Source organism: Hyla sarda, chromosome 1, assembly GCF_029499605.1.
Source record: "Hyla sarda isolate aHylSar1 chromosome 1, aHylSar1.hap1, whole genome shotgun sequence".
Lineage (NCBI taxonomy): Eukaryota > Metazoa > Chordata > Amphibia > Anura > Hylidae > Hyla > Hyla sarda.
This window is the reverse complement of record NC_079189.1, coordinates 150,043,224-150,112,347: the sequence shown is the minus strand read 5'-3', so window position 1 is coordinate 150,112,347 and position 69,124 is coordinate 150,043,224. Positions and strand designations below refer to the sequence as shown.

The 69,124-nt window shown below is 41.5% G+C and overlaps 1 protein-coding gene across 3 annotated transcripts; it reads left to right on the top strand.

Annotated features, from left to right (window-relative positions):
* The first annotated feature begins 25,152 nt into the window (after positions 1-25,152).
* Positions 25,153-60,299, top strand: MMAA (metabolism of cobalamin associated A). Of its 3 annotated transcripts, none has more exons than XM_056562855.1 (7): positions 25,153-25,251; positions 30,740-31,178; positions 41,478-41,600; positions 44,639-44,809; positions 46,961-47,046; positions 57,180-57,329; positions 59,886-60,299. In XM_056562855.1, the coding sequence occupies exons 2-7, from the start codon at positions 30,794-30,796 to the stop codon at positions 60,171-60,173; spliced, it is 1,203 nt and encodes a 400-aa protein (XP_056418830.1). In that variant the 5' UTR covers positions 25,153-25,251; positions 30,740-30,793; the 3' UTR covers positions 60,174-60,299. The 3 variants fall into 3 exon arrangements, with proteins under 3 accessions (XP_056418830.1, XP_056418828.1, XP_056418829.1); XM_056562853.1 differs by lacking the exon at positions 25,153-25,251 and adding an exon at positions 25,309-25,550; XM_056562854.1 differs by lacking the exon at positions 25,153-25,251 and adding an exon at positions 25,597-25,687.
* Positions 60,300-69,124: the final 8,825 nt, after the last annotated feature.

The following is a 69,124-nucleotide window of genomic DNA, read 5'->3' as shown; positions in this document are numbered from 1 at the left end:
CCAAGACTGTTGGAACACAAATTGATGGTATGGTGTGGTATATGGGGTACATGATGGGGCCATCATCAATGGAAACCTCAAGACCACTGGATATGAGAAATTGCTACATGATGATGTGTTTCCCTCTTTATGCACTAAAGCTAGCACGTTCCCTGAGTTTTTCCAGCAAGATGGTGCACCACCACATTATGTGTGTCAGGTCCGAGCATTCCTAGATGAACAGTTACCTGGAAAGTGGATTGGTCGTCGTGGACCAGTTGAATGACCCCCTTAGACTTTTATCTTTGGGGTCATCTGAAGGCAATTGTCTATGCTGTGAAGATACGAGATGTGCAGAACCTGAAACTACGGATACTGGAAGCCTGTGCTAGCATTTCTCCTGCGGTGTTGCTATCAGTGGGTGAAGAGTGGGAGAAGAGGGTTGCATTGACAATCCAACACAATGGGCAGCACATTGAACACATTTTATAAGTGGTCAGAACCTTGTAAATAACTCATGAAAGAATAATGTGACGTTAAAACCAAGCACATCATTGTTTTTCTTGTGAAATTCCCAATAAGTTTGATGTCACATGAACCTCTTCCTATTGAAAAAAACAAAAGTTGGATTCAAAATGGCTGCCATGGTCACCACCCATCTTGAAAAGTCCCCCCCCCCCCCCCCTCGCATATACTGATGTGCCACAAACAGGAAGTTAATATCACTAACCATTCCCATTTTATTAAGGTGTATCCATATAAATGGCCCACCCTGTAGATCATGGGAGAGATCTGTGTACTGCCCCCTGATGTACTTCTACATAGTTATTGGTCACCCCTGAGATCTTTTTTTTTTTCTAAGCCAAATAACCCTAATAATTCTGGGTACTGTAGTCCTCCTATTCCTGTATTACTATGGTTGCCCGTCTATGAACCCTCTCCAGCGCCACACTTTCTTGTACACTGGTGCCTAGTACTGTACACATTAATCAATGTGTGGTCTGACTAGTGAGTTGTACAGTGGTAGAATTATTTCCTTGTTGTAGACATCTATGCCCCTTTTGATGCATCCTATCATTTACTGCCTTGGCAGCAGCTTCCTGACACTGGTCACTACAGGTAAATTTACTGTTAACTAAAACTCCTAAAATCTTTTTCCATGTTAGTCTTTCCCAGTGTCTTTACCCTTTAATACAAACTCCCAGCGTCGGGCGGGAAAAAAAATAAAAAATTTCTTCCCCATGTGCATAACCTTAACCCGATAACGACCACGGACGAGTATAGACGTCCAGGTTGGCGGGCGTTCCCGCACCTGGACGTCTATACTCGTCCATTCTTCTCGTGGGTGCTGCCCAGTGCACCCACGAGATCGCGGCAGGGACTCGGCTGTAACACACAGCCGGGACCCTGCTGCACTGCCAGGACCGAAGTAAACTTCGGTCCCGGCAGTTTTAACCCTTACAGCCGCGGTTGGAAGTGACCGCGGGCTGTAAGTGTTATAACAGAGGGAGGGGGCTCCCTCTGTCTCCTCTGCAGCACCCCGCATCGCGATCGAGGGGTGCTGCGTGTAATACGCGGCTGGTCAGTTTAACCCTTACAGCTGCGGTCAGAAGTGACCGCGCACTGTAAGGAGTTCTGACAGAGGGAGGGGGCTCCCTCTCTCTCCTGCAGCACCCCGGAGCATCGCGGGGTGCTGCTGCATACCTGGGCAGCCGGGGGTCCTACAAAGACCCCCAGGTCTGCCCTGGGTATTGCCTGCTAGTGAAATATGCTGCCTGCTAGTGAAAACTGGCAGGCAGCATATAACTGCAATGCTTTGGAATACTAAGTATTCCAAAGCATTAAAAAGTGTCAAAATAAATAAAAATGTAATAAAAGTGTAAAAAAAAAAAAAAAAAAATATATATATATATATATATATATATATATATATATATATATATATATATATATATATATATATATATATTAAAAATACATTTATTAAATGAATCTAATTTAAAAAAAAAGCATAATGTGTAGGATCGCATTGGCGGACATCCTCAGCATGTAATATGCTGCGGATGTCCGCCACGTGATCCTACACATTATGCAGCAGTCACGGTAATGAGCTCGCTGCTGCGGCTGGGTAGCTTTGTGCGTCCACTCATAGCGGCGGATTTTCCGCCAGCAGTCATGAGCGGACACACTGAGCTACCCAGCCACAGCAGTAATGGATATATTCGCCATGAGCGGGTGCTTATTCCCACAACATGGCGGATATATCCATCAGTAGCCTTAACTGTCACAGACAGACGCGTTATACTGCTAGCCGACCAGCCAATAACTTGTAGGGGTGCTATATATAAATGGGGTCACTTGTGGGGGTGGGGGTACTGTTCTGCCCTGAAAGTCAAATGGCGCTCCTCTCCTTCTGAGTCCTACCACGCGGCCAAGGAACCATATATGGCCAAAGCGGGGGTATTTCCGAACATGGTACAAGCAGCTAAATAAAATATAGGGTGCATTTCTTTCAATATCAGAAGTAATGTACAAAAAATATGCCCCCCCAAATGATGCATTTGTGAAAAATTGCAATTTTCGAATTTTTAACACTGACTTTGTAATAATTCCTGCCAAAAAACTATGGTGTTAAAATACTCACTGTACCCCCTAGCAAATACCTTGAGGGGTCTAGTTTTTAACCCCTTAAGGACGCAGGACGTAAATGTACGTCCTGGTGAGGTGGTACTTAACGCACCAGGACGTACATTTACGTCCTAAGCATAACCGCGGGCATCGGAGCGATGCCCGTGTCATGCGCGGCTGATCCCGGCTGCTGATCGCAGCCAGGGACCCGCCGGCAATGGCCGACGCCCGCGATCTCGCGGGCGTCCGCCATTAACCCCTCAGGTGCCGGGATCAATACAGATCCCGGCATCTGCGGCAGTTCGCGATTTAAATGAACGATCGGATCGCCCGCAGCGCTGCTGCGGGGATCCGATCATTCATAACGCCGCACGGAGGTCCCCTCTCCTTCCTCCGTCGGCTCCCGGCGTCTCCTGCTCTGGTATGTGATCGAGCAGACCGGAGCAGAAGATCACCGAAAACACTGATCTGTTCTATGTCCTATACATAGAACAGATCAGTATTAGCAATCATGGTATTGCTATGAATAGTCCCCTATGGGGACTATTCAAGTGTAAAAAAAAAAATGTCAAAGTGAAAAATCCCCCTCCCCCAATAAAAAAGTAAAACGTCAGTTTTTTCCTATTTTACCCCCAAAAAGCGTAAAAAACATTTTTTATAGACATATTTGGTATCGCCGCGTGCGTAAATGTCCGAACTATTAAAATAAAATGTTAATGATCCCGTACGGTGAACGGCGTGAACGAAAAAAATAAAAAAAAGTCCAAAATTCCTACTTTTTTAATACATTTTATTAAAAAAAAATTTTTTAAAAATGTATTAAAAGTTTTTTATATGCAAATGTGGTATAAAAAAAAGTACAGATCATGGCGCAAAAAATGAGCCCCCATACCGCCACTTATACGGAAAAATAAAAAAGTTAGAGGTCATCAAAATAAAGGGATTATAAACGTACTAATTTGGTTAAAAAGTTTGTGATTTTTTTTTAAGCGCAACAATAATATAAAAGTATATAATAATGGGTATCATTTTAATCGTATTGACCCTCAGAATAAAGAACACACGTCGTTTTTACCATAAATTGTACGGCGTGAAAACAAAACCTTCCAAAATTAGCAAAATTGCGTTTTTCGTTTTAATTTCCCCACAAAAATAGTGTTTTTTTGGTTGCGCCATACATTTTATGATATAATGAGTGATGTCATTACAAAGGACAACTGGTCGCGCAAAAAACAAGCCCTCATACTAGTCTGTGGATGAAAATATAAGAGTTATGATTTTTAGAAGGCGAGGAGGAAAAAATGAAAACGTAAAAATTAAATTGTCTGAGTCCTTAAGGCCAAAATGGGCTGAGTCCTTAAGGGGTTAAAATGGGGTCATTTGGGGGGGGGGGGGTGTTCCTATGGTCTACTACCTTTTTAATTTCAGCAAACCTTGCATAGCACATAAAAAAAGATGTACTTTTCAAATTTTCAAAATTTCAAGTTAAATTGTTAGGGTTCTAACTAATTTAAAATGTTAATTAAAAACTAAAAAATGGCGTCAAAATAAAGTAGACATCTGAAAGTATAAGTTTCATAAACTATTTGGTCAGTAAGTATAAATATATGCAGCCAATTAGTGTTAAAATAGCAAAAAATCGTAATTTTTTGTAAAAATTTCATGATTTTTTGCATTGTAAAAAAAAAAAAACTACAAATGATATCGGCTTACTTTTACTATGTACATGAAGGACAACTTGTGACAAAAAAACAATGTCAGAATTATCATGATTGGCAAAACGTTACCAGAGTTATTCTCTAATAAAGACAGACATCCCCGATTTGAAAAAAACAGGCCTGGTCTTTCAGGGGCGTACAGGTTTATTTGAATTGGTCCTTAAGGGGTTAAGGACTCGGTTTTTCAGTTTTTGCACTCTCGTTTTTCCCTCCTTGCTTTATAAAAATCATAACCCTTTATATTTTCCACCTAAAAAATCCATATTATGGCTTATTTTTTTGCGTCACCAATTCTACTTTGCAGTGATATTAGTCATTTTACCCAAAAATTCACAGCGAAACGGAAAAAAAATCATTGTGCGACAAAATCGAAGAAAAAACACCATTTTGTAACTCTTGTCGGCTTCCGTGTCTACGCAGTGCATATTTCGGCAAAATGACACCTTATCATTATCTGTAGGTCCATACAGTTAAAATGATACCCTACTTATATAGGTTTTATTTTGTCGTACTTCTGGAAAAAATCATAACTACTTGCAGGAAAATAACTTTTTTTTTGTGCGTACGCCATTGACCGTGCGGTTTAATGATATATTTTTATAGTTTGGACATTTACGCACGCGGCGATACCACATGATTTTTTTTTTTTTATGGGAAAAGGGGGTGATTCAAACTTTTATAAGGGGAAGGGGTTAAATGACCTTTATTAAAACTTTATTTTTTGCAGTGTTATTGGGACCTATAACACTGCACACACTCATCTCTCATGCTGATCACTGGCGTGTATTAACACGCCTGTGATCAGCGTTATCGGCACTTGACTGCTCCTGCCTGGATCTCAGGCACGGAGCAGTCATTCGTCGATTGGACACCGAGGAGGCAAGTAAGGGCCCTCCCGGTGTCCTGTAAGCTGTTCGGGATGCCGCGATTTCACCGCGGTGGTCCCGAACAGCCCGACTGACTAGCCGGGATAGTTTCACTTTCACTTTAGAAGTGGCGGTCAGCTTTGACTGCCGCTTCTAAATGGTTAATACCGCACATTGCTGCAATCGGCGATGTGTGGTATTAGCTGCGGGTCCCGGCCGTTGATGAGCGCCGGGACCGATGTGATGTGGGGTCGTAGCGCGACCCCCATTCATATCGCGGGAGCCAGCGCAGGATGTAAATATACGTCCTACGTCGTTAAGGGGTTAAACTTTCAGATGTTGAACTGGTCCTGGGTGGCATGAACAAAAATGTATATCGCTGTATTTTTCTAAATTATCGCGGTTTCACTGTATTTAACTGTCATAACATTGCATACACTGATATTTTACATTGATCATTGTTATCCCATAGGATAACACTGATCAATGATTCTGCCTCTTGTCTGTTCCTGCCTGAATCTCAGGCACTGAGCAGTCATTTGATGCTCGCACACACACAGGAGGGGAATGTAGGGACCCTCATTGTGTCCTCCAGCTGTTCAAGACACCGCAATTTCGCCACAGTGGTCCCAAACAGCCCATTGAGCTAACTGATTAGCTTTCACTTTAGACGCGTCGATAAAATTTGCTGCTCGCTATTAGCCACGGATCCCCCCCCCCCCAATTAACCCCTAAAGGACCGGGTTTTTTTACGTTTTTGCACTTTTTTGCTCCTTGCCTTTAAAAAATCATAACTCTTTCAATTTGGCACCTAAAAATCCAAATGATGGCTTATTTTTTGCGCCACCAATTCTACTTTGTAATGACGTCAGTCATTTTGCCCAAAAATCTATGGTGAAACGGAAAAAAAATCATTGTGTGACAAAATTGGAAAAAAAACGCAGTTTTGTAACTTTTGGGGGCTTCAGTTTCTACGTAGTACCATTTTTGGTAAAAATGACACCTTATCTTTATTCTGTAGGTCCATACGATTAAAATGATACCCTACTTATATAGGTTTGATTTTGTAGTACTTCTGGAAAAAAATCATAACTACATGCAGGAAAATTAATACGTTTAAAATTGTAATCTTCTGACCCCTATAACTTATTTTTCCGCGTATGGGGCGATATGAGGGATCATTTTTTGCGCTGTGATCTGAAGTTTTTAACGGTACCATTTTTGCATTGATAGGACTTATTGGTCATCTTTTATTCATTTTTTCATGATATAAAAAGTGACCAAAAATGCACTATTTTGGACTTTGGAATTTTTTGCACGCACGCCATTGACCGTGCGGTTTAATTAACTATATATTTCCACACACGGTGATATCATATATTTTAATTATTATTATTTAATTTTTTTTATGGGAAAAGGGGGGGGGTGATTCAAACTTTTAATAGGGGAGGGGTTAAATGATCTATCTTCACTTTTTTTTCATCTATTTTTTTTTTTTTTTTTTTGGCTATCCCAAACAGCCTACTGAGCTAACCGGCAGTTTTTACTTTCACTTTTAGCCGCGTGGCTCAGCTTTGAGCGCGCGGCTAAAGGGTTCCGCTATTAGCGGTGGGTCCCGGCTTCACTATGACGCTGGGCCTGCCGTGATATGATGTGGGGTCACCGTGGGACCCCGCGTTATATCACGGGAGCGGGACCAAGGACTTACTCATACGTCCTTGGTCCTTAAGGGGCTAATAGGTGCCAGGCCTGATCTGCTATGACACAGGGCCACATTATAAGAAGGGAGCTGGCAGAGGGCGGACCAAACGGGGTATACACTCACCGGTATTGCGGTATATGAAAAATTCATATAAAAAAAAAACACACCTGTATTCGGTATGAACATTATACCACACCCCACTATGTTGAACCTAATCTGCCACTTCCCAGCCCAAACCTCCAACCTATCCAGATCCATTTGTAACAGTGCACTGTCCTCCTATTGTGTTAACTACCTTGCAGAGCTTAGTGTCATCTGCAAAGTTTCATACTTTACTTTTCAACTCCCCTGCAAGGTCATTAATAAATATATTAAAAAGAATAGGACCCAAAACTGACCCCTGTGGTACCACGCTAGTAAGTCACTGATGTAGAGTATGTACCATTAATAACTACCCTTTGTTTCCTACCACTGAGCCAGTCAGTCACCTGTTTACATACATTCTTCCCAGCCCAAGCCTTCTCTTTTTTTTGGGCACTATATTAATTTCTTTGGAAAAATCAAGATAAACTATATCTGGCGATTCTCCCTGGTCCAGTCTGGAGCTCACCTCCTCATAAAAGCTGGTCAGGTTAGTTTGAGAGGACCGATCCCTCATAAAGCCATGCTAATATGGAGTCATACATTTATTTTCATACAGATACTCCAAAATAGCATCTCCAAGAAAACCTTCAAGCAGTTAACACACAACGGAGGTTAAACTAACAGGTCTATAATTCTCAGGGTCACTTTTTGGCCCCTTTTATTGCCTCCTTCTACATTTTTATTCATCCACATTGGTTTTCTCTAGTTCCTCTTGACTTTTTTGTTTTTCATACAGTATGCACCTTTTCACAGTGAGCATTTGGGATATTATATATAAAAAAAAATGTTTTAAAGTTTGATCAAACTGTCTTCTTAAAGTTCATTGTTGTTGTGGCTCCTCTGAGTTCCCTTTAATGAAGGACCAGCTATAATGTATTATATTGTGATTGCTATTTCCTAGGTGCCCCCTGACATGTAATTTAGTTACTGTCGGTTAATATTTAGGCAAATGCTTCAATCAGATTGCTTTAATTATATAAAGGCCTCTGAGAAAAATAACTCTTCTCTCTCCACTTTTTGACTGCACCAGTATTGATAAATCTCTCCCCCCCCCCCCCCCATATTTTTGGTCCATTATATGACAAGATGCTAGTTTTGAGAAATTGGTTTTAGTAGGCATGACTTTTAAAAGAAAATCAAAGGATGAGTGTATCAGTTGCAAATAAGAGGCCACTCTACCAGGGAATCCTTAACATAAACTAGTTCTTCTCCCACCAGACACTCCCCTGAATTTCTCCGAAAACTACAAGGTTGACTTTTTAAGCAAACACAACCTATATCCTTGAGAAGGATGCTTTGACTGTTTCATTATCAATCTTGCTGTGCAGAAATCCACTGTGTGGTCTAATTGCAACCTTCAAGAATATGAACGAAAACATTCTTTGAGTCTAAAGAACAACTCTATGGATGACCAGTGTCCTAAATGGAATTTTGAGCTCCAGTTCCTCTACTTCAAGGGTGCTACATGAAGTGTTGCCGGAAAGACAGTCATCCCTAAAGCTCCACTGAGGCAACAAAGTGGTGTGGTCTCCTTGAAAGAACAGGCACATACTCAAAGGGGCATCCAGAAAGATAAAAACTGCTAATTTCTACCAAAAACAGCACCTCAGGTTGTGTTGTATTGCAGTTCAGTTCAAAGTTTTTTTTACCACACACAACTGGAGTACAGGTGTGGTGCTGTTTTTCTAATCCTGGATAACCCCTGTTAATGCCTGTTAAAATCCAGAGACCACCTACATTTAGGTCCCATTTGTCATTCCATCATTTTGCATAGAAAGTGATTGATACATTTAATGGAGAGTTGTAAAATGTGACCTCTGCCATCTTTCTCAAAATTTGGAAAACCTTCACTTCCCGGTGCAGGAAATCAATCTCCCTGGCATTTTGAGATCTGAATGTCTTTTGAAGGTTCCACTAACTCACTTCCTTCAAACTGTCAGAGATGAATTCATTGAAGGAAAAATTGATCCTTTACTAGTGAAGGTGCACTCTTCAGGAGCGATGTCAGCTTCCTGGACAGAGAGCCATTCTCTTGATCGAAGAGATCTGCAGAGCTGCTACCTGGCTTCACACATTCTCTAAGCATTGTCACTTGGACCTCCAGTTCAACAAAATGTATCCTTTGCAAGACAAGTCCTCCACACAGTGGTCCCTTCTGAAAGAATTCTAATTTGGCATTTTACTGTGATGTGGTCATGGAGTTGAAGGGAGAAAAGTAGGCTTAGTCTTACTGGTAATATGGTTTCTATTGATCTCTTACCTTAGTGGTGATACGTTTCATAGGCTTCCAAATGACACGTTTGGGCTCTGTTAAGTCTGAATGATATACAGTACTGTTAAGAGTATAGATCATCGGCAAGCATTCTGATAGCCACCTGTATGCTATGCTTTAGGATTTTACCTGTATAATGCAGAACATTTTCAGAGATGTGTGGTCTATGACTCCTCTTTCCTAAAATGCATCCATTCCATACAACATAGGGGTATCGGTCACAAAAAGTTTGCACCAGAATGAGGTTATTTCTGTAGTATTTGCTTATATTTCTGGAAGACTTATTAAAAATATATTTTAAATAAATCAATTGTCCTCCACAATTTCATTTTTGTCTTCCCAGCAGTGAGTGTAGGATTGTGTATTGGTTTGATACATAGGCTCCAGATGCTGTGTGCAAAGAATTTCCTCCACATTCAGGGTATTGCTGACTAAGGGGCCCAGCCATGTGCATGGATCCTGCTTCAGCAGATGTTCTCTTTTCAACATGTGGTTTTTCAAACTACAACATATTTCATTGTTCCTGTGACTTTTTTTCTTTCCTCTTATTCATTACAATAAAATCTGTTGTTTTCTTGAGGCATATATGTCACCAAACAGCTGTATTTTTCCTCAGGAAAGAAAAATAGAGTGAATTTACCAGTATTATAGATACTTTGGCCTTGATGTGTAATATACCAACTTAGGCTAGGACTCCACTGAGATTTTTGCCCTGCGATTTTTGTGACATAAAAATGCCAGAAAAACTGCCACAGTTTTTCCTTGCGTTTTGGCGTTTTTTCTGGCGTTTTTACTTTTTGTGTAATTTGCCTTTTTTTGGCCCCTTTTGGCGTTTTTTTTTTTTATTAATTTTTTTTTACAAAATAGTTGGGTACCCCAAAAAAATGCAGTAGGGACGTAAAAATGTATTTAAATGTTTGTTTTTATAAAAAAAATTATTAAAATTTTATAAGTGTGTGTTTAACTTCCCCCCCCCCCCCCCCACATTTTTATGTAGTACTACTACTCCCAGCATGGAACACACTGTTCCATGATGGGAGTAGTAGTACCTGTACTATAGACATATCGCCCCAGGTGTCAGTCTGACACCTGATGCGATCGTCCATAATATAGCAGAGATGTGGAACGGCTCTATACAGCGCTCTGTGCTCCTGAGTGGTGGTCTATTCACATCACTGGCCGTTCATATTTTCCGCCCAGAGCTGTGATTGGCCGGATGGTTGCAACCAATCACAGCTCTGAGGAAAAATATGAATGAGTGGCCGGCCCGTAGTATAGTGCAGAGCAGGGATGCGAGTGCTGTATACAGCTGCTCCATCTCTGCTATAGACAGGACGATCGCAGCGGGACCATAGAAGAGCAGCCGCTGCATCCATACATTATACAGGAGGATCACAGCGGGTGTCAGTAGTGATACCCGCTGTGATTTGTTCTTACCTGTAGGTACTCATACTCCCAACATGGAGCACAATCTGCTCCATGCTGGGAGCTGTAGTACCTGCATTAATAGACAGATCGCAGCGAGTGCAATTTCTGACACCTGCTGCGATCTGTCTATTAATGCAGGTACTACAGCTCCCAGCATGGAGCAGAGTATGCTCCATGTTGGGAGTAGTAGTACTTGTAGTTAAGATCACAGCGGGTATCACTACTGACACCCGCTGTGATCCTCCTGTATAATGTATCGATACAGCGGCTGCTCTTCTATGGTCCCCTGCACTGCCGTATATATACACACATTCCTAGAGTTGGGATTGGCTGGAACCATCTGGCCAATCACAGCTCTCTGTAGGAAATATGAATGTGTATATATACACGGCAGTGCAGGGGACCATAGAAGAGTGGCCGGACGCATCTATACATTATACAGGGGGATCGCAACGGGCGATCTGTCAATTTAGTACAGGTACTACTACTCTCATCATGGAACAGTGTGTTCCATGCGAGCAGCAGCAGCACCACCTTTAAATAAAAAAATTAAAACACACTACATTTTTATTATTGTCTGCTACATTTTTAGTGCTTTACCCGCCCACATAAATTGATCCTTGTTTAAAAATTAAGAAACATTTTGTAATAAAGAGAAATCTCGTTTATTTTTTTCCATCACTACTGTCTTTTTTATTTTTTATTTTTTTTATGGTACCCTACAACATTTTTATTAAAAAAAAAAAAAGTATCTCCATCATTTTTTGGGATTGCTTAAGTCCAAAAAAGAATAAAAACCGCCTGCAAAATTTAAAATCAACATGGCGCTTTTCTTGGTGTTTTTGCTCTCCCATAGACTTCTATGGGAGGAAAATGCCATGATTTGAAAATCCAGCCTCTGAGCCTGAAATTGCTGAACAACTTTAAAAAAATCCAAGTGAATCTGGCATTTTGCAGTTTACTGTTGACTTGTAGCTAACATCTGGACGCACGTTTTTTCACTGAAAAAAACTCAGTGCAGGTAAATTGGCGTATTTTACAGCCTTATTCTGATACTTGAGACTCCCACATACTTGAGCCTGTTGTAAATCAAGTGATATACTATGTTACTTTATTTATTTTTTCTTCCACACCAAATAGCCATAACACTTTAAGTTCTTAACCTACAGACCCATATAAGGGCTTGTTTTTTGGTGCCACCAATTGGAGATTTTTCTTCCCTTGGTGACTGAAAATATAGATTTTATTAAAGACAGGAGACTCTCATTATGCTAAATTCTTTCTTTACTGAATTGGTAACAAGCAAAGAGTTAATAAACAGTTAACAAAAAAAAGTTGAAGCAGTACATTAAGTCCAGTAATTGGTCAGTAATGGTACAGTCCAGGTGAATATAAGGACCCCTCAGGTGAAGCCCCTCCTCTTTCTCTGAGGAAGTGGTAGATGAGAATAAAGTTCTTGTGTTGAAAACAGAATGAATGGAACTCCCATCGGCAGCTGGGAGTTATAGTTTTGCAACATCAGAAGTGGCACAGTTTGGAGACCAATGAACTGTGGTCTCCAAACTGTAGCCCTCCAGATGTTGCAGAACTACAATTCCCAGCATGCCTGGACAGCATGGGCATGCTTGGAGTTGTAGTTTTGCAACATCTGGAGGGCTACAGTTTCCTGGAAAGTAGATTGGTCGTCGTGGGCCAGTTAAATGGCCCCCAAGGTCTAGCGATCTGACCCCCCCCCCCCTCTCTATCAGTGTGTGAAGAGTGGGAGAAGAGGGTTGCATTGACAATCCAACACAATGGGCAGCACATTGAACATATTTTATAAGTGATTTTATAATGTAAATAACTCATGAAAGAATAAAGTTACGTTAAAACCAAAAAAATTCCCAATAAGTTTGATGTCACATGACCCTCTTCCTATTGAAAAAACAAGTTGGATTCAAAATGGCCACCATGGTCACCACCCATCTTGAAAAGTTTTGCCACAAACAGGAAGTTAATATCACCAACCATTCCCATTTTATTAAGGTGTATCCATATAAATGGCCCACCCTGTAGTTTTGCAACATCTGTAGGCACACTGCTTGGGAAACACTGAGCTAGAGTCTGTTTCCTAACTCAGTGATTTCAACCCGTGTGCCTCCAGCTGTTGCAAAACTACAACTCCCTGAATGCACTGACAGACTTTACATGCTGGGAGTTGTAGTTTTGCAACAGCTGGAGATACACTGGTTGGAATCACTGAGCTACAATCTGTTTAACTCAGTGGTTCCCCACCAGTGTGCCTACAGCTGTTGCAAAACTACAACTCCCAGCATGTACCGTCTGTCAGTGCTTTCTGGGAGTTGTAGTTTTGCCCCCCCCCTCCCATGTGAATGTACAGGGTACATTCACACGGGCGGGTTTACAGTGGGTTTCCTTCTACAAGTTTGAGCTGCGGCAAATTTTCTGCCGCAGCTCAAACTTCCTGTTGAACCCCTGCCTGTGTGAATGTACCCTAAAATCACTACACTACATTAACAAATAATAAAAAGTAAAACACTACATATACACCCCCTTACATGTCACACACACCCCCAATAAAAATGAATAACGTCTCATACGGCAGCGTTTCCTAAACAGAGCCTCCAGCTGTTGCAAAACAACAACTCCCAGTATTGCTGGACAGCCATTGACTGTCCTGGCAGGCTGTTTGGGAAACAATTCTGTAGGGTTTTGGTGGAGAAAAGCCCCATCCTTGTATCCGGGTCCGACCCTATTGCAAATTCCTCATTTAGGCCTCAAATGCGCACTCTCGCTTCGGAGCCCTGTCGTATTTCAAGGCAACAGTTTAGGGCCACATATGGGGTATTTCCGTACTCTGGAGAAATTGCTTTACAAATTTTGGGGGGATTTTTCTCCTATTACCCCTTTATGAAAAGGTAAAGTTGGGGGCTACACCAGCATGTTAGTGTAAAAAAAATTACATTTTTACACTAACATGTTGGTATTGCCCCATACTTTTCATTGTGATGAGGTAAAAGGAGAAAAAGACCCCCAAAATTTCTAACGCAATTTTTTCTCTAAGTACGGAAATGCCCCATATGTGGGCGTAAAATGCTCTGCGGACGAACTACATGGCTCAGGAGTGAGAGGGCGCCATGTACATTTGAGGCCTAAATTGGTGATTTGCACAGGGCTGGCTGGTGGTTACAGCGGTTCTGACATGAACGCAAAAAATAAATAAAACTCCCACATATGACCCCATTTTGGAAACCACCCCTCACAGAACGTATCAAGGGGTATAATGAGCCTTAGCACCCCTTATGAAAAGGAAAAGTTGGGGTCTACACCAAATGTTTACACTAGCATGCTGGTGTTGCCCCCATACTTTTTATTTTCACAAGAGGTAAAAGGAAAAAAAGACCCCCAAAATTTGTAACGCAATTTCTTCTGAGTACCGAAATACCCCATATGTGGGTGTAAAATGCTCTGCGGGCGCACAACAAGGGTCAGGAGTGAGAGCGCGCTATGTACATTTGAGGCCTAAATTGGTGATTTGCAATAAGGGGTGGCTTATTTTACAGCGGTTCTGACATAAACGCAAAAAATAAATACCCACATGTGACCCCATTTTGGAAACTACACCCTGCACGGAACGTAGCAAGGGGGATAGTGAGCCTTAACACCCCACAGGTGTTTGATGAATTTTCGTTAAAGTTGGATGGGAAAATGAAAAAAAAAAAAAAAAATCACAAAAAGCTGGTGTTACCCAAAATTTTTCATTTTCACAAGGGAAAATAGGAAAAAAAAAAGCCCCCCCCAAAATTTGTAACCCCATAAGAACATACCCCAAATGTCCAGATTTGAAGGCCACGTGTGTTTACAAAGCCCCCATAGTGCCAGAACAATGGAACCCCCCCACATGTGACCTCATTTTGGAAACTACACCCCTCATGTAATGTAATAAGTGGTACAGTGAGCATTTACACCCCACAGGTGTCTGACAGATTTTTGGAACAGTGGTCCGGGAAAATGAAAAATTTAATTTTTCATTTGCACAGCCCACTGTTCCAAAGATCTGTCAAATGCCAGTGGTGTGTAAATACTCACTGCACCCCTTATTACATTCTGTGAGGGGTGTATTTTCCAAAATGGGGTCACATGTGTGGGGGGTCCACTGTTCTGGAACCACGGGGACTTTACTGAATACATGAAAAGAAGGTCGTATACAGATCCATCTTATCAGATTAGCAATATTTGATTAGTACATCAATACAAAAATCCAAACACGTACATTTAAAAACAAGTAAAATACATTTATAACTGCAGACACAGCTACAGATCAGCAGCCACAGAGGCACAGAAAACGGGGTGGTCCAGGGGAGGCTCAAAATGCTTCAGTAACCATGACTAGGACAATGAAAAGCAACACCTACAAAAATACCCAAGGGAAATAATAATAGTGATAATGGAGGGAGGAAGACAAATATAAAGTCCCCCAAAAGATATTAGTAGATAATAAACAATAAAGTTGATATCCTAATAATATAGTCACAGCATAGAGCGACAAGCATAAATAACAGAAATATAAAAGGTCTAGTTACCAAAGGACAGAGTAACACAGCGTGCACCAGACCACCCTCACCCAACGTTTCACCAATGAGGCTTCTTCCGGGGCGTAATCAGGATGGGTGAGTCGCTATCTTTTATATGCATAATCTACCAATCCAAACTCTAAGTGATGGTCATGTGGTCTAACTAAGATTGTGCTCACTTCTGGGCTCACCTGCGTAAACAATGGATAACAGGAAGAAGCGCTGGAGGGGTAATGAAGCCAGCTATGTAACTGATATGTGCTATCTGCTATCGCATCAAGCGGCGCATGCTCATCGCAGCTACTGTATATCAGCCACCCGGCGCACTGTCAGAGCGTCGCGTAACATCAGAGACAGTGCACCGCGATGCGAAGGTGCAGTGCAAGTGACGAAGAGTCACATGACCCGTCAGTCGCATTGACCTGGTTACTAAGGACGCAAGTTGGTTGCCATAATAGTCTGAGGTTCTGCTCAAAACACCAAATAGATTCAGGTAGACTAAGCGCCATGGTCCGGCTGTTGTCCTGCGTCCTCAGCAGAAATTTCTTCATGTTTAGGGGGGCCCTCTACCTGCAGCTCCAGGGAACCGTGATGGAGGCGGCTTGTGCGCCCTCATTTGCAAACCTTTTCCTGGGGCTGTGTGAGAGGGACCTCTTCATGACAGATACCTGCCCCCACATCGAAAAGGTCATCTCATGGGGACGCTATATCGACAATGTGCTTTTTATATGGCAGGGCACGATCGATGAATTTATGACCTATCTGAATGATAATGCACGGAACATCCATCTCACCTACAAGGCCAGTAGGACCAACATCGATTTCTTAGATATCCAGAATGAGGTAGACCACCAAGGGTTTATACAAATGGACCTACATTGGAAAAGCACATCTGCCAACACTCTGTTACACGCGAAGTCTGCTCATCCCTCCTACCTGATCCGGAATATCCCTGTCGGCCAATTTTTGCGTGCACGACGCTTATGTTCTACTGAACAGGATGTTGATTATCAGGCTCAGGATCTACATCAGAGGTTTCGAGATTGGGGCTACAGTAATAGGAACATCAAGAGAGCCTACTGGAGGGCTAAACAGACCAATCGGACAAAACTCCTACACAGGACCTCATCTCTGATGGAGACAAGTGAACAGGTGAGATGTGTTTTAGACTACAACTCAAGGAGTAATGGAGTCAAAGAAATTTTCAGTCGTCACTGGTCCATTTTGCAAATTGATAGTGTGCTAAATACAGTGTTGGCTCCATATCCAGGAGTGGCATATCGTCGTAGTAAAAATCTCAAGGATTTGCTTGTACATAGCCACTACACTAGTAGCGAATCATATATTTTTGGGTCTAAAGGCCCTAAACCAGGATGTTCCCCCATGTGGCGGTTGTACAGCATGCAGCAATGTGACCAAAGCGAACACATTTACTGATTCTTCTAGCACACACATCTATAATATAAGACAGAAAATCAACTGTTTGACCAAGGGGGTGGTGTATGTAGCAAAGTGCCCCTGTAACTTGATTTATGTGGGCATGACCACCAGGGAATTCCGCCGCCGCATCTGAGAACATTGCCTGGATATTCAAGCTGCCACCACAGTAGAAGGCACACAACAATTGAAAACTATACCTCGACATTTCAAGCCTAAACATGGCAGTGACGCACGTCTTTTGAAATTCATAGGTATTGATCATGTACCGATAGGAGAACGAGGGGGAAATTGGAAATTAGTCACTCAGCGTAAAACTCGATGGAGCTTTAAATTACATTTCCTGGTTCCACATGGCCTTAATGAGGTGAATAGCTACTGTAGGGTACATACTTATAACGCTACTATGAGGAGACTTTGGTGTTCGCAGGAGCTTGAGCTGTGGGTGTGAAAATTGTTTTTAACCTGTTTTTAAGAAGTTTTTATTCTCTGTTGGCTAATTAATTTTTTGTTATTGTTATAGGTCTGGTCTTGCTTGATTGTCGATCTCTTTTGGTCTACCCTAGGTAGTTGTGACACTTTGTACCTTGGATGGACTTCGTCTTAACATCTTAGATGGACTTTTCTCTTCTTCTTTTTCTACATCTGATGGACTTGAGGATGATTCCTGCCCTATCTTTATCTCTGGCACAATCATCTATAATTACTTAAGACTTGGTTTTCATTTAGTACACTTTGTTTTTAACTGAACTTGGTGCTAATTGGTTCTATGGAAGTGATCGTTTTACTATGGGAGCATGACGGCAGTGACAATATTGGTGTTTAATAGATCTCAAATGATTCATTCTCTTATAGCATAGCGGTTTATTGTTGGTCCTTGTAGTGACCAAAATTCTTGGTCAGGATCCAGCAATGGCCCTTCTCGGACATTTTATTGTACGTAAGTATAGCAACTCTTATGGTACTTAATCACCATCACACATTTTTTTTTGTCACCATTCACTGTGTCACTCGAGCACTTGCACATGTGTTGCGATGTGTTGTGTTTTTTTTTTTTTGTGTCTTTAACTTACCTGTTTGTGTTCCAGGTTTATATATATTTACTAGGTCATGTGTTTCACTCTGTAATGTCCATGTTGCACTGCCTATTGTGCAGTCCAACGTGGCCATTTCACATTTATTTTATCAAGATGCCTCCACGGCACCTCCTATTCGACATCTATGCACTTTACTATCACATTTTGATTTTCATTCCCAGATTGCTCTTTAGATATAATGGTTCTTATTAATATACTTTCTTCTGATATATGCAACGCATATGTATGCACAGTATGGGCTGACAGCCTATGTACCACACTATATTTATTTATCTTGCACATATTAATACTCACATGGCAAGTGTTAAATTAAAGGTTGAATACTGACCTTCAAACTGTTACCATAATCACTTTTTTGTCATTGAGGGTTTTTACTTTAATCAACAGTAGATATAAATTATAATTAGCATATTTGCTAAATTTTTTATTCAAACGATTGGTTTTATTGTCATATAATATAGTATATTTCACATTCATACTTCCACATATTTTATCAACCACTATTTACGAAGTGATTAACTTTGCACTGCCATCATGTTTATTATGTACCCATATGTATATCGTTCTTGTACTTACCTTGTTTCCAACTATGGTGGTAATACATAATATGTTTGACAGCTATTGTTTCCTTTATCTTTCTCTATTTGCTGCTGGTGTATACTGCTATTATACTCCTTTATGTAATATTAATGTGGCAAATTCTTTAAGTACTAAGGTATCTCTGCCGCAGCATTGTTTGTATTTCGAACTGCAGCGAGAGTGCCTTGGATCCCGCCCCCTGAGGCGGAATCTCAGGCCCCAATCTGCGTTCCTTAAGCACTATGGTCTGTGCTACAGCAGGATCATGGCACTTAGTCTACCTGAATCTATTTAATGTTTTAACCTGCAATGATGCTGTCTGTGATCCTATCAGGGCGGGACCTCAGACTATTATGGCAACCAACTTGCGTCCTTAGTAACCAGGTCAGTGCGAATGACGTGTCATGTGACTCTTCGTCACTTGCCCTGCGCCTTCGCATCACGGCGCACTGTCTCTGACGTCACGTGATGCTCTGACAGTTCGCCAGGTGGCTGATATACAGTAGCTGCGATATGCATGCGCCGCTAAGCGCGGCGTGATGCAATAGCAGATAGGACATGTCAGTTACACAGCTAGCTTTCATTACCCCTTCAGCGCTGCTTCCTGTTATCCATTGTTTACGCAGGTGAGCCCGGAAGTGAGCACAATCTTAGTTAGACCACATGACCATCACTTAGAGTTTGGATTGGTAGATTATAAATATAAAAGATAGCCACCCACCCACCCTGATTACGCCACGGAGGAATCCTCATTGTTGAAACGTTGGGTGAGGGTGGTCTGGTGCACGCTGTGTTACTCTGTCCTTTGGTAACTAGACCTTTATATTTCTGTTATTTGTGCTTGTCGCTTTATGCTGTGACTATATTATTATATCATAAGGATATCTACTTTATTGTTTATTATCTACTAATATCTTTTGGGGGACTTTATATTTGTCTTCCTCCCTCCATTATCACATTATTATTTCCCTTGGATATTTTTGTAGGTGTTGCTTTTCATTATCCTAGTCACGGTTACTGTAGCATTTTGAGCTCCACCGGACCAACCCTTGTTTTCTGTGCCTCTGTGGCTGCTGCTCTGCAGCTGTGTCTGCAGTTATAAATGTATTTTACTTGTTTTTAAATGTATGTGTTTGTATTTTTGTATTTATGTACTAATAAAATTTTGCTAATCTGATAAGATGGATCTGTATACGCCCTTCTTTTCATTTAGTATGTCTTGGCGTAGGATTTACGCACTTTTTTCACGGTTTATAGTGTTTACCACGGGGGCTTTGTAAATGCACATGGCCCCTGACTTCCATTCCAAATTCTCTCTCCAAAAGCTCATTGGTGCTCCTCCTCTTCTGAGCATTGTAGTGCGCCAGCAAGAGCACTTTACATCCACATATGGGGTATTTCCATTCTCAGAAGAAATGGGGTTACAAATTTTGGGGGGCATTTTCTCCTATTACCCCTTGTAAAAATGTAAAATTTGGGGGGGAAATTGCATTTTAACGAAAAAAAATACTTTTTCATTTACACATCCGACTTTAACAAAAACACCTGTGGGGTGTTAAGGCTCAAAGTACCCCTTGTTACATTCCTTGAGGGGTGTAGTTTCCAAAATAGTATGCCATGTGTTTTTTTTTTTTTTGCTGTTCTGGCACTATAGGGGCCCCCCAAAACCATTTCAGCAAAATTTGCTTTCCAAAACCCAAATGTGACTCCTTCTCTTTTGAACATTGTAGTTTGCCCGCAGAGCATTTTACGTCCTAACATGGGGTATTTCCATACTCAGAAGAGATGGGGTTACAAATTATGGGGGGCATTTTCTCCCATTGCCCTTTGTAAAAATGGTAAATTTGGGGGGAAAAAACTGCACTTTAGTGAAATATTTTTTTTTCATTTATACATTCGACTTTAACGAAAAGTCGTCAAACACCTGTGGGGTGTTAAGGCTAACTGGACCCCTTGTTACGTGCCTTCAGGGGTATAGTTGCCAAAATAGTATACCATGTTTTTATTTTTTTGCTGTTCTGGTACCATAGGGGCTTCCTAAATGCGACATGCCCCCCAAAAACCATTTCAGCAACATTCACCCTCCAAAATCCCATTATCGCTCCGTCCCTTCTCAGTCCTCTACTGCGCCCGCCGAACACTTCACATACACATATGAGGTATTTCCTTATTCGAAAGAAATTGGGTTACATATTTTTGGGGGCTTTTTCTCCTATTATCCCTTGTTAAAATTCAAAAACTGGGTCTACAAGAACATGCAAGTGTAAATAACTGAAGATTTTCAATTTTCTCCTTCACTTTGCTGTTATACCTAAAGGGTTAACAAACTTTCTGAATGTCACTTTGAATACTTTGAGGGAGGGGCAGTTTCTATAATGGGGTCATTTATGGGGTATTTCTAATATGAAGGCCCTTCAAATCCACTTCAAAACAAAAAAAATTGTGAAAAATTGGAAAATTGCTGCTGAACTTTAAAGCCCTCTAATGTCTTCCAAAAGTAAAAACATGTCAACTTTATGATGCAAATATAAAGTAAAGGGTGGGCCATTTATATGGATACACCTTAATAAAATGGGAATGGTTGGTGATATTAACTTCCTGTTTGTGGCACATTAGTATATTTGAGGGGGGAAACTTTTCAAGATGGGTGGTGACTATGGCGGCCATTTTGAAGTTGGCCATTTTGAATCCAACTTTTGTTTTTTTCAATAGGAAGAGGGTCATGTGACACATCAAACATTGGGAATTTCACAAGAAAAACAATGATGTGCTTGGTTTTAACGTAACTTTATTCTTTCATGAGTTATTTACAAGTTTCTGACCACTTATAAAAGGTGTTCAATGTGCTGCCCATTGTGTTGGATTGTCAATGCAATCCTCTTCTCCCACTCTTCACACACTGATAGCAACACTGCAGGAGAAATGCTAGCACAGGCTTCCAGTATCCATAGTTTCAGGTGCTGCATATCTCGTATCTTCACAGCATAGATAATTGCCTTCAGATGACCCCAAAGATAAAAGTCTAAGGGGACTGTCAGGTGTGACTTTCAGAGACCACTTGGACACCTCCGGCTTAAAGACACTTGACGTGATAATGGAAGGCGCTGCTCCATCCCCTGTGACGGTCTTCCAATATGCTCAGCTACATCATTTCTATGGGGTGTCCAGGTTGTCTCTGCAATTGTATCGACCGCTGTCCCCGTTTGAAAAGCTGTGTACCTCTACTTCACCTGTTTACCGCCCGCTTGGTATGATATATAGTCTATTCCTGGATGCACTCAGAGACTCGCACCTACCCTTTCGTTGTGCAAGGGAGGGAGCCATTGGCCGCTCGCTGACGGATGGTGAATGGTTGAGTGCGGTGAAGTGGTGTCACAAAACCTCTGTGTCCTGCAAGGTGCAGGAGACGAACTACAAGCTTCTCACCAGGTGGTACAGGGTGCCGGCCCTTCTCTCCCGATTCTACCCTTCGGTACCGATTGTGTGCTGGAGATGTGGAGCTCAGGGAGGGACGATCACACACATTTGGCTGGATTGCCCCTCGCTTTCTGGTCTCAAATACTGGACCTTACCAGCCGCTGTCCGTCTGTCCCTGGATCCGGCTGCACTACTACTATCGGTCTTACAGAGTTCACTACCTAAGGGTACTAGGTCCCTGTTGTGTTTTCTATTGCTTGCAGCTCGGACGGTTATACCCCGACTGTGGAGTTCTACTACTCCACCGACCCTTTTGTCCTGGCTTCAGGAGGTTGCTCGCTTACTTAGGATGGAGGAGCTCCTGGCTGATTCACATGACACATATCGCAAATACACTGCTGTTTGGTCTCAGTGGGTGACCCTTATTAACTCGGCAGACTTTTGAGACCTACACACGTTCTGTAACATCTGTCCCTTCAGATTTAGCAATTTTCATGACATTTTTGAAAATTGCTGCTCTACTTTGAAGCCCTCTAATTTTTTCAAAAAGCAAAAGTATGTCCATTTTATGATGCCAACATAAAGTGGACATATTGGGGGACATTTACTAATCTAGTCTATTCTGGGTATGCTTATAGACCATCGTATGTGGTAGTCTCCTGTCTATTGTGCTCCTAATTTATCAAAGGTCTCACAGCCCTTGATAAATTCTGTGCTCAGACTTCAGGGTCTACAGCTTAAACTGCATTTAGACCTGCTCCAACATGGTCTGACATTTCAGCGTATTTTGGGCAGATGTGACTTGTCGCACAAAAGTCACACTTGATAAATTCAGCACCAATGCATTTTCCAATGCATTTCCGTCTAAAATAGACTTGCATGCATCATGTTCTAAAAATCCTCCACAGCAAACGTCGCAGAAAAGTCGCACATATTTAGACTGCGACTTTCTGTGCGACAAATTTAGACAGGAAAAACCAGTCTAAATCCTTTGATAAATCTCCCCCATTGTGTTTGTGAAGAAAAATAAAATGTATTTGGAATATCAATTTTCCTTACAATTAGAGAGCTTCAAAGTTAGAAAAAAGCTAAATTTTCTAAATTTTCATGAAATTTTGGGATTTTTCACCAAAAAAAGGATGCAAGAAACGCCGAAAATTTACCACCAAAATAAAGTAGAATATGTCACGAAAAAACTATCTCAGAATCAGAATATTCGGTAAAAGCGTTTTCGCGTTATTAATTTGTAAAGTGACGGTGGTCAGAATTGCGAAAAAGGGCTCAGTCCTTAAGGTGAAAAAGGGCTGCGTCCTTAAGGGGTTAAGGGGTTAAAGCTGGTATCAAATTAGGTGGCCTACAAGGAGAACAGTGACTGGTTCATAGATATTTTAAAGAGGGGCTCTTCAGGAATCCCATCTATGGATCAGAATGGAGAGCCAATACATTTTATGGTGTCATTACCAAGTAAAATTGGTTTTGCTAGTATGTTGGCAGTGCCGGGAAATGCGTGCTGATGCATGAAACAGCTGTTGCCAGTTATTGCACCTGTCTGTGGCTCCCCGCAGCATATCTGCAGTTGTACCGATGACAAGAAGAATAAGAAGTTACCCACGGATGGTGAGCAACACTTTTCATTTTTGTGAATAAAGGAAAAATTAAAGAGTTAACTCTCTAAAAAAGACGAGGAGGAAAAACAAAAACGCAAACATGAAAATTGGCTGCGTCCTCAAGGCCCAAACCTGTGTCCTGTAGGGGTTAAACTTTGTTTTTGCAACAACGTTTTTAAGTTCTAATACCCACAAAAATGTCCAACAAAACATATATTTTTTGCATTCAAAATGCTGTGGCCAGATGTTAGCAGAAAGTAGAGAATTATAAAATGCCAAACACACTTACCAATTTTTTTTAGGCCTTTGGTTTTCCTCTGGGCTTGGGTGTTTTGGGGCTCATTGACAGTTTTCCACAATCTTGGCATGTTGTGACGAAGGCCTCGTTCATGCTGCAGAATTTCCATGCAGAATCCAGTGGAAAATTCTGCTTGGAAATTCTGTTATAGCAGAGTCCTGTTGTTTTCAGTGAAATTCTGCTGCACTGCACAAACTGCGGAATTTCCACATTGGAAACCTCTTGCGCAGAAAATGTTATTCTGGCCTCTGCAGAAATAGTTAACATATCAATAGTAAATGCATTGCTGTCTATGGAGATGGTTCACAAAATCTGTCCAGAAGAACCAATCAGATCGCTTCTTTCATTTCTCAGAACCTTTTTCAAAAGTGAAAGAAGCAAGCTGATTGGTAGCTAGGGGCAACTCAGCAACTTTTCCTCTCCCAGAATGCCTGGCTGAAAGTTTTCCGGCCTGACATTCTGTAAAAATTACTCCATCTGAACCTTTTTTTTTTTTTTTACGAAATTCTTGCCATTGTCAATAGGGGAAAAAAAAACTTCAAAAAGACCATGTAGGTTTAGCATTGGCGGTTTTTCTCCGCAATTCTTCAATAGAAATCCTTGAGTCATATGATGCAAGAATCATGACTTGTCATGAGAAAAACGCAGGGAAAAAAATAAGGGTGGGTTCACACCACGATTTTCTATACAGTTTTTGGATACGGTTTTAAAAAAAAAACGTATGCAACTGTACAGAAAACCGTGCCCATAGACTTCCATTCAAAACCGTATGCACCATATTGCATACGGTTGTCTCCCTTTTTCACACCACACGGTTTTTTACTTTTTTTTTTCTGGACAGAAAACCGTGGCCTACCACGGTTCTTGGTCCAGGTGAAAAACCGTATTGACCCGTATACGTTTTGTTTTTTTTAACATGGGAGTCAATGGGAACCGTACAGAACTGTATGTGTGTACAGTTCTATCCAGTTTTTACCATACGGTTTTTGACTTTGCACAGTTTTTTTTCTTGGAATTTCAATCAAACAAGTGAAACTTTATTCATAATGGAGTGAAAAGTTCAAAATGTATGCATTTTTTTTTCTTAAAAAACGGATGCAACCGGACATCACTTTTCAAACCGTATACGGTTTTTAACCGTATACAGATAAAACTTTGTACACACGTTTTGATACGGTTTAGTCAGGTTTTGAGGAATCCGTTTTTTTTATCAAAAACCTGAAAAAAAAACTGTATTGCAAAAACGTGGTGTGAACCCAGCCTAGAAAAATGCCATACAAAACTGCATTATGGGAACACAAAATAACAGGACAGTTGTTTTTTTTTTTTTTTTTTATATTAAATCAAGTCTGAGAGAAAGGCTGCAACTACCAAGCATAAAGCGCCATTCCTATCAGGAAACAGCTGCCTAGTTACCATGCCGCGCCCTACACTTTGGGTCATATAGAAACACACTGTAAACCAGCAGCGCCCTGTTGAGGGCGGAGCTTACAACTACGGTCAAGGTAGTGTATGTGACGGGCGCTGCATATCGGTCTGAATATATGGTGACAGGAAAACACTACATTCTCATAGACTATGGGAACACTGTCACGTTACGTTAGTGTTGTGCCGGTGCATCATGGGATACGTAGTTCTGTCTGCAGCAAAGCTAATCTACATCGCTGCTTATAGAACTACATTTCCCGGAAGCTAATGGCGGCACGGAGCGTCCTTGGCCAATGGGCTCTATAGACCTTTGAGGATATAGTAGGAAGCTGCAGGAGAGGCATATGGAGTGTGCAGGCTCTTCATACTGGAGCAGGTAATCCGTGGTGCTGCTATGATACCTATACTACAGTATACACCATGTATGCTCCTCTCATATGTACACATTTATTGTTTTATAGAGCACCAGTAGTCCCAGGGCTCTCATTGCTACCTAAAATATCATTTTGAGGGGTAAGTTATAGGGCCTGAATAGGGGATATAATATAGAAAATAGCATGCATTATTAGGTGCAACTATGTTTGTTTACACACGTCTAATGTAAGGGTGTCAAACCTACAGCCCTCCAGCTGTTGCAAAACTACAACTCCCAGTATGCTTGGACATTCCTTAGCTTTCCGGGCATGCTGGGAGTCGTAGTTTTGCAACTGCTGGAGGGCTGCAGGTTGGATGCCACACATTTAATTGTGGACAACAAACATAGAGACTAGAGATGAGCGAACTTACAGTAAATTCGATTTGTCACGAACTTCTCAGCTCGGCAGTTGATAACTTTTCCTGCATAAATGAGTTCAGCTTTCAGGTGCTCCGGTGGGCTGGAAAAGGTGGATACATTCCTCGGAAAGAGTCTCCTAGGACTGTATCCACCTTTTCCAGCCCACGGGAGCACCTGAAAGCTGAACTAATTTACGCAGGAAACTGCCGAGCCGAGAAGTTCGTGACAAATCGAATTTACTGTAAGTTCGCTCATCTCTAATAGAGACCTGTGTAAAAGTCCTATTAGAATTGTGGAGGAGAAATATGTACTCTGCCCTGTAACTGCTGTCACAGATATGAGCGCCGCCCTAGAGGTTACATTTCAGAAAATAGTCACTAGAATGATCCTGGATCGGAGACGCAGATACTGGGCAGACGGAAGGCTTTTCCTACTGTTCTTACATAAGCACTACAATCAATAGTAGTGATATTAGCTATGTGAAGAAGACCCCCATCATCTTATACTGGGAGCCATCAGCTCTGTCATTGCACAATGCTGGGTAGCCTAACAAATGCCTTTGTGTATTTTCTGCTACATTTATTGGTCTATAGCAGTGGTCTTCAACCTGCGGACCCCCAGATGTTGCAAAACTACAACTCCCAGCATGCCCAGACAGCCAACGGCTGTCCGGGCATGCTGGGAGTTGTAGTTTTGCAACATCTGGAGGTCCGCAGATTGAAGATTACTGGTCTATAGAGACGTGCCAGTATCCTAGATCTGAGGTTCTCCAGCTGTCACAAAACTTCAACTCCTATCATGCCTATCTGACAGACGAAGGCTACAGAATTTCAAAAAAATAAATAAAAAGTCTTCACTAGTATGTTGTTAAGCAGAAAGTCCCCTTTTAAGGGGTTGTTCAGTGTTACAAAAATGCTGTATTTTTCATTGCAAAAAAAGCACCACTCCACAGGAGTAGCGCTGTTTTTGCAAAGAAAAAGACAGCATTTTTCTTATACTGGACAACCCATTTAAGAAGCAGACTTTTTTATTTTTTTTATATTTTTTTAATTCAGTATTCCTATAACCTTTAGATGTCAGGGGATGATGGGAGTTTTTCAACAGCTGGAGAACCACAGGTTGGAGAAGGCTGCACTATGACATAATGGCGAAAACTGTTATTTGTCCATAGCAAGGAATCGGAGCTCAGCTTTCATTATACCAGAGCAATCTGAGAAGTGATAGCTGAGATCTGGTTGGTTGCTTTGGGCATATAACAGACAGATTGATGAATCTAAACCAATGCGGCATATTTACCATTGCAAATGCACCAGAATTTTTGTTCCATTTGTACCATAAACTGTGGTTTCTGGTGCAAATTAAGTGCAAACCAAAAATGGTGACAAAACATGTTAGTGTGAAGTTATCTGCCTAATAGTTGGTCTAAATGTGCCATACTTAGGCTAGGTTCACACTGGAATTTCTGGGCAGAATTTCTGCCGGAGATCAGGCCTGCCGCACTAGGACCGCACGGACTACATTGACGTCCCCATAGATGGCAATGCATTTCTGAGCAGATCTTCCAAAAGATCCACCCAGAAATGCATTGCAGTCTATGGAGGCAGCAATGCAGTCTGCTCGGTCCTAGCGCCGCCGGCTCGATCTCCGGCAGAGTCTATTCACACAGCGGAATTCCACCTCAAATGAAAGCCCAATAAACTTCTATGGGATTCCGCACTCCCGTTGACACTTCTGAATTTCCGCTTGCAGATTTCCACAAGCTGAAATTCCAGAGTGTCAATTGGAAGTATTGGGCTTTTATTTGAGGTGGAATTCCGCTGGGGGAAATTCCTCCATGTGAATGGTCTGGGCAGAATTTCTGCCGGTGAATGAGCAGGTGGCGCTAGGACCGAGCACATAGCATTTCTGCACCCATAGACTGCAATGCATTTCTGGGTGAATCTTTTGGGAGATCTGCTCAGAAATGCATTGCCATCTATGGGGACGGCAATGTAGTCCACGCGGTCCTAGTGCCGCCAATTCGATCTCAGGCAGAAATTAGGCCCAGAAATTCCACAGGGTGAACCTAGCCTAAGGCTTTGTTCACTTCTGCGTTGGAGGCTCCATTTTGGGCCTCCATTGCAGAATCTGCATGCAGTATCTTTTTGTCTGGTTATTTTCCAGTAAAGTGTACTGGAACTATACTTCCTGTAGAGTTGCATGGAATAGTAACATGCACGCATGGCTCTTCTGCACACCACACTTCACTTGGCATAAAATACGTAAATGTCATATTAGCTGCAAATATGCCTAGGTAAAAAAACAAGAAAAAAAAAAAGCAGATGACCTCTCGCATACTTTCAACACCAGTAACTTGTCCTAGGCCCTTTTTTCACTGCATTGTTATATTCACTGTCATTTTATTGCCATATCTTATGTAATATTTTAGTAGAGGTGGGCAGATTAGTATGACATTTAAAGTTTTTTTTTTTTTTTTTTTTTTTTTTGGGGGGGGGGGGGGGGGGGGGGGGAACCTATTGATAGTCTAGCCCCAGGATAGAGCAACTATAGCTGGCACCATGGACCCAGGCTGATTAGCTGTTTGGCACAGCCGTAGCATCCAGTTGTAAACAGTGCTTTGGCTACATATGTTCTGTATTGGTGGAGCTAACTCCTATGCACTTTAATAGGAGATGCACTGCAGTAGCCAAGTGCCACCACTGCACTAAGTATGGAGCCGAGGCATCAGGTTCTGTACAGTGCTTATTTCCAGCACCATGTCTGTGCAGAACAATGGGGATTCTGGGTGTAGGCACCCCCAGGGGTGTGGAAATAAAAAGATAAAAAAAAAAAAAAAAAAAAAACTACTTGACTAAAATGGGAGCACAATCTACTTGTCCTTCATGACAACTCACTTGTCCAGGCCAATTTTTAGTTTTTGCACTTTTTATCCTCCTCGCCCAATAATAATCATAACTCTTCTATGTTTTCATCTACAGACCCATATGAGGGCTTGTTTTTCGCAGGATTGATTGTACTCTGTAATAAAACATTTTATTTTTTCATAATATATGCTCTGAAACAAAAAAAATATATTGGTGAAATTGGGAAAAAAAAAAAAGATAATTTAGCAAATTGGGTGGTTTTTCTTTTTTTTACGCCATTTACCTTGTGGTCAAGCTAACATGTTATTTTGATACTTTAGGTCGGCCTAATTACAGCAATACCAGATTTGTATGGTTTACGTCACATTTTACTGATTTAAAAAAAATGCTGAACTTTTTTTTTTCTGACCCCTATAACATTTACATATTTTTTCATATACCAAGCTGTATGAGGGCTCATTTTTTGTCCCATTGCAATTCTGGGATTTTTTTATTTTATTTTTTTTACATTTACATCAGTTACTTTATGGGATGTATAACGTTATATTTTAATAGTTCGGACAATTACGCACACGAGGAATATGTTTATTTTTATGTTTACATGTTTTTTATATAGGAAAAGGGGTGATTTGAACTTTTAATATGGAAGGGGTTAAAGGGGTATTCCAGGCCAAAACTTTTTTTTATATATCAACTGGCTCCGGAAAGTTAAACAGATTTGTAAATTACTTCTATTAAAAAAAATCTTAATCCTTCCAATAGTTATTAGCTTCTGAAGTTGAGTTGTTGTTTTCTGTCTAACTGCTTTCTGATGACTCACGTCCCGGGAGCTGTGCATGATGGGAGACATCATGATGCATGATGGACGTGACATTATCATTGAGCAGTTAGACAGAAAACTTCAGAAGCTAATAACTATTGGAAGTATTAAGATTTTTTAATAGAAGTAATTTACAAATCTAATGGCCAGAGGAAGCTCGCCAGCCGAGTGAAACAGAATCTGTCGCCAATTTGTGTACCCTACCTTGTCGATTCCTCTCCCCCATCCACGTTTTTAATTGTGAGTATTTTGCAATAAAGAAAGAATTCTAGAGAGAAGACGGGTGAGTGCCGTTTTTTCTTCATTATCCTTGGATTAAGTAATTTACAAATCTGTTTAACTTTCCGGAGCCACTTGATATGTATAAAAAAAGGTTTGCCTGGAATACCCCTTTAACGTGTTTCTTTTAAACTTTTATTTGAAACTTAGGGGACTTTTAGGAGGAATCATTAGACTCCTTATACAGATCAATGCAGTTCTATTGAACTCCATTGATCTGTGTGCTCTGCGCTCCATTTATAAAGCCTGGTCTAGCCAGCCTCTATCAATGACAGAGCCACGGACACCAAGGAACAAGAGGTAAGCCGTCTGGCTACCTCTATAGTGTTTAGCCCACCACCCGACCACAATCACCCTCCCCCCCCCCCCAAGCCAGCGATTCACCACACTAGCCCTCCAGGGAGCATTTAGATGTCCCTTTAGATGCTGCTGTCTGCGATCTGAAAGTTTAATAGTGGTTGCTGCATGCCGGCTATTACCGTCTGCCCCCAGATATTGAAATCAATTGGGGGCCACCGGGTATGGTGCGGGCTCGAGTCAGTGCCCACTCCATACACCCTGAGCGCCGCCGTACTTGTTGGGGAGGCTTTCAGGTTCGGCTCTGCTGACTCGAAACAGGGCTAAAGGCCTGAAAAATTTACTTGCCCGGTGCCCAGAACTGCATGTCCCCGGTGTCAGGCGATAGGATTTCCACATCCCTGACCCCACTGATAAGATATTGATGGCTAATCTTGTTGCTAGGCCATCAATGGATTTTCTCTGAAAACCAATTTAATATTTATCAGCCATATTTCAAGGGTTAAATAATTTTTTATTTGTCTTTACAGCTGAAGAGGAGCTGCTGAACCACCCTTCTAAATTGTAGCTTAAGCATTGCCAATATGTCAGGGTTAGCCTTTTGCCCGCTTCGGACGCTAACAAGCATGTTACATAGGAATGCTTTGCTGTTGGCATCTTCACAGAGACTAGGCGTTGAACAGTTTCTACACCAAATAGACTATCTTGGTTCTAGAAGGACTCTATGTATTTCTGCTATATCACAACAAGAAGCCGAGCCTCTAGCAGAGAAAGAACAGAGGCTGCTTAGTAACATTTATAGAGGTCTGATAAATGGGCAAAGAGCCTGCTTGGCTGAAGCCATAACACTGGTCGAGTCTACCCATCTGAGGAAAAGGCAGATTGCTCAAATACTGTTGCAGAAGGTACTGTCCCATCACCGGGAAGAAGAGCGATTAAATAACGGAAAACCTCTAGCGTTTAGAGTGGGTCAGTGTTATATCCCATGTTTGTTTCCTTAATACTTATATGTTCAGCCATTCAGTATATGTTTTGTTAATGGTTATACATGTATTTTACATTCAGTGTTATGTTTTAATTAGTGCTAGGGTTAGTTTACAGGGATAAAATCTAGCTATTGGGGTTCTACACCAGAGATAGTCAACTATTTTTGGTAGGGGTCTGCAATCCAGTGAAAGTGCACGCTAAACACTTAGACCTGGTTTGCACCTAGTGACAGTAGAGAGAGGTGCTTCCTGTTGTAGAACACTATTAGTACCCTAATAATAAGTCACTGGGTGAAATGAGCGACTGAAGTGTGAAGGATGTAAATCTACTGCTGTTTCCTGTTTGACCTGAATACTGCAACAATGTGGCCCTGAGTATAATACTGCCACACACCGTGCCCTTGGTATAATACGGCCACACACCGTGCCCTTGGTATAATACTGCCACACACACCGTGCCCCCGGTGTAATACTGTCACACACCACTCCCCCCGATGCAATACTGGACCCACCGTGCCCCCGGTGCAATACTGAACCCACCGTGCCCCCGGTGCAATGCTGAACCCACCGTGCCCCCGGTGCAATGCTGAACCCACCGTGCCCCCGGTGCAATGCTGAACACACAGTGCCCCCGGTGCAATGCTGAACACACAGTGCCCCTGGTATAATTGTATTACACACAGTTCCCCTGAGTATACTGTCACATGATGTGCCAAACACTGGCCTAAACCAAATAATTATACCTTTGTGTCCCTTAAAACAATGAATGAGATAACTGTGCCCCCTCAGTGATGCCACTGCACCCCCTAATGAAATATGCCGCTGTGCCCCAATATGAACCGACCTACTATATCCCCCATATGAATTGCACCATTATGACCTCCAATGAATTGTGCCTTTATTACCCCATCATGAACTGTTACTATGCCCCACTATATGAAATGTGCCACTATGACCCCTTTCCCCCAATTAACTGTGCCACTATGCCCCCATAAGAAATGTGCAGTTCCCTAGGACTTTCCAGCTGTTTCAAACTACAACTCCCATCATGCTCAGACAAAGTGCATTACGGGAGCTGTAGTTTTGCAACAACTGTAGTGCTAAAGATTGTGGAAAACTGAGAATGCTCACCTGTCCTGGTGTTAGGGAATTACTTTAAAGTTACTATTTGCTGCTCTGGCCTCTTTCTATTCAGGCCTGGCCAGAGCAGAATGTTGCAGACAGTGCTAATCGCACCATCTGCATCATAGAGGGAGCACTGGTCGGCTGAGCAGGGAAAAGTGTGTTCCCTTGCTCCAGGCCACTGCACTAGCCCATTCATTTATATCGGTGTTTTATTGTATGTGGGTAAAGCAGATGCCTCTTTAGGAATGTGTTCTAACAGGCCTCTCTACTGGGGGAGCTTCTTTATTCTAGATATTAAAGTGTACCTATCGTTAACAAAAACTTTTTATATAATGTAGATATTATATGTATATTTGTAATACAGTCATGGCCGTAAATGTTGGCACCCCTGAATTTTTTTTAAAGAAAATGAAGTATTTCTCACAGAAAAGCATTGTAGTAACACATGTTTTGCTACAAACATGTTTATTCCCTTTGTGTGTATTGGAACTAAACCAAAAAAGGAGGAAAAAAAGCAAATAAAAAGCATAATGTAACACCAAACTCCAAAAATGGACTGGACAAAATTATTGGCACCCTTAACTTAATATTCACTTGCTTCCTATAACTATCAATAAGCTTCTTACACCTCTCAGCCGGAATGTTGGACCACTCTTCCTTTGCAAACTGCTCCAGGTCTCTTATTGGAATGTGGCCTTTTCCCAACAGCAATATTAAAGGGGTACTCCGCTGCCCTGCCTTCCGGAGCTCCACTCGCAGCGTCCGGAAGAACCCCTTTAAGATCTCTCCACAGGTGTACAATGGGATGTTCAATTGAACCTCCACCATATTTCACTGTAGATACTGTGTTCTTTTCTTTGTAGGCCTCATTCCTTTTTTGGTAAACAGTAGAAGGATGTGCTTTACCTAAAAGCTCTATCTTGGTCTCATCTGTCCACAAGATGTTTTCCCAGAAGGATTTTGGCTTACTCAAGTTCATTTTGGCAAAATTTAGTCTTTCTTTTTTTATGTCTCTGTGTCAGCAGTGGGGTCCTCCTGGGTCTCCTGCCATAGCGTTACATTTCATTTAAATGTCGAAGTCCTCAGACAGTTCTCTTCTCCTTTTTGTTGTCCGTGCTTAGTATGGCACACAGACACACAATGCAAAGACTAAGTAAACTTCTCTCCTTTTTATCTGCTTTCAGGTGTGATTTTTATATTGCCCACCCCTGTTACTTGCCCCACATGCTTGAAACAATCTTGTTTTTCCACAATTTTGAAAGGGTGCCAATAATTTTATCCAGCCCATTTTTGGAGTTTGGTGTGACATTATGTCCAATTTTGCTTTTTTTTCCTCCCTTTTTTTCGTTTAGTTCAGATACACACAAAGAGAATAAACATGTGTATAGCAAAACATGTGTTACTGCAATCCTTTTCTGTGATAAATACTTTTTAAATACTATTTTCTAGAGAACTTTCAGGGGTGCCAACATTTACGGCCATGACTGTATACATTGTTTAAAAAATGTGTATATTTTTTAATGTTTCTGTGAGGAGACCAAGTACAGGACGTGTGGGAGGACAAGCAGGGCTCTGTGCAGGCCCCTACCTTATCAATCATCCTGCTGTGTGAGCTGGAAGCATGTTGTGGTATGGAGTGTGAGATTCAGGGCAGATGGAATTACCCTATGGGCAGATGGCATTAACCCCATTCGTGACGCCAGGGCATGGTTTATCCTCAATACCACCCAAAGTTATACCCTGGATCCTGGGCTAGGCACAAGGGCAATAATGACTCTGACACCAAGTTACAGACAATGGTAGCTTTACTGAGTGACAGATGGCACAGTCTATACAGTGTAGCCAGGCCCACGGAGGTGACCACTGACTTCAGAGACCTTTAAGGGCTTGCTAGGGCTTGCAGTGGTTTTAGACAATTTAGTGAGGCCACGTTGACTTAACAATAGATGACAATGACTGACTTGACTTGACTGGAGATAGACTAAGCTGTAACTTTAGCTTACTTGTAGACTTGTAGCTGCATACTAAACTTGAGTCTCCTTTGACTCCAGACACACTCTTAGGCTCCACTGCACCTCAGCAAAGACTCAGGAACTAAGAGAGAGAAGAGACTCCTCCCAGGGCTTTTATGGGGGGAGACTCTGGTGGGGTCCCATTGGTCATCTTTAAGTCACCTGGTCACTGATACCTCCAGGGTAACAATCACATGAGAACTCCCATGACAACTGATGATCACGTTAACCTTTCTTAAAGATACAACTCCCACACTGGGCCACCAAAAACTCCCCCTCTTAAACACAGCCGTCCTTGGTGCCCAGTCCTGGAGGGCAGACGACTGGAAGTGGCCACTGGGGCCTAGACTGACAGTTCCTGGGACATTATTGTCGAATGTCCTTTCACAGGTCTGAATAAAAAGAACTGAGATGAGTCCATGTAACATTTTTGTGAAAACGTCCATACATGTACCTTTCAATAAAGGGACATAAACATGTGGGATTCATTACCCTTTATAACTACACTTTTATCACATTTAATATACTTGAGTCGGATCAGGCTGCCTGAGGCTCTCTACCTGATGCCTTAGCTACTGGGGCCCCTCGGCACTAACCACTTCTCCCCAGAACTCTATACATGTTTTTATATAACATACCAGTGTTACCTTTTATATGCAGCAACTCTTGTTTTAGACAGGGGAATTATGGACTGGAAATGTACATGTTAGATACAGTCCTAACTAGTCATCTGACTATCTTATATAATACATTATGTAAGCTGACTGATTTAGACTATGTGTTATACTGACAAGTTTGTACACAGCACTACCATTATTACTTATACCTAGCTGGTAGTTGTCCTTGCGTCGACCTTTGGGATCTGCACAACACCACCTTTGGAGAATCTGGAACTCTTGAGATTTCTGGAGCTCTTGGGAGTTCTGGAGCTGCGGCTGGCTCTCCCTCAGAGAACTCAGATGCTGGTATTAGTTCAGGACTGGCTGGACTCAGAGTCTCTGGCAGCTGTGCTGGAGAGGCTGGTAACAGGGTTGGCACTCTGGAGACTGGTGTATAGGCTGTAGCAGTGACAAGACTGGGACTGGTGTGAAGACTAATGTGGGTTGAACCAGCCCCGGTGTTGGTGAGACATAGAAGATTGCAGGCTGATTTGGAGAAAACATGGGGAAATCCATAGACGAGTGGATTCCCTCGCCCGGGGACATACTCTCTCGCAGGCCTGACAGCTGGAGGAGGCGGCGCTGGGAGCATTGGTAGATCTTCTTTGAGACATAAATTGATTCCATTTATGTGAACGACTTGTGGCTCATACCCAGGTTTTTACACTTCGTAGACATCAGACTCAGGATAGGCTATGGCCGTCACAGTGTACGGATCTGTCTCCCAGATAGACTCTAGCTTGTTGGTCCTTGGAAACTTGTTGTCTCTGTTGAGCCCCGCCCATCTTTTTGCTGACAATTTCTTTGGCTTCTTGGATCCTTCTCTGGTAGTCAGAGACCCATTCTAGGGAGGCTTGCGGAGAGTTGAACGGGGCCTGGAGCCCAAATGTCCGGTCTTAAGGCAGCTGCCCATGTCTCCCCATCATCAAGTAGAAAGGGGTATACCCCGTAGAACAATGGACTGTGTTGTTATATATCTCCAGTAATTCGGGCCACTCTTGTGCTCGCAACATGTGGGTAAAGACTTCATTGATGCGCTCATAGAGCCCATTCCCCTGGGGATGGTAAGCGGTAGTCCGGAGTTTCTTACAGGCATGGAATTTACATAACTCTTGGAAGAGTTGGGCCTCGAAGGCCGTTCCTTCGAGGCCCAACTGCACCCAATTGGAGTAGAACATCTTGGCTCCTGTCTTGGCTGTGAGATCTTTGACGGGTACATTGACAACCCATTTAGAGTAATGATCCACCATGAGAGCATAAGTATACCCATACCGGGTAGGAGAGAATTTAACGTGGTCTAATGCAACCAACTGGATGGGCCTTTCACTCTGGATGGAATGGTAGGGTGCTCTTGCGTCCTTGCACACATTCTGTGATGTTACAGACTGCACATTCACTGCACCATTTCTCAATGTCACTTCGCATTCCGATCCAATAGAATCTTCATGTTGGCACCTTTTTTCGCCAGAAGGTAGTCCAACAGATCCCCCATGACTCTACTTTCGTCTTGAAGAGTCTTCCAGGTGTATAGGTCTTCCTTAACCTTTTTGGACCTGGGTTCACTGTCCATGAGGGCGGTCACAACATTCTGGTTGACGAACCGCTGATAAAATGGGGGCATCTCCACATCTTACCCACACGTCTTCAACAGGTGGTTCTTCGCCGGGGGTCATCTGAGACAGTACATCTGCATTGACATTTGACTTGCCGCTTCTGTACTTGATGGTGAAACTGTAATTGGCTAGTCTTGAAGCCCATCGCTGTTCAATGGTACCCAACTTGGCAGTGTTCAGGTGGGCCAACGGGTTATTGTTCGTGTCGAAAGTAAATGCCATGGCAGTCAAATAGTCTTATTGAAACTTTGGGTCACGGCCCACACCAGGGTGAGAAGTTCCAACTTGAATGAGCTGTAATTGGCATCGTTCTTCTCTGCTCCTCGCAGATTGTGACTGGCATAGGAAATTACTCACTCTTGTCCTTCCTGGACTTAGGACAGGATAGCTCCCAGACCCTCGAAACTGGCATCAGTATACATCCAGAACAGCTGACTGTAGTCTGGTTACACCAAGATGGGTGGCTCCGTCAGCAGACGTTTAAGAGCCCGTAACGCTGTCTCTTGCTCTTTGGACCATTCAATAGGTAGTCTTCCATTGTAGTTCTCCTTCGCCGTACCCTGTAAAAGGGCTGTGTGGGTTTCTGCAATCTGAGCGAAGTGGAGAATGAAGCGGCGGTAGTAGCCGGCAAATCCCAGGAAGCTCCTGACATCTTTCACCGTACGCGAGGTAGACCAGTTCTTGACAGCTTCCACCTTTTCAGGATTGCACTGACAACATGACCCAATAATGGACCTGAGGCTTGAGCTGGTGACACTTGTACGGTTTAATCTTTAATCCATGCTTAAAGAGTAGCTCCCACCATCTTTTTTTATTTTTTTAATGTCCATGCCTATTGCCCATCTATCCCTAACCACCTCCCTGCCTTTACATTTTTTTTTTTTTTTTTTACTATTTTAAAAATGCCTTTTTGTCTGCCTGGTAGTGTGCTCACTTACCAGGCAGACTTCCCCAGCAGGCGCGACGTCACTGATGCCTGCTGGGGGGCCGACTTCTGCCCTTAGTTCACCTATACAGGGTGCCTCCAGCTGTTTAACCACTACAACTCCCAGCTTGCCCTGACATCTATTGGCTGTCAGGGCATGCAGGGAGTTGTAGTGGTGAAACAGCTGGAGGCCCCCTGTGTTGAAAATAAGTAAGGGCCATGGCCGCGACGCTACCCCCGTTACACCCCCCTCCCCCCCCCCCCCGTGTTGAGAACCCCGAATCCCACTTACCCCACAAAGCTGAAAACCCCATACCCCACTCTCCCCAAGACATACCCTAGTGCAGAGTCCTGAGGCGGCAGCAGCAGTGGCGTGTAAATGCCGGGAGGCGGGGCTGGCGTGTGAGGCCCAGGGAGCCAATGTGCTCTCAGCACTCGCTCCCGCCTGTCTGATTGGCAAGGAGCGAGTGCAGGCTGAATGAATTAGGACTGATTGCCCGGCTGGCACCGGTCCGAATTCAAGTGTGACATCACGCCAGCCTGCAGCCGGCCATTACGAGGGAAAACCCTAGTGTCCGGTTTTCAAAATTAAAATAAGCTATTTTAATAAAAAAAAATTAATGGATCTATATTAGAGATATTGTAGTACATAAGTACTACAACGTATCCAAAAGAAAAATTTGGTGACCGTGCCCATTTAAGACTTGGAAGACTTTGACAGATGACTGCGGTGTTACTGGTAGGACTTGGAATACACAATGACATTATCCAGGTACATTAGGACACTTAGAAAATTTAGATGGCCCAGACACCTTTCCATCAGACGCTGGAATGTAGCAGGGCCCAAACGGCATACTTTTAAACTTGAACAGTCCCATGGGTGTAGTGAAGGCGGCCTTTTCCCTATCCTCTACTGCCATAGGCACTTGCCAATATCTGCTGGTTAAGTCCAGGGTGGAAAAGTAAGCAGCCAACCTGAGGGCTGTGATTGACTCCTCGATCCTTGGCAAAGGATAAGCATCTTTGTGCATCCTCTGTGCACAGAGCCCTGCTTGTCCTCTGTGCACAGAGCCCTGCTTGTCCTCTGTGCACAGAGCCCTGCTTGTCCTCTGTGCACAGAGCCCTGCTTGTCCTCTGTGCACAGAGCCCTGCTTGTCCTCTGTGCACAGAGCCCTGCTTGTCCTCTGTGCACAGAGCCCTGCTTGTCCTCTGTGCACAGAGCCCTGCTTGTCCTCTGTGCACAGAGCCCTGCTTGTCCACCCACACTTCCTGTATTGTCACCTCACAGAGAAACACAGGCAATAGCTGCAAGGGCAAAAATATATTCATTTTTTACTCATTACAAATATACATATTATCTACATTGTATAAAAAGTTTTTGCTAATGACAGGTACACTTAAATGAGGGTCACAGACGTACCCCGAATGTTAACACCTTATGACATGTCAGAAGTTCTTTAAATAGGATGTACACTTCAGGGCAGTTTGTTAAATTAAACTTTTTTGTGGCATCCTTATCTGGTCACTAACCTCTCAAACTTTTCAGGATAAGCTGCCTGTGTGTACATGAAGAGTATCACTATTTCTGGCCATTATATAATTTGTAGGTCACATTTTTCACAATGTTTCCCTTCTGAAGGCTCCATCTTTAATTTTCTGTTGTCTTTGAGCTAGATGGCGGAAACTAATCTCTATAATGGCTCCCATACACAGGACACACAGAAGAGGGGATCCTGCTGCACACCCCCAGAAGCAGTATGGATGACATTAAACAGCAATACTGAGCTGTGTAAGCTACAAATAAAACCTTTGAGTGAGGTATAACCCTTAATAGAGCCTTCAGCAGCATCTCTGTGTATGTCTCTGCCTCTCTCACTCTGCAGCTGATGCCTCCTGTACCCTCTTTATAGACTTTTATGGACATGAAACCTGTAAGCTGATCCATGTCAAGATGGATTTTTGCATTTTTTGAATGATTGGTGTAAGAGGGAGAAGGAGGAGGAGTCTGATAAGATTAGAAAAAGGGCATTTAAGATATTACAATATTTCTTATGTTCACTAACACAATATGATATGATTTATGCAAAGTTTGTTGAAAAGTTAGTGACCATTTATTATTTGTTCCACTCTTATTAATTATTGTATGTTTTGGGAATCTTTTAGGGATTAACTTTTTTTCACATCTGCTGCAACAAGTGAATACCCCCCTGTCAGAGCACATGCATCACCAATTGTTGGCACAACCAGGAAGAATTGGGAAGGGTTCACAGTTCACACTTAATCTTTTTAGACAAAGCCAGGAATGGAACATCATGGAGAAAAACTAATACTATAAAGATTTTCACCTTTTTTTCTGTGGGCCCACTGGTTTTGGTTAAATGTATTGCCCAATATACAACATTCGATCCTAGCCTTAGGGCAGCAGTACAGGTTGATTTAAAAAGGATGTTGCAAATTTATTAACATGGAAAGATACACTGTCCAAGTTTTATCTATACGCTCCAAATGTTGGAAGTGATTTCCACTAGTGGCACGGCAAATGTCTAGGCAGTAGTCTAGTTCTACCTAGACATGTGCCAGCATATAATTGTAAATGGACTCCTAATTTAGTCATACAGTGTCTCTGTCATTTAGATCCCCTGCCATGGGGGGCTGACACAGTTTTCAAACTATTAGATCTGGCAATTGTGGAGGCCAGTACAACATTGTGAATTGTTTCCAGCTTGGCCGATCCAATGTTCCAATTGAGTTTCATTCAGGTATTGGCAAACATCCAAATGGAAATGTGGAGGTGCACCATCCTGCTGATAGATTAAGTCAAAACGTAGTCTATCTGTATTATAAGCCTTTAACATGTCCAGGTAAGAATTGCCAGTGACAGTATACTGAGCAAAAAAATAAGGGACATTAGTCTTTTTCTTGTGCACGATAAGGGCACCTGTTTTTTTTTTTTTTTTTTTTTTTTTTTTAGAGCTCTAATTGCAAACATTGTAGAGTTTGACTTTCGCACCAAGGTGAAAAATAGCCACATCGCTGTCAGGGAATTTGCCCTATTCCATTCAGATCTCAGTCAATTTAAAAAAGACAGCTTTTCAATTGTCTAGTTTCATCTCCTGAAGAGATGTAGAATGCAGACATTTTCATGAGATGTGCCATAAAGTGGTTTGTGGCTCCTGTAGTCCCACACTAGTTAGCCTGTTTTTATTTTTATTTTCAGTCACTGGCCACTTACCACTAATGTTACTTTTAAAAGGGAATCTGTCATCAGTTTCACCTTCACTAACCTGTCGGTACAGACAGGTAGTGCAGGTGACACTGATAACAACCATACTTACCTGGTTCTTTTCCGTGCTCCTGTTCTCCAGCAGTCTTCTTCTGTATCTTTCGTTTCTGGGGCGACTTGGAGCATAGGCGGAGCTTCGTGACGTCACTGCTCCTGCTTCTCTGCTGGGTCCCACTGCTAGCAAAGAGTAGCAGTGAGGTCACTAAGCTCCGCCCATGCTCCAAGTCGGCCCCAGAACGGAAGATACAGAAAAATATAGTGGGAGAACCACAGCTTGGATTGGGACTAGGTAAGTATGGTTGTCATCAGTGTCACCTGCACTACTTGTCACTACCAACAGGTTAGTACAGGTGAAACTGATGACAGATTTCCTTTTAACTACAGGCTTATTCACCATCCTTTCTGAATCACCCAGTATAACATATAACCTGTGGACTGAAGTCACACTATTTGTAGAAGAGAACACCCATGTTTTTTTATTTTTATTTTTTTATCCAGAATAAGCATTTAGGGTAGGGTCACACAAGTGTTTGCGCAGCATATACCCTTAATGTTATGTGTCCAGTGAAAAAACTGCTCAGCATATCTATATATTTTTTTCTAAATCTTTAATTCATCGTATACCAGGTATGTAGTTTATTTTGCTTCTGTCATCCTGGCCACAGGTCTGTCTGGTCCCCCAGGGGCGGGCAAGTCCACATTTATTGAATACTTTGGAAAAATGCTTACAGAACAGGGGCATAAAGTTGCGGTTTTGGCGGTTGATCCTTCCTCCAGCACCAGTGGTGGTAAGTTGATGCACTATTCAATCTGTCATTGCTGTCTTATAAGTAAAACTGACCTAAAGCTTTGCCCTAAGGCTACATTCACATCACGATTTTGCCATACTGTTTTGAATCTGTACGCAATCATGTGCTCATACAGTTTACATTAACTACAATGTTATAAAAATTGTATACGTTTTTTATAAAGGTCACAAAACATTTGTAAACAAAAAAAACAGGACAGAACAGTATACAAAACTGTATGTTTTTATATGGGTGGTCAATGTATAAGGCAAGCAATACGGTTGTGTACTGTTTTCAAATACAAAAACTGATTCAAAACAGTATGGCTAAATCGTGATGTGAATGTGAGTTGTGTGTGTTAGGGTGCATGCACACCACGTTTTCTCGTTCAGCTCCATTGGGGGACACAGGAACCGTGGGTATATCTTCCTGCCACTAGGAGGCTGCCACTAGGCTTAACAAAAAATAAGTCGGCTCCTCCCAGCAGGGTATACACCACCGTGGGTATAGCAGGGGACGCAGGAACCGTGGGTATATCTTGCTGCCACTAGGAGGCTGACACTAGGCTTAACAAAAAATAAGTCGGCTCCTCCCAGCAGGGTATACACCACCAGTTCCCGTATACGGTTTCAAGGTAAAAACTGTACGGAACCATATAGAAACTTAACATTGTAAACCGTATGTCAAAGGCATCATCCGGTTTAGTCCGTTTTGCGTCTTATACAGTTTGTTCCTATTTTTTTTTACCGTACCCAAAACCGTAGTCTACCATGTTGTTTGGTCCAGGTGAAGAACCGTATTAAACCGTATGTGTTTTTTTTTAACATGGGAGTCAATGGGAACCGTACAGAACCATATGTGCGTACGGTTCCATCTGGTTTGCACCATAGCGTTTTTTACTTTGCACAGTTTTTTTTCTTGGAATTTCAATCAAACAAGTGAAACTTTATTCAAAATGGAGGGAAAACTTAAAAACGTATATGTTTTTTTCTTCGGATGCAACCGGACATCAGTTTTCAAACTGTATACGGTTTTTAACCGTATACGGGTTGAAATTTGTACACACGTTTTGATACAGTTTAGTCAGGTTTTGAGGAATCCGTTTTCCATCAAAAACCTGATATGAAAACTGTATTGCAAAAACGTGGTGTGCATGCAGCCTTATGTTAGGAGTTTAGGTTGTAGTTACATTAGTAATCCAGTGTAAATCCTTAAGTATCATACACATTAGAATGTAATCTATTTGTTGTACAAAGATACATGAAAATTCCCTGTTCATAAGGTTGCATAAATATACTGGTAAAATGTAGTGCTTTAATAAGCTTGTGTTTTCAGTATTGACTTGTCCCAAGCTCTGAAGTGTGTTTGTCTTATTTTATTCTGCTTTGGAGCCATAAATACAGGCCTGAATATGGTTAGAAAAAAAGAAACTTTGTTCAAGGTTTTATTGCCTTAGGAGACTACATATGAAATTAAAGCGTGCTGCCCAGGATGCCCCGTTCACCCTGGGGGAGGGCATTTAGTCCAGCCTACATACATAATCCAGCACTTTACTATTGCAACTTTGGGGAAAATGGAAGCTGTTTTTTACTTGCAGCATTAAAAAGGCAAGACCTAGTTTGATACACTTTTGCATTGTTGCATTGACAGAAAAAGCTATTTACTGTAAAGGGTATGTTCACGTGTGGCAGATACGTTGCAGGTTTAATCGAGATTTGCTGCAGATTTTGACTTTCCTAGTGAATTTAATTGGGAAAATGGGCAACATTTCTGCCACGTGTGAACATATCAAAAAGGGGATCAAATCTTTGCTTTATCAAAAGGCCATACTTATGTAGGATGCACAGAGGCCTCATTGCTATATGGGGTGGGGGTTCAGAATACTGATGAACATTCATGAGGGGCTGACTGTTTAGTATTTTAAGTGCATACAAGTATGGGGAGAACGAGGTGACTGTTTTGTGGGGTTTACTTAGACTGTCCAGCACCACCTATCTGATTTTGTATATTGGCACAGCCATAATAATACTTGTTGTACTACATGTAATCATGGAACTGGCACTTTTTATACAATCCTCATTTGTGAGCATTTAGTAAATAGAAGTGAATGATTTTGCATCTGAACAACCTCCTGCATTTAGCATTGTGGCATCTTGAACTGAACTGGTGATTTATCTCTGTTTTAGTAAGTGGCTTTTCCTATTGAAATAATGGAATCAAATTGTGGGATGCATGAAAATAAACACAGATTCTCGTGACAAGCATAGTTTTGTCTCTGTGTATATGTCACTAGTCAGACCACAGTAGTGTGTCTAATTTTGATTACCTTTATATAAGAAGGACATGGCTGAACTGGAGCAGGTAAAAAGAAGCGCAACCAAGGAAATTACAGGAGTAGGTGCCTTGGAGTGGAGTAATAACACAGAATAATCTATTTAGGATTATCCAGTTTGGGGTATAAAAGACGTCTTAGAGGTGATCTGATTGCTTTGTATAAGAGTGGAAAGTGCAGAGACCTTTCTAGTGATCTTTTTATATGTAGCCATGTAACCATGACAAGATGGCATGCTTTATGTTTCACCATCATAGACAGGAATTTTTTCCTGTAAGAGCAGTGAGGCTTTGGAACTCTGTCACATGGTTGATTCATTGAACAGGTTTCAAAAGGGGCCTTGGTGACTTTCTTTAAAAATATAATATCGTAAACTATGGCCAAAATATTTTGAGAGGTGGGACACTGATTCAGGGTTTTGTTCTAATTGTCAGATTTGGTGTCAGAAAGTGGTAAATGTTATCCACCTCCATAGGGTTTTTTTTTTTTTGTTCTTAATCTGGATCAACACTGTAGCATTATAGGTTCAACTTGATAGACTTTTGCCTTATGTACTATGTAAGTTTATATTCCCTTACACAGAATTGTTCTTAATATATTATGGTGATGCTGGACTTTACTTTTAGATAGTTGGACTGGTAGACCAATTCACCTTTGAGCATCAATTTTAAAGTTTTTCTTAAAATCATTTTCCTCTGGCCTTTAGGTTCTCTTCTTGGAGATAAAACAAGAATGACTGAGCTGTCTAGAGACATGAATGCCTACATTAGACCTTCTCCAACCAGGGGGACCTTAGGAGGAGTCACCCGGACGACAAATGAAGCCATTCTTCTGTGTGAAAGTGGGGGCTATGACATTGTCCTTGTGGAAACTGTAGGTAAGAAAAAAGTCTAGCTATTTCATGTTGGGCAAGGCCACTGTAGTCATTAGCACTGCTTGTTTGTTGTGGTGGTATTGCCCTTTGTTACACTGCTCAAAGGGGTACTTTGCCCCTAGACATCTTATACCCTATCCTAAGGATAGGGAATAAGAAGTCTGATTGCTGGGGTCCCCTGAGATCTCCGGGGTGGCACCCCAGCGTTCTGAACATTTATGTTCAGAATGCCGTCTTTGGCTGGCCATTGTCGTGATGTCACGCCACTCCCCCTCCTTTCATGTCTATGGGATGGCTGTCAAGAGAGACCACAGCCGTCACGCTCCCTCCCATAGGCATGAATGTTCAGAATGTTGGGGTGGCGAAATGGAGATCGTGGGGGATGCCATTGGCCCCTCCTTTGGATAGGGGATAAGATGTCTAGGGGCGGAGTACTCCTTTAAGCAAGTTGTGACCAAATTTAATTGTTTAGTTTTAGAATAAGCCATTCTTTTATCATTAGTATACTCTGGCTTAGCATGCCTTTGCTGTTTTTTTTTTTTTTCAAATTAACATACTGCCCGTTTGGTCACCTTGTGAAATGTCCACTTCTATGCAGGTAAGATTCCACATTCAGGACCATCTTTCATAGCACCAACTGCAGATTTAGTTTTTATTTCTCGTCACAGGTTCTAGTCTGTCAGTAGAGGGTCAATTACAGGTTTTAGTAGAGCGTATGCCATGAGATACAGCTTCTCAGAGTGCTCTGAATTTTGGGAAGTGAGAACACAAGAGTGATGTCCTTAGCTTCCTTGATGTGCTGAGTAATATAGAAAATCTAATTTCCATATAGACGATGAGAGAGTTCCCAGCAACTTGCATCGGTCTTTTCATCAGCCATGCTAACTACAGGAACAAAAATCAATAATAGTAATATATATCTCAGTGGTGTCATCCAATAAGCGTTTAGTGTCACTGTTGAAGTCACGGCTCAGTGTGAATGCTGACGAGTTTACATTATCTATTGCTCACAAGGCTTATTGGAAACTTTTAGCGCTCACTCTAACTTTTTCCTCTGTCTTTTTGTGTTTAAACAAAATTGTAAAATTGCATCATTTTATTATACAAAAATGTGTTTTCAGAACCTTATATTCTTTTTTTTTACAAACGGTAGCATACCACATTCTTAGAAATTTAGTGGTGTTTTATGACATTTACTCATCTGCCACTATAACAAAAAACATGATTTCCAAAGGTACTAAGGTAGTGAATGGTATGTATTTTTATGCCTTCAACTAGAAATCTAGTTTATGACTTTCCCATCTGTGTCTCATTACCACCTTGAATGCACTATCCCCCTCCTACATCTCCTCTCTAATGTTCATCACTTTAAGGCAAATGTATATAGGGGATGATAATATAACCAGACCATTATATTTGCACCACTACTACAGCTGTATGTACTACTCCTTCTGCATACTCTTTTTCTTCTACTATACTATATAGTTACATAGTTTATAAGGTTGAAAAAAGACCAGAGTCTTCAAGTTCATCCTATATCCCTATTGTGTCCCTACTATGTTGATCCAGAGGAAGGAAAAAACCTCTGAGGCTAAGTTTCCACTTTTTGTTTTTAAACTGCCACTGCAGTTTTTGAGCCAAAGTCAGAAGTGGATCCATAAGGGAGAAGTGTAAGTCCTTCCATTATATTTCCTATTCCTTTTTAATACATTTCTGGCTTTGGCTCAAAAACTGCAGTGACAGTTTTCCAAAAACTGCTGATGCCAATTGCCCCAAACAAGGGTAAAAGTTCCTTCCCTACTTCGAATATGGCAGTCAGAATAAATTTCTGGATCAACATTCTGTCGCTATAAATCTAGTATCCATAACCTGTAATGTTATTACTCTCCAGAAATGCATTTAGGCCCCTTTTGAACTTTTATTAAGTTCACCGTGACTACCTACTCTGACAGAAAGTTTCATAGTCTCACTGCTCTAACAGTAAATAACCCCTGTTTGTGCTGGTGTAGAAACCTTCGTTCCACTAGCCGTAGAGGATGTCCCCTAAATGTAGATACAGTCCTGGTATAAATAGATCATAGCTTCTTCCAGACCAGTTTGTATGTACCCTGTATACAAAGCAAGGATCTTGACATTTATTTTGTCATCTTGCAGGAGTGGGCCAGTCAGAATTTGCAGTGGCGGACATGGTTGACATGTTCGTTTTGTTGCTGCCACCAGCAGGAGGCGATGAGTTGCAGGTATGTCCTTAATTTTTCCTTTCATTTGATATGGGTCACACCACGATTATGCAATATGGCTGCCTGATCCAGCAGGGAAATTTAAAAACAGCCCACTGCTGTATTCCCCCATCCTATTTATTTAAATGAGCCGTACAGAGTCAGATAGTGACTCCCGTCGACTCATTTTTTAACTATATTAGTTTTATTGCCAGAACCATATCAATTTTATTGCTGACCTTGGAAGACCACGGTTTTCAGTCGGGCAATCAAAACTGATACGGTTCAAAAATTAGCTCAAAAATGAATGGCATGCAACACTGGTCCGGTGGGGATATGGCAGAGGCCGGTTTTTAAAGCTCCCTGCCGTCCCGGCTACTGTATTGCATAATCATAGTGTGAATGTAGCCTTAAAGGCTATGAACACCTTTTTGATTGATTTTTTATTTTTTTTTTACAATATTAAAGGGGTATTCCAGGCAAAAACTTTTTTATATATATCAACTGGCTCCAGAAAGTTAAACAGATTTGTTAATTACTTCTATTAAAAAATCTTAATCCTTTCAGTACTTCAGTATGAGCTTCTGAAGTTAAGGCTGTTCTTTTCTGTCTAAGTGTTCTCTGATGACACCTGTCTCGGGAAACGCCCAGTTTAGAAGCAAATCCCCATAGCAAACCTCTTCTAAACTGGGCGGTTCCCGAGACAGGTGTCATCAGAGAGCACTTACAGAAAAGAACAACCTTAACTTCAGAAGCTCATAAGTACTGAAAGGATTAAGATTTTTTTAATAGAAGTCCTTTACAAATCTGTTTAACTTTCTGGAGCCAGTTGATATATATAAAAAAGTTTTTTCCTGGAATACCCCTTTAATTTATTTGATTACTTTTTTGTATTTATTTATTGCACATATTATTATGATATAATTTATGTATATATATGCTTAGTTTGCAGGCTGCCATGTATAATTTAAAGTGAAACAGAGCAGCCTGCACTATATATGTAAACAAGGATGCTGTAGAGGAGAAAATGAGCAACATTTTTAATAAAGACCTATGGGAAAATGTTGTTAACAAAAACAAACGACAAAGCAATTAAAAAAAATTGCATTCAGAGGTGTGTATAGCCTGTTATTAAAATGTAGGAAATTGTGAAGGTAAACTGCGTCTATGTTGCTGAGATTTCCTACAGAATATGCCTTTTCTTTTATTATGTGAGGTTTTGCTCATATATATATATATATATATATATATATATATATATATATATATATATATATAACCAGGGAAAAAATATATCCTGTAGCAGTGTTGTTAATCTGCATCGGTTCCAATAAATTCTCTCTCTGTTGTGTCTCTTCTTTAAATATTTATCCACCCAGTTAGCCAAGGAATATAAATCAGCTGCTTTTGCTCCAGAAAGCGGACCATATGGGAGCAATCACTTAGGTTCCATGTGAGTTAGGTTCGATGACTTGTAATTTGCATTAGCGTTCACCTCTGTCTGCTTCCTGTAGTGCACAGGAAGTTTTATGTGGCATTAGTTTGGAACTGATGTTTTAAATCACTGTAAGTCACAGACGCTGTACAAACCAGTATGCAAATCAAGCCCACGGCTCAAACCTTCATCGGGATTATCGAGACTCATACTTTCTCCTCTGTCTTCCTGTTACAATCATGGAGGAACTGAAATGTGTGCCGCAGATTGAAACCAGGTGTTGGCTTGTTTGTACAATGTACAAAGAGTGAACATACATTCAGGCAAAGTATGTCTCCGCTCTGTCTCTGCAGTATTAACTGGATGGATTCTGTTTGTTTTTATTATATGTTTCAGTTGTAGATCTTCTATAGAACACAGTGTTTACTGTTTGAATATAATCCGTATCATAACTGCAGAACTTACAAGTGACTACAGCTCTGTTGGGACACAGTCAGTCAGAATAAACATTGATATCAGTGGCTCACAGGTTTTGACGTCTTTGTAGTCTTTCCATTTCTTCTTCATCTGGTACAGATCACCGTGACTTCTTCCAGCTACATCATCCCTCTGCAGAGTCGGGTGTCCGAACATCATTTGCCCCTTACTCTGTCAGCAGATCCTCATCCTCCATATGAAGACAATAATTATTATAACCCTTCTAGACACTGCATCCCCTAAATATAACTCTACCACATACTGTACTCGCTGAAATGAACCCTTCCACACACTGTACCCCCTGAATATAACACTGCCACACACTGTACCCCCCTGAATATAGCCCTGCCACACATTGTACCCCCTGGATTTAACCCTGCCACACACTTTGCCCCCAAAATTCAACCCTGTCAAACACATGTCCCCTAAATCTTAACCCTGCCAGACAATTCTTTAATATACTCCATACCCTTGAAATTGAAAACATGCTGTTCCCCACAAATGAATTATTTATATAGCATGCCCCATTAATGAACTATACACACTGCCACCATAAATTGACTATATACTGTGACACCATTAACGAACTATACACTTTGCCCCGATTAATGCACTATGTGTCTGGGCTGCCACAAATAAAAAAATAAAGTTTGCCTCCCTCCTCTCCCATTAACCTCTTGGGGACGCAGGGCATATGCATACGCCCTGCATCCCCGATCCTTAAGGACTCAGGGCGTACCTGTACGCCCTGAGCCCGGTCCCGGTGTTTAAAACGGGGTCAAGCCGTGACCCCGCATCACACCGGGTCGGTCTCGGCTGCTATTCATAGCCGGGACCCTGGGCTAACAGCGCGCGGCACCGATCGTTGTGCCACGCGCTATTAACCCTTCAGACGCGGTGGTCAAAGTTGACCGCCGCGTCTGAAAGTGAAAGTAAACGCTTCCCGGCAGCTCAGTCGGGCTGATCGGGGGACATCGTGATAAAATCGCGTTGTTCCGATCAGCTGGGATGCAGGCGGAGGTCTCCTTACCTGTCTCCGCGGCGTACGATCGGGGTTTGATTGCTCCAAGCCTGAGGTACAGGCTTGAGCAATCAATCCCCTATCTCACTGATCCGTGCAAAGCTATGACTTTGCAGGGATCAGCATAAGAGATCAGTGTGTGCAGTGTTATAGGTCCCTATAGGTCCCATAAAAAAAAAAAACTGCGTAAATAAAAATAAACATATGGGGTATCGCCGCGTGCGGAAATGTCCGAACTATAAAAATATCTCATTAATCAAATCGCACGGTCAATGGTGTACGCGCAAAAAATTCCAAAGTCCAAAATAGTGTATTTGGTCACTTTTTATATCATGAAAAAATGAATAAAATCGATCAAAAAGTCCGATCAATACAAAAATGGTACCGATAAAAATTTCAGAACATGGCGCAAAAAATGAGCCCTCATACCGGCCAGTATGCGGAAAAATAAAAAAGAATTAACATAGAAATTTTCCTGCATGTAGTTATGATTTTTTTTCCGAAGTACGACAATATCTAACCTATATAAGTAGGGTATCATTTTAACCGTATGGACTTACAGAATAAAGATAAGGTGTTATTTTTACCGAAAAATGCACTGCGTAGAAACGGAAGCCCCCAAAAGTTACAAAATGACATTTTTTCTTCAATTTTGTTGCACAATGAATTTTTTTTCCGTTTCGCCGTGGATTTTTGGGTAAAATGACAAATCTCACTGCAAAGTAGAATTGTTGGCGCAAAAAAATAAGCCATCATATTGAATTTTATGCGCAAAATTGAAAGCGGGGCCTAGAGCTCCAATTATAATCTGGCACTGGGTGTCACACCGCTTGCCCATAGCAATGCCACTGATCCGTATGCAAATAACAGTCAATATAACTGCCATGATAGATTCCATAGGGGCTGTCACCCAGCTTTGCCATACTCCTGAATACCAGATATGTCTAGGAACACATCTTAAGCTTTCATATTACAGAATTTCTTTCAGCTGTATTGCAGGGAGTATTATCTGTCACCCAACTTTGCAGATGCTCAATCCATTTTTACGGGAGCACCAAAAAGACTCGAGTAAATCACTAATCACTAGCGCTCCCATTAATAGAGCGTGTGCTGTGTACCGGTAGATGACACACACTCTTCACTGACATTGCGGGTTTTCACAACTGTCAGATCAGCTATTTATCTCCTATCCTGTGGATAGAGAATAAGTTCATTTTGGCTGGAGTTCTCCTTTTAAAGAGGTACTCCAGGGAACTAAACCCATGGCCTTTCCCACTCATCTACCTATTTATTTGTCTAAATATCATTCATTAGCTATTTAGAGCAGTTTCCCTCTTTCAGCTTACATGCAGGGAGTGAGAGAAAGACATCATTATCAGATCCACCTTGTCTTTGTGCAAAGCCCTCACTGAGACTAGCCCCCACCCTCCTGGAAGACAAACACCACGTGATTTCTGTCTTGTCTAGGTGTCTGGCTTCACAGCCACACCTCCCCTCCCTGTGTGAGGATCTTGCCGTGTTTAACTTAAAAGAAAGATGCCCTGTAATGGTTTGAATAATATATTGACAATTGTAAGGTGCTGATAGAAATATTAGTTGAGGTGCAAAAAAGTAACACATCTGTGGGGGGACCTGACTCGGTAATGCTTATTTGTGCAGATCATCTGAAAATTTAATAAGAGTGACTAGTTTAGAAACCAAATTGCCCCAGATAGAGAGAAAATTTATTACCACTACTAAGCTAGCTGACAAAACATCAAAGGAGATTCAATTGATACAGACTATATTACAAGAGTTAGAAGACTGATCCAGACATTGCAATATTGGATGCATATGCTTCCAGCAGACTTAAAGGGGTACTCCACTGGAAAACATTTTTTTTAACTCAACTGGTGCCAGAAAGTTAAACAGATTTGTAAATTATAAAAAGCTGAAAATTTGGCTGGTTCTCAAGGACTATATAGAAATGATAAGATGCAATAAAATAAAATGTATAATAAAATGAGAAGAATGTTTGTGTTATTAAATGATAATGGAAAAGAATATGTAGTAAATATAGCTGTAATGAATGGTAAAGGCTAGTGAGTAATAAATGTAGTTGTGGTATTGGTGTATGTGACAGTGGAATAATGTCCGGGTGTGAATTAAACGGTGTTGGTGTTAATGTAATATAGCAAATGAACCAAAAGGATATATGGATTTATGTGTGTTACAATAACTCATGTGCTGACCATGTCCAAAGTATAACAGTTTATTAGATACAATTTATCAACATAAACATAACACTATAATGCAAGTGCTGGATCCTAGCACTAACCTACAGCGCTTAATGTAGTTTTCATAAAAAGTTGAAGAAAAATATATTGCATAAAACATTTTTTTGCATAAAAAATTATTAAAATTAGTACAATTGAATCAAACAGTCTCAAAAAGTATACTTCTTGAGACTGTTTGAACCAATTGTACTAATTTTAATAATACTTTGGACATGGTCATTTTTTTTAATAAAAAATGTATTAAAAGTTTTATATTACCAAATATGGTACCAATAAAAAATAAAAATCTCGGCTCAAAAGTATGTTATCATGGGTATCATTTTAATCGTATTGACCCAAAGGATAAAGAACACGTCATTTTTACTGTAAATTGTACAGCGTGAAAACGAAACTTTCCTTCAGAAATTTGCAAAATTGCGGTTTTCTTTTTAATTTCCCCACACAAATAGTATTTTTTTGGTTGCGCCATACATTTTATGGTAAAGTGAGTGATGGCATTACAACGGACAACTGGTCGCGCAAAAAACAAGCCCTCATACTAGTCTGTGGATGAAAATATAAGAGTTATGGTTTTTTGAAGGCGAGGAGTAGAGATGAGCGAATTTACAGTAAATTCTATTCGTCACGAACTTCTCGGCTCGGCAGTTGATGACTTATCCTGCATAAATTAGTTCAGCTTTAAGGTGCTCTGGTGGGCTGGAAAAGGTGGATACAGTCCTAGGAAAGAGTCTCCTAGGACTGTATCCACCTTTTCCAGCCCACCGGAGCTCCTGAAAGCTGAACTAATTTATGCAGGATAAGTCATCAACTGCTGAGCCGAGAAGTTCGTGACTAGTCGAATTTACTGTAAATTCGCTCATCTCTAGCGAGGAGGAAAAAACGAAAACGTAAAAATAAGTGTCTGAGTCCTTAAGGCCCAAATGGGCGGAGTCCTTAAGGGGTTGACTTTCTGGCACCAGTTGATTTAAAAGAAAACCTTTTCCAGTGGACTACCCCTTTTAATATGGTTTCTTGAACCTATATCGGGAGGCAACATTTGTGCTCAATATTCAGCATACAGCTAGCACATGTTGTGTACCATTCAAGAACCCTTCATTGGGTTCCTCCATACAAGATTGACACATTTTGGGTTATTAATAAGGGAACAGCAGATATGAGGGAGGTCTGGGACCTGCTAAAGGTTGTGAGGGATATTATATCAGGAGATTCGTTGCCATTTGAAACTGTTCACACACCGAGAAGAAGAACCAAAGACAGCCTTAGATTAGTGTAAAGGCAGTGGCTGTTTCCCCAACTTCAAAAAAAATGTGAAAAGGGAAGAGGAAGAAAAAAACAAGTATAACCATTTCTTTCCAGGCTATGAGAGGTTTTGTGAAGGGGGTAAGCCAAACAAATTTCTCTCAAAACAAAAAGAAGCAAAATAGACTAGAAAACTAGGAAGATCTAAAGAATGAGTTTTTGACTTAATATAAAGGGGTATACAAATCAGAAAAAGATTATGAAACTCTACCAGATCTTTCACGGCTGACAGAGTTTCAAAGAGGGAATATAAATGCCTTAATTTCCATACAAGAGTTAGAAGCAGCTTTAGAATCATTCTCTGGAAAAACCTTGCCAGCAGACATGGATGGATTGCCATTATAGGCATACAGGAAACTGGGTTGCATGCTAGCAGACAAGCAACATGAGGTTCACAATGAATTCTGGTGAGGGGGGGATTTTGTCACTGTGTAAAGCCTGAATTGTACTAATCCCGAAAAAAAAAAAAAATAGATATCTAATATAAGTAGACACATTCAGACCCCTCTCCCTTTTGAACACAGATTTTTACATTTTCTCTAAGGTATTGACACTTCGACTAAAACAACATGTTTCAACAATTATTTATAATGACTAGGAAGGTTTTATGGCTGGGAGAAGTCTCTTTGACAATATACATATGTTTTTTTTTCCACTGTTCACATGGGAGAGGGTTTGCTACACTCAATCTTGTCACTGGATGCAACCAAAGCCTTTGACAGGGTGGAGTGGGGCTTTTTGTGGAGGGTTCTTGAGAGACTCTCTGAGATTCCAGGGATTTGGCTTGGAGGGGGGAAAAAAACAAGATCATATTATACGCAGATGACTTCTTACTAAATTTGTTAGGGATCCACAAGCTAATATTCAGAAGATTATTTCATCCATACAAGACTTAAGAGCTATGTTAGGACTACTGATAAATTGCAGTAAGTCGTGTTTATTACCCCTTAAAGGGTACCTTTCATCAAAAAAACTTTTGATATATTATAGATTAATGTATGCAGAATAACTTTCCAATAGCATGTTATTAAAAAATATGCTTCTTTCTTTTTAATTTTCCACTTTGAAAAAATTACCACTAGGGGTCTCCCTACCAGTCCTTTTTTTTTTTATAGATTTCAGACTCATGCTGGAGTCCTAAATCTCAGACTGTATCCGGAACACACACAAACTCACCACTGCTCACTGCCAGGGAGCAATGTTGCGCTTGTCTGTGTCCCGGATGCAGTCTGAGATTTAGGACTCCTGCGTGAGTCTGAAATCTATAAAAAAAAGGACTGGTAGGGAGACCCCTAGTGGTCATTTTTTCAAAGTGAAAAATTAAAAAGAAAGAAGCATATTTTTTAATAACATACTATTACACCTCCTGTCAAATAAATGCACCAGACGTGAAAATATAAATAAAATAACAAGCTTTAACATATATAACAATTGAATAAAAAACAAATAATGAGAATCAGCAATAGCCAGAAAAATGTGCTATGATCTAATGAAGACTATTCTCTTAAAGGTTTGCCATTACCAGTTAAACACATACTGCAGAAAAACACTGCGACATTGAGCACACATAGAAAAGGCAAACAAAAAATGAATGATAATAAGAGAAGAGAGACAACGTATACAGGTGATCTATTGGTGCACTGTGGGAGCCTGAGAAAACTAGAGACAAAAGTGTGTTGGTATGAGACCTGAAGAAATTAACAAGTGCATCCATAGCATCATCACTGCACTAGAGGAATACACCAGCCCACGGAAGGGAAGAGAGGATGAACACGCTGCCACAGTGCATCCGGAGTCACCACGTTATACTCACATAAGAGATCACACACAACCCCTACGCCGTTTCGCTACCCGCTTCGTCAGGGAAGCGGGTAGCGAAACGGCGTAGGGGTTGTGTAGGGGTTGTGTTGGATCTCTTATGTGAGTATAACATGGTGACTCCGGATGCACTGTGGCAGCGTGTTCATCTTCTCTTCCCTTCCGGCACCAAACACAATTTACTTTTCGAGTTGAAAGGCAACTTTGGTCACATACTATTGTAAAGTTATTCTGCATACATTAATCTATAATATATCAAGTTTTTTTGATGAAAGGTACCCTTTAATGTGAATGGTACAGGATGTATTGGGTCGCTAAAAAAACTAGCCAAAAATTTCTGCATTTTGTATACTAACAATTCAATACGTAGAAAAAAATGAAGTCGCCACTCACCATGTTCTTCTATCTTTATTCAATAATACTCATGTATTACATATAAAGGACGGAAGACTATGCATGTAAAGGGGGGGGGGTACACCCCCTTCCATGCACCGTCTACTGTCCTGTATATGTAATACGTGAGTATTATTGAATAAAGGAAAGAAGATAGAAGAACATGGTGAGTGCCGACTTAATTTTTTTCTACGTATTGAATTATACATTTGCAAACCTATTTGTCAGAGCACCACACCGTTCTTCATAAGAAAAAGCTGTATTTCCAGATTGTGCAACACACCTTCTTCACGCTGACAGTGCCAGGCTAATCTCTCTATATAGAATTTTGTAAACTAAATTCAGGTCCATTATTTGACAAACTTATCAAAAAGATAGATGTTTGGTTGAGGTTTCCCCTCTTCATTGCAGACCACATTGTCTTAGTCAAGATGGTTGTATTACCTCAACTTATTTATAAAATTTTTTGCACGATCCATATGCTTTCGGATTGTCTTAAGGTTAGAGCTTTTTGGACAAATATACATTCAAAAATTAGTTAAAATTGAAAATGTATTTTGCGGAGCACTATGTTAGGGGACTTGTGTACACTATCCATAGGGAAAAGAAAACTGGTAGCAAAAATCCTAATTTTGGGCAGGTTGTTAAAGGGGTACACCAGACATGTTATCTCCTATCCAAACGTTAGGGGATAAGATGTCTGATCCAAAGGATAGGGGATAAGATGTATGATCACGGGGTCCCGCTGCTAGGGACCCCCGCAATCTGTCATTCCGCAGCCACCTTTGTGCTTTCTGCAGCGATGGAGGCTCTGAGTGTGAAGCGTGACGACCACGGGGCCAGAGTATTGTGACATCACGACTCCGCCCCCATGTGACGTCCCGCTCCGTCAATGCAAGTCTGCGGGAGGGGGTGTCTCTGTGTGCTACCCGCAGCAGATTTTCGCCAGTGGAATCTCTGCTGTTAAAAATCCTCTACAAACCCTATTGACTTCAATGGGGTTTGTGACGGATAATCCGCTGGCGAAAATCTGCTGCGGGTAGTGAGTGGAGACCCTGCCCCTTTTCAAACTCGCAGCGGGAGATCCGCTGCGGGTTTGAAAAGAAATCCGCTTGTGTGAATGAGCCCTTAGTGCAAGTTGTGCAAGTGGCTATTTGCTGTTTAAAGAAAGGAAGTTATTGGGCCAGTTACAAACCCAAAAATGGTTTGTTTTCAAATTGCAAATCATTTGCTGTAGCACCTATTAGAAAAAACATTTCTGAAAAACTGCTTAAAAAAATGTTCCAAATGCCAGAAAAAACATTAGAAATTTGAGACTGTCTAATCTAAGTTTACACTTTCTAGGAATCAGTTTTATTAAATCTGGGACAGTGTTTATTGATTCAGTCGGCAACAGCAAGTATCTCAAGTTCATAATGCTCTTTTTTTTTCATAGGGGATAAAACGGGGGATAGTTGAAATGGCTGACCTAGTTACTATTACTAAGGCTGATGGAGATTTACTTATACCTGCAAGAAAGATTCAGACTGAGTATGTGAGTGCTTTAAAGTTACTTCGGAAGCGATCTAAGACCTGGAAACCTCAGGTAAGCAGAATTGCAGAAAGTGATGAGAAAAATAAAGTGATATTAAAATATATTTTTAAAATGTCCTTGACAAATTTCATTCACATGGTACAGTATGTTACACAAAACACTTTCCACTAAAATTATGATGCAGAAAAATATTATCAAATAATGTTACATAGGGCTGCGCGGTATACCGGTTCATACCGAATACGGAATTTTTTGTGCTGCACGTTATGAATTTCAACCCATACCGCAATACCGGTTTGGCCCCTCCCCCTCGGGAATGAATGAATCAGCCCAGTGCTGGGCTGTCCCCATCGGGGTAAATACTCACATGTCACCCGCAAGCACTGCCCTCCTCATCCTCCTGTTTGTTGTGGCCGCCGGCACTGACACACTATACCAGTGATCTACAACCTGCGGACCTCCAGATGTTGCAAAACTACAACTCTCAGCATGCCCGGACAGCCAACGGCTGAAGACCACTGCTCTATACTGTGCGGTATCCCTATGCCCGGGCTGCAAAAAATAAACACAATAATCTTTAACTCACCTCCCGTTGGTCTGGTACCAGCCTCACCTGCTTCTTGGGGACGGGAACGTCGGACAGCCGTTAGCCTATCACCGGCTGCAGCGATGTCCCGCCCCGGCCGGGTATAGGTTGAGCCCACTGTCATGTAAGAAGCCGGCCAGAGCTTCTTACATGACAGTGGGCTCAGCCTATCCCTGGCCGGGGTGGGACATCGCTGCGGCTGGTGATAGGCTGACGGCTGTCCGACGTTCCGGTCCCCAGCATAAGGCCGACGTCGGAACATGCGTTAGTTTATTTTGTTTACCTTTTGCAGCCCGGGCATAGTGATACCGCACAGTATAGAGAGTGTCAGCGCCGGCAACCGCAACGAACAGGAGGACAAGGAGGGCAGCACTTGCGGGTGACATGTGAGTATTTACCCCAATGGGGGCAGCGCAGCGCTGGGCTAATAATTAATTTGGGGGGGGAGGGGAGGAGGAGGAGGAGGAGGAAATACCGTTATATACCGTGGAACCGCCAAAAGTTATAAAAATACCGCTATACACACATTTGGTCATATCGCCCAGCCCTAATGTTACAACAAAATTTGTGATTCTGATATTGGATATACTCAGTGATATTCTTCTCATATGCACCACTGCACCTGGTACATCAATGTATAGTAGTTAAGATTTACTAATCAAAATGCACCAGAATTCTGCCTCCAGTTGCACCCAGAAACTTCCATTTGAGCTCACTTTATACTTCACTGTACTGTTTTGAAAAGTGTCTGAAAAAGAGGACATGACTAAGAAAAGTGATAAAATGTGTTATATTTATCAATGATGTTATTTTTGTGCAAAATATTGGTTTAAATAAGCTAACCAGTAGCTACTGTAATACCCATAGCTAGTAAGATGCACCACAGAAATACATTTGACGCAGTTTCTGCCTGTATTGTGTTATTTTATGCTTTCCAGATAGAACAGTGTTGCTGAATCTGCCCCATTATGTTTATTTAGAGCACATACATTGGCATATAACCCTCTGATAGTCCATATGTCATGGTATTGTCAGCTAATCTTTACGCAGAATAGCCTGATTTTGAGAAATACAGAGGATCGTGAAAAAAAAAAAGCAGCTAAAGGGTTACTGCAAAGAGGTTTCGATATGTGGTAAAATCACTTGCTGTTACATATTTTTGGCCACTTCATTTAATGAAGCCTTACTTTCAGAAAAATTTTCTTGAAAGTAGTCAGGTAGGATTGTCTACTGTAGACCTACATTTATGGTGCTAGTGAACTACAAACTAGGGATCGACCGATTATTGGTTTGGCCGATATTATCGGCTGATATTCACAATTTTGGACGTTATCGGTATCGACAATTACCTTGCCGATAATCCGATAATGCCCCACCCCTGCCAAAGACCGCCTCCGCCGCTGCCCCATTGCCTCCCCCATTCCTGGTTTTATAATTACCTGTTCCCGGGGTCCGCACTATTTCTGGCTCATGCGCGTCCTGTGTTACGCTGTTGCGCAGCGCAATGACGAGTAACGCCCTCAAAGTGACGTCACCGTAAGTGCGCACAAGGACAGCTCAGGAGGACGCCGCAGGAGCCAGAAGAAGTGCGAGCCCCGGGAACAGGTAATTATAAAACCGGGAATGGGGGAGGCAATGGAGCAGCAGCGGCGGTGGTCTCTGGCCGGGCCGGTGCGGTGGGGGGTGTGGCACGGCGTGGTGGTGGTGGGGCGGACTCAGGACCCCAGGACAGGCAGGGGGAGAGAAGCGGGTGGCGGCGGCGGTCTCTGGCACCACAAAAGCCACTGCAGTTCATTGATTTAAAGCATCCGCTTTAAATCAATGATCTGCAGTGGTGTCGCTGGGGGGGGGGATAAATAGCCGTTAACTTATACAGGTATATCGGTATAAGTTATCGGCTATCGGCCCTAACCTCCACAGATTATCGGTATCGGCCCTAAAAAAAAATATCGGTCGATCCCTACTACAAACATTATAGTGTTAACAAAATGTACCCATTATGGAAATGCTGTATATTCCAGGTTATACGAATTTCTGCGAAGACTGGAGATGGCATCCCAGAGATGTGGAAGAAGATGACTGAATTTCAGAACACTATGTTGACCAGCGGGGAACTTCTAGCTAGGCGCAGGATTCAGCAGAAGGTCTGGATGTGGAGTCTTATTCAGGAAAACGTTCTCCTTCACTTTAGGAACCACCCTGCAGTTAAGAATCAGATACCTCTCTTGGAGGAGAACGTCCTTGCCGGTGTCTTGTCACCAGGTCTTGCAGCAGACATGTTACTCAAAGCATTTTCTGAAAGTAGCTGAAAGATCACATGTAATTGTGAAAAAAGCCCAATGAACATTTTTAATGTTTTTTTTTTTTTATGAAAACGCAAAACATTGTATTATGTATTTTAATTTGAAGTAAAGACTAGGATATATGTACATGAAGCCTCTTTTCTGTTTATAACAGTATGGTGTATATTTTGCAGATAGCCTTGTAGTTACGGTATGTGTTCCACACAGATTTCAGCTGTTAGGTCACATGTCTAACTACAGAGGGAAAGAAGGCATAACGTAGTATATAACCAACCATCTTCCTCTTGCAAGCTCTGCACAGGTAATTTATTATATGGTTTTCCTTTTACTGGCAAGTTAGAGCAGTCACTTATACATGTGAAATAGAAAGGCGCTATCTTGGTATATTAGTTTGAGGGGCATTGAATTGAGTTGTGTATATTGGGCATAATGGCCATGCTTGGCTGCAACTAAAAAGTCTAACCTGTTGCTTTTCACTCTAATGTACACAAGAATGATCACACCTAGCAAATCAATGTTTTTGATTTACAGGAGTAAAGTCAGTCCACCATAAACATGCCAATCATTTCTCCTCCCATACTATTATACTGCCAATACAAATGCCTGTCACATGCAAACAGAGAATGAAATATCAATAGGACCAAGTCTTGCAAGTTATACCAGATTTGTGTGCAACAATCTGTGCAAAAACAGTGGTCCCTTAAGTTACAATATTAATTGGTTTCAGGACGGCCATTGTATGTTGAAACCATTGTATGTTGAGACCATAACTCTATGGAAACCTGGTAATTGGTTCTAAAGCCACCAAAATGTCATAGGAAAAAGTGAGGATTAAATAAAAATAAGTAGATAACTAATTCAGATAAAGCAAGTCATTACATATAAAAGTAAGAAAGAGCTGTTGGAATCTGTAAATCACTGTCTGTGTAGAGGACAGGAGCTTCTTCAGGGTCCTGTACACTACATGCAATGTCCTAAAGTAAAATTGAGATGCCCCCACCTTGTGTCCAAAGGAGCAGGTAACCCTGGCACATGTAAAGAGTAGTACAGAACATGTAATACTTTCCTGTACTGAAGGGAGGCGCTACCAGACAGCCAGTCAGTGCACGCACTTCAGTAATACAGGGTTTTTTACCAGTAAAATGCCCATTCTAATTGGTCAGTTTCTCCAGCCTTTCACACGTTACCCAGATCTGGACGGTCAGTAGCATTGTATGTTGAGTCTGGTTTCAAGTTAGAATGGTCCAGAAAAGACCACTGTATGTTGAAGCTATTATATGTTGAAGCCATTGTAAGTTGAGGGAACACTGTATACTGGGACTGCTGTTGGACAAATGTTACATCCATCAGACCTTATCACATGTGTAAGGCTGGGTTTCCACTTGGCGTTTTTTTTTAAAACTACCACTGCAGTTTTTAACCCCTTAAGGACCCGAGCTTTTTCCGTTTTTTCATTTTCAATTTTTCCTCCTTAACTTTAAAAAATCATAACTCTTTAAAATTTTCACCAAAAATTCTATATGATGGCTTATTTTTTGTGTCACTAATTCTACTTTGTAAAGACATTAGTCATTTTACCCAAAAAATCTACGGTGAAACGGGGAAAAAAACAATGTGCAACAAAATTGATGAAAAAACACTATTTGGTAAGTTTTGGGGGGCTTCCGTTTTTACGCAGTACATTTTTCGTCAAAAATGACACCTTATCTTTATTCTGTAGGTCCATACGCTTAAAATAATATCCTACTTGTATAGGTTTGATTTTGTATCACTTCAGAAAAAAATCATGAATACATGCAGGAAAATGTATACGTTTAAAAAATTGTCCCATTCTGACCCCTATAACTTTTAAATTTTTCTGTGTTCAGGGCGCTATGAGTGCTCATTTTTTGCGCCGTGATCTGAAGTTTTTTGCGGTACCACTTTTGTTCTGATCAGACTTTTTGATCACTTTTTATTCCCTTTTTTTGGTATAAAAAGTGATCAAAAATGCGCTATTTTGGACTTTGGAATTTTTTTGCGCGTACGCCACTGAACGTGCGGTTTAAAAAGTGGTATATTTTTATAATTCGGACATTTCCGCATGCGGCGATACCACATATGTTTATTTTTATTTACACTTTTTTTTTTTTTATTCTTGGAAATGCCGGGTGATTCAAACTTTTATTAGGGGAAGGGATAATTCAAAGGGTTAATGATTTTTTTTACACTTTTCTTATGCAATATTATAGCTCCTATAGGGGGCTATAACATTGCATTAACTGATCTTTAACACTGATTGATGCATCTCCATAGGAATGGATCAATCAGTGTTTTCGGCGATTGATTGCTCAAGCCTGGCTCTCAGGCTAGAAGCATTCATTTGGCGACCGGACAGCGCAGGAGAAGGTAAGAAGACCTCCTGTGCTACAGCTGTTCGGGATGCCGCGATTATGCCGCTGCGATCCAGAACAGCTCCCTGAGCTAGCCAGGCACTTTCACTTTCGTTTTTAGCCGCGTGGATCAGCTTTGAGCGTGCGGCTAAAGGGTTAATAGTGCACGGCGCCGCAGGACCGGGACTCATGACGTACGCATACGTCATGGGTCCTTAAGGGGTTAAGCCAAAGCCAGAAGTGGATTTAAAGGGAATGGGAAATATCAACAAAAGACTTCTACTTCTCCTTCCTCATAGATCTACTTCTGGCCTTGACTCAAAAACTACTGTTGTAGTTTTCCCCAAAAAGAGTGGAAACACAGCCTAAAGGTAGTATACAGTTCTTGCAAAGTTCACAGTGGTGTGCACTGAAATTCAATCAAATCAGAGACGTAGTGTGCAGTTCCACGCTACTCCTACTGCAACACAGACACCATAAACCCAAAGGCATAGAACGTTTACTGACTGGCAAAGATTCATCATTATGCCCTCATTACCCTATTATTCATGAGTAAGGGGGTGGACCCCGAAACATTGCATCATACCTGAAAAGCAACTAAGCTATGTTAACCCCAGCTCTCTCCTATGAGTGTTTTTTAAAGTTTTTTTTCTATGTATTTTATATGAATAGAAAAAGAACAAATGAAAAAGAAAATGAAAGAATACTACAAAATTGTAAGTTCTTTGCTTGTCTAAAAAAAATGTTGCCTTTCAGAAAATGTTCTTTGCCTTTTGGATTTATAGCAACCATACAGTCCTGGCAGATGCTGATCTGTCAGAAAGCATAAGAGGTAGGACAGCTGAAATGCAACATGCTCAATCCTTTTCACCCCTAACAGTATCTGTTGGGGGAAGTGTCAGCCTGTCTCACCAAATCTGGCGGGTTTGGCCGACCTTTAATAAAAGTTCATGGCCACCTTTAGAGACATACAGTTCATTCAGAAAATTGTCAGACCTTTCCACTTTTTCACATTTTGTTTCGTTGCTGTCTTGTGCTAAAATAATATCATTGTTGTGCACTCATCACCCTGTTATGCAAAAGTCAAGACAGAATTTTAGATATTTTTTTTTATTTTTTTTGAAAATGCATTAAGAAATAAAATTAGACATAGACATAAGTATTCATGTAGAGGCACAGATTTGGAGAAGGGTACAAAAAAAAAGTTCTTCAGCACTAATGGTTCCCAAGAGCTTAGTGGCCTCCATAGTTCTTAAAGGGGTTATCCAGGAAAAACTTTTTTTTTAGATATCAACTGGCTCCAGAAAGTTAAACAGATTTGTAAATGACTTCTATTAAAAAATCTTAATTCTTTCAGTACTTATGAACTTCTGAAGTTAAGGTTGTTCTTTTCTGTCTAAGTGTTTTCTGATGACACGTGTCTCGGGAAACGCCCAGTTTAGAAGCAAATCCCCATAGCAAACCTCTTCTAAACTGGGCGGCTCCCGAGACACATGTCATCAGAGAGCACTTAGACAGAAAAGAACAACCTTAACTTCAGAAGCTCATAAGTACTGAAAGGATTAAGATTTTTTTAATAGAAGTAATTTACAAATCTGTTTAACTTTCTGGAGCCAGTTGATATATTAAAAAAAAGTTTTTTCCCGGATAACCCCTTTAAAGCATTAGTGACATTTATCACTGCATCACTCCACAAATCTGGGCTTCATGGCAGAATGGCCAGAAAGAAGCCTCTCCTCAGTAACAGGCACATGCAAGCTGCCTGGAGTTTCAAAAAAGCCTCTCAGACTGTAAGAAACAAGATTCTCTGGTTTGATTAAACAAATCAAAAAAGTACAACAGTACTTTTCATCTTTAATTCTAAGCATTGTGTCTGAAGAAAACACTCACTGCTTATCTCCTGCCCAATACTATCCCTACAGTGAAGCATGGAGGTGCCAGCATTATGCTGTTTTTCAGGGGCTGGGACAAGCTTAATGGAGATATAGATATTCTAAGGCAGGGTTCACATTGCAGAGAATCTAAGGGCGCCCAAACATTGCTGTCCCTGTAGATGGCAGCAAAATCATTCTGGAGGTGACAGAATTTCAGTGGCAAATTGCAAAGTGTGAACTGTGCAGCGAAATCCTATTGACAGCAGTAGTCTGAATCTAGCCTTAAAGCGTACCTGTCAGATGCCACAAAAAAAAACTCCTCATTCTGCTTACTCACTGCTCTGGGGAGCGAGCCTGGCAGACTTGCTCTGTAACCCTTTCCTCTCTGGTTTTATGCTGTACACACACACACAATGATTATTGGAGATTGCCTGTACTCTACCACCAAAGACAATATGGTAAGTGTATAACTTACATCTTCCAAAATTAGTGCAAAGGTTTAGTGCTAAAAGTACAGTGGTTTTTTTTATGCATACATTTTCTGTTTCTATGTCATTCATGTGTATCATCCTTTGCCAGTCCTGTAATGCTGGGACTTGTAGTTTTGGAATAGCTGGAAATAATGTTTGGATAACTCTTTTTTGCAGCAGTGTTGCCTTCAGCTGTGTGCCTACAGTTTTTGCAAAACTGCAACTCCCAGCATGCCCAGACATCCTTTGGCTGCCCAGGCATGCTTGAAGTTGTAGTTCTACAACAACTGGAGGCACATGTTAGGGCGGGGCAACCCGGGCAGTTGAAAAGCTTTAGGGCATTACTAACAATACTGCATTTTGCGCAAAATCGCTGTAAAAAGCTCAGTGTTTTTGCTGCGATTTTGAGTAAATCGCAGCAAAATACAGTAGTGTTAGTATAGCCCTAAAGCTGTCCAGGACAGCCCATAGACAGCACTAATAGACTTACTATGGACCTTCTAGGACCTGCGAGGAATCCTCTAGGCTAGGACTGATGATGTCATCGCAGGTCTTGAAAGATCCATAGTATGTCTGGGCATTGTATGGGCTCTGTGCAATGGATAAAAAAGAATGTAATAGGGGAAAGTATAGGGGGGGGGGGGGGGGGGGGTATTAAATATTCAATTACAGCACATATATTGCTGTAACCAGTGTGGAATCACTGACAGATATTGTGGGGAATGCCTTGAGGACACAGCTAATTCTGATTTTTGCCATAACTCTTGCATTTTTCCATCCACAGTTCCATATGGTACTTGTTGTTTGCACCATCTATTGTACTTTGTAATAACACCTTTCATTCTACCATAAAATGTACAGCGCAACCCAAAAGATATTATTTTGCGGGGAAATTGTAAAGAAAATCGCAATTTTGCTAATTTTGGAGGATTATTTTTCATGCAGTGCGCTTTATGGTAAACTGACAGGTTCTCTTTATTCTGTAGGTCCATATAATGTAAATGATCCCAATATTATATGCTTTTCTATTATTGTACTGCTTTTAACCCCTCAACCCCTTAAGGACCAGGCCATTTTACACCTTAAGGACCAGAGCGTTTTTTGCAATTCTGACCACTGTCACTTTAAACATTAATAACTCTGGAATGCTTTTAGTTATCATTCTGATTCCGAGATTGTTTTTTCGTGACATATTCTACTTTAGCTTAGTGGTAAAATTTTATGGTAACTTGCATCCTTTCTTGGTAAAAAAATCCCAAAATTTGATGAAAAAAATGAAAATTTTGCATTTTTCTAACTTTGAAGCTCTCTGCTTGTAAGGAAAATGGATATTCAAAATAAAACATTTTTGGGTTCACATATACAATATGTCTACTTTATGTTTGCATCATAAAATTTATGAGTTTTTACTTTTGGAAGACACCAGAGGGCTTCAAAGTTCAGCAGCAATTTGGAAATTTTTCACAAAATTTTCAAACTCGCTATTTTTCATGGACTAGTTCAGGTTTGAAGTGGATTTGAAGGGCCTTCATATTAGAAATACCCCATAAATGACCCCATTATAAAAACTACACCCCCCAAAGTATTCAAAATGACATTCAATAAGTGTATTAACCCTTTAGGTGTTTCACAGGAATAGCAGAAAAGTGAAGGAGAAAATTCACAATCTTCATTTTTTACACCCGCATGTTCTTGTAGACCCAATTTTTGAATTTTTGCAATTGGTAGAAAGGAGAAAATTTTTACTTGTATTTGAAACCCAATTTCTCTCGAGTAAGGAAATACCCCATATGTCTATGTTAATTGTTCGGCGGGCGCAGTAGAGGGCTCAGAAGAGAAGGAGCGACAAATGGTTTTTGGGGGGCATGTCACCTTTAGGAAGCCCCTATGGTGCCAGAACCGCAAAAAAAAAAACACATGGCATACCATTTTGGAAACTAGACCCCTCGGGGAACGTAAAAAGGGGTAAAGTGAACCTTAATACCCTACAGGTGTTTCACAACTTTTGCAGATGTAAAAAAAAAAAAAAAAATTTTTACCTAAAATGCTTGGTTTCCCAAAATGTTTACATTTTTAAAAAGGGTAATAGCAGAAAATACCCCCCCAAAATTTGAAGCCAAATTTCTCCCGATTCAGAAAACACCCCATATGGGGGTGAGAAGTGCTCTGCTGGCGCACTACAGGTCTCAGAAGAGAAGGAGTCACATTTGGCTTTTTGAAAGCAAATTTTGCTCTGGGAGCATGCCACATTTAGGAAGCCCCTATGATGCCAGAACAGCAAAAGAAAAACACATGGCATACCATTTTGGAAACTAGACCCTTCGGGGAACGTAACAAGGTGTAATGTGAACCTTAATACCCTACAGGTGTTTCACGACTTTTGCATATGTAAAATAAAACATTTTTTTTTTTACCTAAAATGCTTGGTTTCCCAAAATTTTTACATTTTTTAAAAGGGTAATAGCAGAAAATACCCCCCAAAATATAAGCCCAATTTCTCCCGATTCAGAAAACACCCCATATGGGGGTGAGAAGTGCTCTGCTGGCGCACTACAGGTCTCAGAAGAGAAGGAGTCACATTTGGCTTTTTGAAAGCAAATTTTGCTCTGGGGGCATGCCGCATTTAGGAAGCCCCTATGGTGCCAGGACAGCAAAAAAAAAACAAACACATGGCATACTATTTTGGAAACTAGACCCCTCGGGGAACGTAACAAGGGGTAATGTGAACCTTAATACCCCACAGGTGATTCACAACTTTTGCATATGTAAAAAAAATATATATATTTTTACCTAAAATGCTTGGTTTCCCAAAAATGTTACATTTTTAAAAAGGGTAATAGCAGAAAATACCCCCCATAATTTGGAACACAATTTCTCCCGAGTACGGCGATACCCCATATGTGACCCTTAACTGTTGCCTTGAAATACGACAGGGCTCCAAAGTGAGAGCGCCATGCGCATTTGAGGCCTAAATTAGGGACTTGCATAGGGGTGGACATAGGGGTATTCTACGCCAGTGATTCCCAAACAGGGTGCCTCCAGCTGTTGTAAAAGTCCCAGCATGCCTGGACAGTCAGTGGCTGTCTGGTAATACTGGGCGTAGTTGTTTTGCAACAGCTGGAGGCTCCGTTTTGGAAACAGTGGCGTACCAGACATTTTTCATTTTTATTGGGGAAGGGGGCTGTGTAGGGGAATGTGTATATGTAGTGTTTTTTACTTTTTATTTTGTGTTAGTGTAGTGTAGTGTTTTTAGGGTACAGTCGCACGGGCGGGGGGTTCACAGTAGTTTCTCGCTGGCAGTTTGAGCTGCGGCAGAAAATTTGCCGCAGCTGAAACTTGCAGCCGGATACTTACTGTAATCCTCCGCCCATGTGAGTGTACCCTGTACATTCACATTGGGGGGGGGGGGGACACATCCAGCTGTTGCAAAACTACAACTCCCAGCATTTACGGTCTATCAGTGCATGCTGGGAGTTGTAGTTTTGCAACAGCTGGAGGCACACTGGTTGTGAAACACCGAGTTTGGCAACAAACTCAGTGTTTTGCAACCAGTGTGCCTTCAGCTGTTGCAAAAGCTACAACCCCCAGCATGTACGGACAGCGGAAGGGCATGCTGGGTGTTGTAGTTATGCAACAGCGGGAGGCATACTACATTGGCTGGGGATGCTGGGGATTGTAGTTATGCAACAGCTGGAGACACACTGGTTTGCTACTTAACTCAGTGTGCCTTCAGCTGTTGCAAAACTACAACTCTCAGCAGTCACCGACAGCCAACGGGCATGCTGGGAGTTGTAGTTATGCAACCAGCAGATGCACCACTACAACTCCCAGCATGCACTTTAGCTGTTTGTGCAAGCTGGGAGTTGTAGTTACACAACAGCTGAAGGTACACTTTTCCATAGAAAGAATGTGCCTCCAGCTGTTGCAAAACCATAAGTCCCAGCATGCCCATAAGGGAATGCTGGGAGTTGTGGTGGTCTGCCTCCTCCTGTTGCATAACTACAGCTCCCAGCATGCCCTTTTTGCATGCTGGGAGCTGTTGCTAAGCAACAGCAGGAGGCTGTCACTCACCTCCTGCTGCTGCTGATCGACGCTGCAGGTCAGTCCCGCCGTCGCTGTCGCTCCTGGGGCCCCGATCCCAACATTAACGCCGGGGATCGGGGTCCCCAGCACCAGGGGTGCACGTCCCGCACCCGCTCACGTCCTCCGGAAGAGGGGCAGAGCGGGTGCGGGAGTGACAC

Bases quoted from the DNA above. Each gene is read 5' to 3' on its own strand.
- MMAA (XM_056562855.1), top strand. From the start codon at position 30,794: ATGTCAGGGTTAGCCTTTTGCCCGCTTCGGACGCTAACAAGCATGTTA. The intron at 47,047-57,179 runs GTATGTCCTTAA...TTTTTTTCATAG, and splicing joins CAGGAGGCGATGAGTTGCAG to GGGATAAAACGGGGGATAGT. The intron at 57,330-59,885 runs GTAAGCAGAATT...TGTATATTCCAG, and splicing joins CTAAGACCTGGAAACCTCAG to GTTATACGAATTTCTGCGAA.